This window comes from Lactuca sativa, chromosome 8 (genome assembly GCF_002870075.4).
Source record: "Lactuca sativa cultivar Salinas chromosome 8, Lsat_Salinas_v11, whole genome shotgun sequence".
NCBI lineage: Eukaryota > Viridiplantae > Streptophyta > Magnoliopsida > Asterales > Asteraceae > Lactuca > Lactuca sativa.
Window position 1 is genome coordinate 242656496 of NC_056630.2, and position 72089 is coordinate 242728584.

At 37.7% G+C, this 72089-nt stretch overlaps 3 protein-coding genes across 3 annotated transcripts; 1 reads left to right on the forward strand and 2 right to left on the reverse strand.

Moving 5' to 3' along the window:
- Positions 1 to 20561: 20561 nt before the first annotated feature.
- Positions 20562 to 24364, forward strand: LOC111911308 (bifunctional riboflavin kinase/FMN phosphatase). Its single transcript, XM_052766948.1, has 10 exons — positions 20562 to 20742; positions 21052 to 21238; positions 21584 to 21714; positions 22266 to 22335; positions 22516 to 22581; positions 22704 to 22858; positions 23016 to 23093; positions 23643 to 23779; positions 23868 to 23960; positions 24046 to 24364. The coding sequence occupies exons 1-10, from the start codon at positions 20682 to 20684 to the stop codon at positions 24130 to 24132; spliced, it is 1065 nt and encodes a 354-aa protein (XP_052622908.1). The 5' UTR covers positions 20562 to 20681; the 3' UTR covers positions 24133 to 24364.
- Positions 24365 to 25818: 1454 nt separating this feature from the next.
- Positions 25819 to 27363, reverse strand: LOC128127596 (malonyl-coenzyme A:anthocyanin 3-O-glucoside-6''-O-malonyltransferase-like). Its single transcript, XM_052766222.1, has one exon. The coding sequence runs from the start codon at positions 27254 to 27256 to the stop codon at positions 25901 to 25903; it is 1356 nt and encodes a 451-aa protein (XP_052622182.1). The 5' UTR covers positions 27257 to 27363; the 3' UTR covers positions 25819 to 25900.
- An 878-nt stretch (positions 27364 to 28241) lies between these two features.
- On the reverse strand, positions 28242 to 29747 carry LOC111911307 (malonyl-coenzyme A:anthocyanin 3-O-glucoside-6''-O-malonyltransferase). Its single transcript, XM_023907099.3, has one exon. It carries the CDS (start codon positions 29679 to 29681, stop codon positions 28326 to 28328), a length of 1356 nt encoding a protein of 451 aa, XP_023762867.2. The 5' UTR covers positions 29682 to 29747; the 3' UTR covers positions 28242 to 28325.
- Positions 29748 to 72089: the final 42342 nt, after the last annotated feature.

Sequence of the window (72089 nt, forward strand, 5' to 3'; positions counted from 1 at the left end):
CAACTAATTTAGTGGTATTTTAAATTAAAAACAGAACAATCTATTATTCTTTGTCAACCAACCTACTCCATCCTAAATAAATATTTTTCTATTGTTACATTTATTTATGAAAAATTTGCAAGAACCATATGTTACCTAAGTTTAAGGGGAATGGTGACACTTTTAGCACCTTGTCACATCAACATTTTAAATGTCACATCATTTTTCTCCTTCTAACAGCTAAACATAACATTTGTAAGGAGCGGTAACACTCCTAACACTCAATTTTTTTTTTCTAATTTAATTTAATTACTATATTTAACATTTTTTATTTAATATTATATAAAATATTTTTTTTGTATTTTCTTTTTGTAATTTAACTTAATTACTTTATTTTAATAAACAAATATTTTTTATTTAATATTAAATAATATATATATTTTTTAATAAAAGACAAACATTTTTTTATTTAATTAATGACATAAATTTTTTAACGACAAACACTTCATATTAAATAAAAACGATTTAATACTACTTAAGACCTAAAACATGATTTAATACATAAAAAAACACACTTCATTATTAAAACTCACTTCATTAAAAAACACACACTAAAGCAACGGGTCTTCCGGTGGCATATTTAGATCAAGATTGTCCATCATCCAAAGATGATTGGTCAAATGACGACGAAGATCGGTATGGATTACTGCACTCTGAATTATCCTCAATCTTTGCATCCATTCTTGACCACTATATTCTAGTGGTTGTGTCTCTGGGATGACTCCATTCTCGTCGTACACACATATCGCGTTTCCTTCATGTTCTACTATCATATTATGCAATATGATACATGTATACATCACCTCTGTCATATTAGAAATATCATGAACATGGATGATTTTGCAACTATCAGTCAACACTTTTTAAGTGCTCCAAACGCTCGTTCGATATCCTTTCTTACTTTTTCTTGGACTCGATTAAATTTGGACCTCTGAGGGTCATCCGGCATGAAAAACTTTTAACGAAAACATAAATATTAGGATGTATCTCATCCACAAGATAGTACCCAAATTTGTATTCTATTCCTCGGAGTACAAATGATGAATCTGGGGCAGTACCGTCATACACCTTGTTGAATATTGGTGAATTATTGAGAATATTAATGTCATTAAGCGAACCGACACTAACGAAAAAGGCATGCCAGATCCACAAATCCTATGAGGCTACAGCTTCAAGTACGACCGTGGGATAATGATAATTGCCTTTTGTGTATTGTCCTTGATATGCATTAGGACACGCATTCCATCTCCAGTGCATACAATCTAAACTTCCTAACATCCCAGGCAAACCATGCACATTTCCATGATGAGCATACAATTGTTGTATGTAACAAGCAGTAGGCTGACGCAAATATCGTGGATCATACAAAGACATGACAGTTATGAAAAATTCATAAAGACTTTCTCGTGTAGTATGTGCAGACATTCTAAAACTCTCATCTAGTGCATCAGGAGGGTGGCATATGCTAACATACAAAATTCAACAGTACATTTTTGAATTAGATCAAAGCCTAATGTACCTCTTGCGTCTACTCGTTGCTGCATATACTCATAAACTGAAGTCACAACTTCTACGATACACATAAACAAATCTTTATGCATCCGGAACCATCTACAGAAATAATATCCTTCAAAGAGAGCATTCTCGTCAAAATAATCTTGCATGAGACGTTGGTGGGCCGCTTCACGCTGTCTTTGAATATATCTTCTTCATTTACGTTGAGTGTTGCTTGATTCAATGTTGTTAAGACGTTGTTGTAGCATATTACGTATGGAGGCGACCGACTACACTACACTATCAAGAACATCGTCCGATGAAGATGACGAAGACGACATTGAAGTAATAGTTTTTCTTTGATACAACTTGATTCAATGTTTGAAGAGTTAAGAATAGTTTTTGCTTTGCTACGGCTTGGAGTTAATGTGAAGTGATTTGATTCCTTATGATTTGATTCTCTGCATATATTCTCTACATATATTCCATGCATATGAAGCCAAAGTAGAATCACCAAAGCTGAATCACGTTATTCCATATAATATTATTATATATTACATTTAACTTTATATATATATATATATATATATATATATATATATACGATTTAATATATTTGATTACATTTTTTAATCCACTTGATTACATTTGTTTGGTTTGTTTTCTTGAATTGCTCCACGTATCCTTGTTATGTACACGACTATATATATATATATATATATATATATATATATATATATATATATATATATATGCAGTTATAGCGGTTCAAAATCAAATATCGGTCAAGGACCGATATTCGATATATAGGTTATCGCGGTGGGATATCGGTATTTTTATGTTATGTAGGGCCTTTGTAACCTTGTGTTTTATTGGATGAATACATGGTCATTAAGTAAAACATATAGTAAATTAGAAAATGTTTAAAGCAAATGTTTATAAATCTCATAAAACCCCCCACCATATATCTACATTTTAATAACAATTGAAATGACTTAATAATTTTTTTAGCTATAAACGCTATTTCACTGTTATCCCACCGATATTTGTCAAATATCAATCAAATAGCGGTCAAATATCAGTTAATATCGGTCACTATCGCCGCTATTTGCGGTACCGTTATTTTGGACCGCTATTTTACCAGCTACCGATAACCGCTATCCCAGCGCTATCTCACCGCCATCCCACTGCTATTGACTGTATATATATATATATATATATATATATATATATATATATATATATATATATATATATATATATATATATATATATAGTTAGGTTATTTTGTTTTTAGTAACTATTGTGTGACATAATGCACAGATCTGGACCATTGGATGAAATATAATCAAAGATCATGATTTGAGGGTCTATGATAGTAGAATAGGATAACATGTACCATATAATCACACAAATTTGAGCATAAGGGCATTTTAGTCAATTAACCTATATTAAAAAAGGAAATTTTCGGATTTTTAGGGATAATTAAATCCTTTATTTTTAAAATTCTGAATATTTTAAATTAATTTTAAATTAAAAATCCGATTTTATTCTGTCAGAATTATAAAATTTTAACCATAAACTAGTAAATATGTTTTTCGATTTTATTCTGTTAGAATGCTAGAATGTCAACCATAAACTAGTAAATACATTCTGAAAGAATACACAAAATCGATTCTTGAAATAATAATATACCAAATAATTACATTGTATGATTATGATTCATTGAATAATAACAAACATTCTGAAAGAATAACAAGTATAATTCTTAAAAAATAACAACATTCTTAAACAATGAGAGTGATCATTTTTAATTCATTCTTCAAGCCTTTCCCATCATGTCTTCAAGCCATTTCTATCAGAAATTCATTGCCAAGTAATTCGTAGTAATACACTTGTGTTTGCATTATGATATGAAAAAAAATAAAGAATAAAATTCGAGTTCATTCTAAAGAACAATCATTGTAAATGAATAAAATTAAAGCTTCCCTGCCTTTTTTGGTTGTCTAGGTCTGATCAATTTGTAGGATTACATGTGAAGAATGTTTCCCTTTTTATTTTGAAAGAATAGTAGCTTTCTTCAAACTAAATCCCTCTTTACTCTAAAAGAATATTGCCCGCATTCTGAAAGAATTTTCTGGTTAACATTCATTTGGTAAAGCAAACAATAAATCATCACAAATCAATGAATGTAAATGGAATGGAATGGAAACATGGAATGGAGTCAGTCATTACCTTGAGAAGGTACAGTAACTTAATAAGCAAGACCACCAAATTCCTTCCATTTTCCCAACATATTAACCAAGAAATTCCTACTGTACTTTCTGTGCAACAACTAAAAAGGAACAACAACAACAATATAAGTAATTATACAATTCAACAAGTAAAGAAATAAAGAATAAATAAAAGTTTAATACCTAAGAGATGAAACTCAAGATGGTTCACAAAAGATAGGTTGCTCCATTTACCTCTGGAAAACACCAAAGCCCAAACAATCACTTAGGTATATCGATTCTGTCAAGAATCACAAAAAATGAAGAGGAGCCACCCAAACGACTGCCATGGTTGATGATTGTCCTGCTGCCTTCGTTCTTCCTACTTTGGCTCCAATGTCTTCCCTCTTCAATCAATGAAGAACATGTGATAACCTTCCTTTCTCCCATTCGATTGAGCAACGAAAACGCCCCATGTGAGCTGCTACTGTCGTCAGTTCCTTTCCTACTCCCTATTCGCAGTGGGTATCCATCATCGACCCACCCCTATTATTGCATCTCGTTCGTTTTTCCCTTATGTTGATTGAGTTCTTTTTTGTTTTCTTTTCTTCCAGTCAAACTCAATAAACAAAACACTAACCTGAAGTCACTAATCTCCTCTGATTCGCACCTAACGAATGGAGTAGAAGAGGAACAGATTTCGCATATCCCTTCTGAGGAAGAAGAAGCGTAGACCTGCCTGAGTAGCCTTGTTGCCTTCGTTCATCTTCTCCTTCTCGATCAGACGAGGATCGAAGTCCTTTTCCCGCCCAATTCACATCGTCGACAACGTAATAAGAAAATGAGAGGATGCAGAAATAGAATACGTATATATGAGAGACTAGGGTTAAATAATTGATCAAATAGTTTTTTATGGTAATTTCCATGAATTAAGGGATTTTATTTTAATTGCAATGCTAAAGTTACATAATTACCCTTATTATAATTTTTAATTATATAATTCTTCCTAAATTCCTATTGGTGCATTCATACACACAATAGTTGCTAGAAACATTTGTACCTAACTCTCTCTCTCTCTCTCTCTCTCTATCTATATATATATATATATATATATATATATATATATATAAGCTTAGGTTATTTTGTTTTTACTAACTATTATGTGCCAGAATGCACAGATTTGGACCAACAGATGGAATTAATCAATGGACATGATTTGAGGGTGTATGATATTATAATGAGATAACATGTACCATATAATCACACAAATTTTACCAAAAGGGTATTTTGGACAATTAACTACATTTATAAAAGGAAATTTTCGGATTTTCAGGGATAATTACTTCTACTAAATTTAAAAATATGAATTTTTTTAATTAATTTAATTTTAATTTTAATGTAATTTGTATACATAACCAAATTTATTCTATTAGAATATTTTTTTTTTGTTAGAATGATGTTATTTCAGAATTTTATTCTATTAGAATATTATTGAATAATAATAACATTCTTAAATACGAGGTTAAAAAATAACAACATTCTAATATATTCTTATACATCTGAATTTAAATACAAATTCATACATATTTTTACAGATTAACAGCCTTATTCATTTTAATGTAATTACTAATATTCTAAAAGAATATCAACAAAAATGAATAAAATTCTTAAAAAATAACAACTTTCTAATATTGTGAGTATGATCAAACTTTATTCATTATTCAAGTTATTCATATTAGGTCTTCAACGCATTCTTCCAGTCATTCCTATCACAAAATACAACAAAAACTAATAATGGTTAAAAACATGTTACTTACAATTAACTATCAATTTATATATTTTGGTAGAATACATAGAATATGATAGAATACATAGAAAAAGAATAATAGGCAATCCAAGAGAAATATCTATTACAATAATAATAATAATAATAATAATAATAATAATAATAATAATAATAATAATAATAATAATAATAATAATAGGCAATTCAAGAGAAACGTCTATTACAAAATAATAATAATAATAATAATAATAATAATAATAAAATAACAGGCAAACAAAGATTCTAAAAGAATCATTAAATATAAAGTGTAGTTACCATTTAATTCTGATAGAATATATATGCAATTACCGTTTATAGCATCATACAATTATCCATTACTATTGTGTAACCGAAATATATTATAAAATTTTTAACAAACATTCTTAAAGAATCATTAAACCTAAAGTGTAATTATCATTTTAAATTCTAACCGAGTGTATTCTAACATAATACACTATACAAAGCATAATGTATTCTTACATAATCTACTATATTGTGTATTTGATTTTCCTAAAAAATTTAGTACTCTTTTAGAATACATTGTATAATAGTTTCTTTTTAGTAGTATATGTAATGAAACCATGAAAACTTATCATATGTAATCAAGTTGCAACATAAATTAATAAAATAAATAAAATTACCTAGATGAGTATATCTATGTGTGAAGGTCCAAGAGCAATTCGAGTATTTCTCACAAGTTGGCCGGATGAAATATCAATGTTTTAATCATCAACTTCTCAATTTTAGTTATATAAACATTATCACCAACCTGGAAGGTGTTAGAAAGACATCAAAAATATTCTAAGCATGAAAAGATCTTCAAGCATAAGGTATTCATGGCGTCATTTAAAAACCTTTTGAATTTGCTATTTTATATTGCATTTATGTATTACCACTAAAGATGTATCATGTAATAAAAAAGGAACAATGAATGTATTACCTAAGAAAAAAATATTAACCAACCATTTATATCAAGATTTCTATGTCATTAAATCTTTTTTAAACCAAAAATATTGTGACAAAAAATGAAATTCACCCACATCTTTTCTACTAGACATTTCGTCAAACACCTTTAGGGCACACACAAATCATCACGCTTTGTAGAATATTACTAATGAAATGAAGAACTAAATGCACCAACATCAAATATATTTAAAAATAAAGATTCCTTGAACACCATTACCTAATTACATATCAAAATTTTGCTAAAAATGATATAAGAATATGATTACCTCTAATTAGAAGTAGAGAGGATGAGTGTATGATGGTTTAAGAGTATGTTTACCTGATCAAATAGAATGGTGGCAAAAATGGTGATGAAGATGATGCTGGTGTAGGAAGATGAATAATAGAGATGTAAAGAGCAAACAAAATATGAACGAAATTCATTAATTACCTGTTATGCGTGTATGATTGTATTCATCCCCAGTTAGGTTTTGTTATACATTGAATTGCTAATAAAAAAAGATCACCAACAACAATTAAGTTTAAATCCGATGATAAGGCGGTTGGCAATGGTGACAGGAGGCTAAAGATGGAGATCGGTGATGATGATGGTGAAAATCGATGATTGATAAACTCTAATTGCAACCGCCAACTGAAAATCGATGATTGATAAACCATAACGTTCTTTGGCTGAATATCCTCCATGTTCAGCCTCCCTAGATGGATAACAACAATAACCGCCAGAGAGAACAAGAAGGCAGGCAACGTGAGTCCTTATGTTGATCTACCTGTAGGTGAAAAAGAATAATATAAGAGAGGATATAAGAGAGATAGTAGGTCAAATATATTAATTTATTTCCTTAATTACAGGAAATCAATTAAATGATCCCTTAATTAAAAGTACAAAAGGTCCAAAATACCCTTAAATTATTTATTTAATTATTTATTATTTCTTGAATGTCATTGGTGCATTTAGGAACACAATAGTTGCTAGAAACATTTGAACCTAACTCTCTCTCTCTCTCTCTCTCTCTCTCTCTCTCTCTATATATATATATATATATATATATATATATATATATATATATATATATATATATATTAAATAAAGGAGGTTACAAACACTTAAAATTTAAATAAAAAAAGATTAAAAAAACTACAGCTTCAAACAACTACGACTTAATAGTAGACAAAACACACGACTTAAAAAAGCTACAACTTAATAATAGACGAAACTAGACCTGACAATTTGATACACGACACGAACACGATACGACTTTTCCATGTATGTGTTTTAGAAATTTGTGTTTCGTGTTTATTCGTGTCTGACACGTATTTTAAATTCATGTTTCGTGTCTTATACGTGTCGAACATGAATTACCTGTTTAGACACGTATAAGACACGATACAAATTCGTTTTGACACGTGACACGTACAAACACGTATATACACATATATACTTTAGGGTTAAAATTTTATATTTATAATATATTAGGGATCAATTTCGTAAAAGTAAATAATTAGTTTATATCCCTCGCTTAAAAAAGCCATTAAAAACGTTTTATTCGTTTTTTTCGTGTTATCGTGTAACACGGCTGAAAAACGTGTCTATTCATGTCGTGTCACGTGTCACATGAATTTTTTACGTGTCGTGTTCATGTTTGATATCCTAAACACGTTTTATAATTCGTGTCGTGTTCATGTTTAACAAATTCGTGTCGTGTAAATTCGTGTCTGACACGAATACACGACATGCGGACACGAATACACGACACGCGGACACGGATTGTCAGGTCTAGACGAAACACACGACTTAAAAAAACTACAACTAATCCCAGTTGTAATCTTTAGCGAGATTTCGCTTGGTGTTGCTAATAACCCGACGTTCCTCCTCAGACAATTGATCTCCCATGGGTGTTAAGTAAAGTTGTAATGCACGGTTCTTTTCCTTTCTAACACGATTCATTTCTTTTAACTTTTCCACTTCCAAAAAACCCTCAAACTTATCGTCTAACCCTTTGATTGGGTTTCTTATCTCCTCCGCTTCAGTCGACGAACTTTGTGCTCCTTTCAACTTTCTTTTTGCTTTGTCTCGTCCCATAGGACGACTTGGAACTTCATAAGGACAATACTTGTTGAGGTCAATCCCTCCGATATGCGCATCAGAAGATTGACTGTGGGTGGACTCCGAAGTTTTGGTTCGTTTGGACATCCCCACGTAATCATTTGGACTTTTTAGATCTAGCCATTTTTTATTTCCCTTCACAACTCCCCAAAATGATTCATTGACAAACGGTTTTCCGAATTTCGCCTTGTAAATCTTTCGAACCTTAGCCATGACATCCACCTCAGTTGCACCACTTTAGGGATTTTTCATCGCATTCATATATATGCCGTTGAACTCCATTGCGGCTTGGTTGGCGTTCCTGTTGGATTAATGTCTAAGTCTATAACTATAATTGGTAAGACTTGACTCGACCCGGCATGGTCCATTTGGGTTGCATGGCATCATGCACTTGGATAGACTAAAATGAGAGAAATAAGACACTTATGGTTATTAATATATTATAAGTTCTAGTATATTAATAATAAGAATAATAAGATTATTTAATTAGTATTGATCATGAATTAATCTAGGATTAATTAAATTATCAAAAGAAGACTAATTAAAAATATGGGTTGATTGTGCAAATCATCCATAACTTATATAGTGGGCCAAAGCTCCATGGATAATCAAGTTGGGTTAAACCCATAGGATACTCCATGGATGCTCCATGGAGGTTACATAACTCATGGGTCATGGAAATGAAAGGTCATGACAATTAGGGCTTACATGGTGTAACCCTAATTGTAACACACTATATAAGCATCATATTATTCACCAAAATCGGCCACTAGTGTGTGTAAAAGGAAGGGCTAGCCGATTTCATGTAGTGTAGAATTCTCTCAAGTTATTCCAAGTGTATTTGGTGTTGTGTGAACCATTTGAAGTGTCACACTTGAGGCACTAGGCACTCAAGCTTCATGAAGACTTTCTACATCAAAGAGGTATGTATTCTATCTTGCTATAGTCATTGTTTTGTATGCTAGATTAGGATAATACCTTGGAAAGTTCATATTTGCATGTATAATAGAGAAAACATAGATCCAAGGTATTTAGGGTTGCATGTACACTTAGGAGTGTTAGAATGCTCAAAACCCAACAGTGTTATCAAAGCCAGGTTGTTTTCTGTTATATTGATGCAAATATTTTATTTTCAAAGTTGAAAAAAAAAAGGGAAAAAAACATGAAGTTTGTCAAATTTTAAGATAATTACTTGTTCTTGTGAAAAACTAATTATTTGTAAAATTTGAATAATTTGCTATATGAGTTGAATTAGGTCAAATTTAGTAAAAGATAAAATGATATGATTATTTTATTAATTTTAAAAGTTTAATCTAAAGAGTTTTATTTTTTGAAACCTCCATAAGTTATGGATATGAAAAGGTTTTAAAAAAAATTGATTCAAAGATTTTATGGAGTTACAAAATTTGGTGTTAATGTTTTAAAGAATTCCATAACTTAAGAATAAGTTATGGATCACCAAAAGTTTTTTATGTTACCTTGTTTTTATGAGTGAATTTAGATTAATGAAAAAATTATGTGATAGTTGGTTTTAATCCAAATTAATCTAAAAGAAGTTCATAAAATGTGTTTATGTAACTTAAAAGTCACATTTATGAATCTTAAAACTCATAAAAGTTGCCATAGGTTACAAAATGAAGAGTCTTTTTCCTTATTAAATTGTTTTATGACTCCATAACTTGTCCTCAAGTTATGGAGGTTCAAGAGTCTCTTCATTAAATAATTAATAAAAAAAATGTAACCTAAATTAGTTCCATAAGTTATAAAATAAAGAAAATGAACATTCTTTTATTAGTTTAAAGTCTTTTATAACTTGTCCTCAAGTTATGAAACTTGAAGAGTTTTTGGATTAAAACTACTTTAAACACATAAGTTATGGAATTAATTAGTTTTGAATAATTTCAAAACTTGCCCTCAAGTTTTGGAATTTGAAAAGTGTTCACTTATGAATACTTTAATTCCAAGTTAGCCCTTAGAATTTTAAAAGTTAAAATTCAACCCTTATACTTTATAATATTATAAGTTAATAATATTTATATATATGTATAAGAGTAAAGTCAGTCTTACCATTAGTAGGCCTCATTCACGAAGCCGGTCTATAAGGGGGGTATAAGGTTACTGCCTATAAAATGGCAGTTTAATGGGTGTCCACTCTCACCCACCGCTTCCTTGACCGGTGGAGGGTCGTTAGCCGAACGGGTAGGACAAGGACTAGAATTCTCCCTTCATTAAAAGTATTAATGATAAATACTAAGTAACTAAACCTTTTATAAATACCCAATCTTAGTTACTTAGGAAAATGTGAATAAGGTGCTAATCCATGAAATTACACTTTGCACTTTGTTTAAGTCGGTTAGTGGAGCGTCTGTGGTTAACCGGTACACTAACTGATGGGTTTTGAGCATTCTAACACTTCCTAAGTGTACATGCAACCCTAATAAACCTTGGATCTATGTTTGTCTAAGATACATGCAAATAATTAATTTTCCAAGGTTTATATTCTAGCTAGCATGGCATGGGGATCATGAATCAAATAAAGCTAGTAGAAATACTTACCTTATAGTTGTAGTTGATTGCTTGGAGTTTTAGAGCCTAGCACCAATAGTGTGGATTCCTCAAATGGAAGTCACAAATCACCACAAACTTGGAACTTTGAGAGAATAGTCACTACTATCTTGAAATTGCCCTCACCTCAACAAGTGTCAACTAGTGTCATTTCAAGAACCAAAGCCTCCTTTATATAGTGTGGTGGATTAGGGTTACATCCATGTAAACCCTAATACCCATGTCTCTTCATTTCCATGAGATCCATGGGTTAAAGCTCCATGGAGATCCATGGACTTCCCATGCAAGCCAAGCCCATTCCAAATAAGCATTAGCCCACACTATATAAATATAGAAGCCTATATTTAATTAGTAATATCTTTGATCTCTAAATTAATCCAAGATTAATTATAGATCACTACTAATTAAATAATATGATCTTATATTAATATATTAGAACTTATAATATATTAATAAATCATAACTTGTACTATTCTCAAATATTATCCATAAATTGTTCGGGTGAAGTGCAACCCAAATGGACCATGCCGGGTCGGGTCAAGTACATACCAAATATAGTTATGGGCTTAGACACTATATCCAACACTAACTCATATTTAACAAGGTAGGCAAAGGGTAACTTAATGTTTATCATAGTATCGATGGAGCGTGTGTGGTTAACCGGCACATCGATTGAGGGGTAAACACTTAAGGGTACCAAGTAATTTGCATGGTTACTTCACACCTTGTTTTGTGATCCTCGGCATCCCAGTCACAAAACCTGAAGGGCACACTCAAGATTGAAACATGCCATTGAACAGTTCAATGAATCTCAAAGATCTAGGAGTTTCAAATCTAATTAAAACCTAATAATACATTTCATTTATCTTGGTGGAAATTGGTGAATCGTCATTCACCTACCTTCAAATATTTTATAGCTTGGATTATGACATCCCTCTTCTAAGTTATAAAATAGTTTGTTGGGTCCTAGCCTTAATATTTCATATTGGGTGTCATATTAAGGACTTAAGATCAACTATCTTGAATATCTCCCAAAAGATGTCTGGTTTAGACATTTATGATCTTCCCAAATCTCTTGAGACAAGCTTTCCTAAATGAAGATGATGTCCCATGGAAATCATACTTCTTTCACCTCCTCCAATTATTCTCCCTAACCCACAAGTTCTTGAAAATTTTAAGGTCACTCAAGCCCTATTGGCAAGTACAGGTCTATGTGTGGTCATATCTTGGAGATGTAGTCACATATTGACAAGTCGGGAGAGTTGGGTGTCAAAGTCTTGAGAAAGTTAGTGGCTCAATCACTTTCTAAGTCACATAATGAGTTCCTTTGGGACTCCTATGAAACAGACTAAGACGAGACCCTTAATGATCTTATCCATTTGCTAAGATCAACTTCCTAAAACTTTATGGACATTGACAATGATGACATTGAATATCCAGTAAAGCTCTCTCTTCCCAATGGAAAGGGATCGACCATAGTCAACTCGGTTGACCAAATGGTAAAGAGGGAGTCTAAGTCTGAGATAGTCTCATTATCAAGGGTCCATTGCCAAAGGAAGGGGCATTAATTGCGAAGCTGCCAAATTTACCTAAGGATGTTAAAGTCAATAATTTTGACTCTACTTCAGGTAAAGTCCGCTATCTAACTCTGCTAAGTTTCTATTATGAGATTCTTGATACATGATGTGACTGGGTCACATGTGGATGTTTTAAGAATCAAAGGAAAGTAAAGAAACTTAAAGAAAGAATATGTTGAATCAGATCGCATAGATGTATTTCTATCGCATAGTTTGAAGATTGGATTCTTGAGCTACTTCTTAGGAGTTATGAGATATTGATTAGGAATAGATAACAACAAGTTTTCATATGGATTGTAAAGATAAGTTCTTCCGCAAAGTTTTTAAAATAAAAGGAAAAATTCTGATTTTATTTATTTTAAAATATCCTTACAATGGCATCTGTGAAAATTTTGTTTCTTATAAGATTCCATTAATAGCAAGACTGGAAATATGAAATTGATTCTTTCATTTGTGGTAATGTCGAAATTTACCAAATAAGGATAAATTCTCATTACCCAAGTTTCAATTGGACCGAAACTTGGAATCATGCAAGTTGTATAACATGATGGATGAGAACTTTCAAGCATTGGAAAAGTTAAAACTAACTACTTGTTCACATGGATGTGTGAGTCAAGTAAAGGACTAAGGGATCGAGTACACATTCTTGTGCACTGGTTAAGTCCACCACAAATAATCGATGAGACTATTCGTCATAGTTTACTAAAGCTCAGTAAATATGATTATACTTACAAGCTTAAGTGTAACTCTGAGACATTGGAAAAGGTTCCAATGTAAGGCAGAGCGAATAAGATGAATCAACTTAGGAAGAAAGATAAAAGTTTCTCAAATCTGAAAAGATGGGAGAGTACTTTAGTATCAGTCTTGTGATCATCTTAATGATTAAGAAACCATAGCATAATTATTTCTCTAAAGGAATCTTAGTGCATTCTTATGACTAAGAAGAGGAACTTGAATTGTTGAAATGGTTAAATCAAGAAGATCAGTCATACTTCGTTCCAAAAACAATTCTTAGAGTTATACTCTAAAATTGTAACTTGAGTGACATGTCTTAAAAAAGCTTTAAAACAGTTTTCAAATGTAAGAGTAAAAGTATCCTACTCTTGTACATTTGAAATTGGTAAGTTGTGATGTTTTGGATAAAACAAAGACCAACTAAGGCCAATAATGAGAAGTGTTTGTCTTGATTAGAATCTACACTATCACTTGAATATTTGACAAGAGAGTCTTATTTGTCAAGAGGACAGTGGGAGTCTTAAAGGTCTTGAAAGTCTCAAGAACTAATCAAGAATAAAACCTGAAGTTCTTCACTAGCACACGACTTGAGGTTTATAACCTATCGTGTTGACATATTCTGTGCCCATTCCAATTAAAGTTGGCTTTGCATATGAGTTCTTAGAGTTCTCAATTGGCTGCACAAAAACTTGGAAGCAATGGCAGACCCTTGAGCTGCCAGATGGCAAGAAATTAAGATTCAGTTCAGTCCATATGAGTTTGGATTTGTCATTATCCTTGTCTTGTGACTATGGGTTTGACAATTCACATGGATAAGAACACATACACGATTAAATCTAAGTGTCATAAGGTTTCTCTCCGATTCATGAAAATTATGGTGAGGAAACACTTTCACTAAGTAGATTTTAGTTAGATAGCAGTTGTGATATTTGCATTCTCAAGTCGTTAGTGGAGCGTGTGTGGTTTACCGGCACACTAACCTAGACTTGTGAGAAGTGGCAAAAAGTTCTAACCATTATGATTACGGCATCCCTCTTCATAATTGTTTAGACACAAAAGTGTGCTATCTAAGGGAAGGTGTATGATTTTGATAAAGTTCTATCAAAACAATTTAGTATCAGAAATCTAAACTTTGGTAAGAAAGTCAATAAAGTATTGATTTCTAGAAGTCCAGCTGATTTCTGAGTACATATCAAAGCTAGTGGGAGCATAAGTGTTATGCTAATAATCATCATGTTAGTGGGAGCATGATAATTATGAAGAAGTATTGCAAGTTAGCAATGTTAATTATAGAAAACAAAAGGTTTCAATTGGGAAAAAGTTGTTTTGCTATAATTAAGGGAGAGGAAATTATACTTCATCTCAAATATATAAGCTTAGATCGTGAGGTTTTAATCATTTAGTCAAGGATATATATATATATATATATATATATATATATATATATATATATATATATATATATATATATATATATATGAATTTCATGTTAGAATGGCTCAACATAAGGAAATTCTGTATATGGGTCCATTATTTGCGTTCTAAAATTCGATTATGATTACGACATCCCTTTTCATAATCTGAATTATGAGAACTTGGCAAATAAAAATGGAAATGGTATAGCAAAAGACTGGTTTAGTCTTTATGTGAGACATCATGAATCGTGTCCCATATGCTTCGGATATAGGATCGATTACATGTGCTATATTCATCCTTTCTAAAATTTTCCAAATGCCTGGGGCATTAAGAAAGGAAAAGGTCTAGAACTGGATATGACTAAAATGATTAAGCAATTGTCAAGGACAATCTAAGGTTTACCAAAGATTGGTTGCTCAAGGAAAGTTGGAAGTATAGTGATAATTCTGGAAGGACCATATTGACATAATCTATAAGGAGGCAACTCTTGTTCAGAAGTGATAGTCAAAATGGAATTTGGAAATGTTTCAAAGTTAGAAATTTCAATCTGTGTAAGATTAAGGAAACTTAATGCAGGAAGGATGTTTCTAAGGAGTTGATCTCCTTTGGAATACTCTATAATGATTGTTGCCAAGTCTTTGTGAATTTGTGCATAATCATTACAAGAGGATCGATGCATATAAGTTTAGAATCTAACAGATTTCGGTAAATGACATGAATTTGGAATTCTTGCATTTGCGGTAGGGATTTTGGAGTGTGAAAAGAGAATCATTGAAGTTATGTTCAATTGATCTAGTTCACAAAGTAAAGATCATAGACAAAACATAGTAGGCATACTTGGTGTATGGCATAATTAGTGTTTAGAAAAACATAGTGTAAATGCTTGGAGCATGGGACAACTATTGTTTTAAATTCAAGAATAAAGTTGATAGCCGAAACAATATACAATGAATAATGTGTAATCATATGGTGATAAATAAAAGGTGTTTTATTTATGTTCATAGGTTTTGATACCATATTCGATTCAATTATTCTTGTGTTTCATTTTGCATGTTTTGACTTCCATAATAACTAGGTTATTCTTCCGGAATGACTAAGTTATTCAAACCATCCACAGTTGGTCATATGTTGGAAGTAGATATGAATTAAGACTGTCATGGGTTGGCTTGTAGAGGTCTAAGGTGTTGGACAAAGGGCTACAACACTCATGAGTGCTCATAAGTTCTGAGTATTGGATTCAACCCGCGCTCATTGGAATCACTTCATGGATTTTATCACGAGTGATTGTGAGACGATAATATCTTATATTCTTCAAACCTAGAGATATGAGTTGTTACTACGAGTTGATGGTACATTGATTGCACGAAAACGCATTGGTAACTCGATGTTATAAAACGTGTCTTTGTGTATGATTCAACAAGTATTAGAACAAGCCATATGAGTCGAAGTTTATCCATTCCTTTTACCTTTGGGATAAAAGCGATATATGTGGGCCCCTCGATGATTTGATGATGACAAATGGAAGTGCTCGGCCGGGCCATGACTGATTTGATTTGTTCAATTAGTCAGTCGTCATAAATCGGAAATCGGGAAACAACAAATGGACAGAGAGAATGATTATAATCCATGTCTCAGTCCATATGATATCTAGAATGGAGGAATATATGATCCCTTATCTTATGGACAAGTCATTGACAAAGGTCAGAGGTCATCTACAAGGTCAGAGTTCGACGGAAGCTTTTGAGAGCTACGATTGCCAGTCGGTTCTTGAAGTCATACACAATAATAGTTTTAGACTTATCCAAGTGGGAGACTATTGGATTAATGTCTAAGTCCATAACTATAATTGGTAAGACTTGACCCAACCCGACATGGTCCATTTGGGTTGCATGGCATCATGCACTTGGATAGACTAAAATGAGAGAAATAAGACACTTATGGTTATTAATATATTATAAGTTTTAGTATATTAATAATAAGAATAATAAGATTATTTAATTAATATTGATCATGAATTAATCTAGGATTAATTAAGTGATCAAAAGAAGACTAATTAAAAATATGGGTTGATTGTGCAAATCATCCATAACTTATATAGTGGGCCAAAGCTCCATGGATAATCAAGTTGGGTTAAACCCATAGGATACTCCATGGATGCTCCATGGAGGTTACATGACTCATGGGTCATGGAAATGAAAGGTCATGACAATTAGGGCTTACATGGTGTAACCCTAATTGTAACACACTATATAAGCATCATATTATTCACCAAAATCGGCCACTAGTGTGTGTAAAAGGAAGGGCTAGCCGATTTCATGTAGTGTAGAATTCTCTCAAGTTATTCCAAGTGTATTTGGTGTTGTGTGAACCATTTGAGGTGTCACACTTGAGGCACTAGGCACTCAAGCTTCATGAAGACTTTCTACATCAAAGAGGTATGTATTCTATCTTGCTATAGTCATTGTTTTATATGCTAGATTAGGATAATACCTTGGAAAGTTCATATTTGCATGTATAATAGAGAAAACATAGATCCAAGGTATTTAGGGTTGCATGTACACTTAGGAGTGTTAGAATGCTCAAAACCCAACAGTTCCTCCACTTCGAGTAAATTGAATCGGGGTTGCGGTAGTTCTTATTCATTCGGTTGTAAAAATTATTACAAAGTTTTTGTTTGAAGGTTGTTGATTCTTGGTCTTTCCCGTGGATTGGGTCCTCCGACTCATCTAGCCATGATTGAGCTAGTGCCCTTTCTTCATCATCCGTCCACCCTCTACTTGGAGCTCTCCCTTTTTTTATACGTGTGGTTCCACTTCAGGCCCTTGAAAGGATTCTTGAACTGAATCTTCAACGAGGCCTTCATCAAGAGAATCAGATGATGGTTGATAACATGGTGGTGATGAAATGTTTGGGTATGGAAGTTTGTTGACTGAGTGTTTGGAGGTGTAAGGTGTAGTGATGGAAGGTTTGAAAATTTCTTTTTGTTGTTTCTTGTTTTTTTTGTTTGAGATGAAGACATTTTTTCTTGAATTGAGAGAGTTTGTGAAAAAGATATGATATTTTGTGTGTGTAAATTGGTGAGAGTGTTGTTTAATTTATATTAGTTGAATTGGTATATATATATATATATATATATATATATACCACTTTTTTAATAATTAAATAACAAGTGAATTGTTGAGGTTGTGGAGATATTAATATTATCCATTGTTGAGAATTGAGATATTTGAGTTTAGCCATAAATTACTTTGCATGGACTCCGATACATATTGTAATCCCAAAGAAAGTATTCCACCCAATCAAAGTCATCTGTTTCTTTCTCTTACTTCTCACTTTCAGCTTTGTGAATATCATTTGGCGAGCCCCCTAGCGAGAGCTAGGGGTGGTGTTCTACATCAATGGCGAGCTAAGCGAGTGGCTTTGGCGAGTGCCACTCCGCTTAGCCTAAGTGTTCGACACATGTTAAACTGCCAATTGATGGCTTTGGCGAGTGTCACTCATGCTTTCAAATGTTGATCTGTGTTGTTAAAATTTGGTATTTTTTTGGTTTCTAGAGCAAGTTACAAAGGATATTTTGAAGGAATTTCTTGCTAGATATGGGAAAGTGGTGGACATGGAGAAGGAAAACAAGAGGATGGGAATGGTACACCGTAAGTCAACAATTGCAATTGGTAAAGAGTATGATCTTCCAACTGGGGGATAACCATCTTCCTTAATTACCTTTTTATACTCATAACCCTTTCAAGGGTCAACTCAGGTCAAAGTCAAAGTCAAGGTCAACACCTTGGTCAAAGTTAACTTTTGCTCAAAGTCAACATCTGGTTGACTCAACTCGCCAAGTTGGTTCCCTAACTCGTCGAGTTCTCTAATCCACCAAAATACTGAAACTTCGATCCTACTCGTCGAGTTCTCCTTCATACAAAATTAGGACCCTTTGCTCTTGACTTGCCGAGCCCGTCCATAAACCCGTCGAGTCCTTCTTCATACAAGTTGGGACACTGCCTTGAACTCGCCGAGTTCATCCTTGAACCCGTCGAATTCTTTGATCTTCAAGTCCATTTTCACGTCCATCTTGCCGAGTCCTTTTCTAGACTCAACCAGATTGCTCCGAAACAGAAAAGGTTGGGGAATAATAACCTGACTCGCCGAGTCCTATGAACGACTTGCCGAGTCCCCCAAAGTCCAAGTCCATGCAGTCGACTTCAGTCGGGCTTAACGCATTCAAAATGTAGATCTGACCTCCTAGGGTCGATATTACACGTAAAGTTATAAACTTTACGTGCATGCAAGGTGTTATGACCCAAAAACACCATTTCCAAGTCTAAAATGAAGTCTAGGCCAAAGGGAAGGGCTAAAGAATTATAATATCGTAAACTTTATTGCTATAGGGGCTAAAAGGGATTTGGATCTGAAGTTACAACTTCAGATCACACTCCATACTCCAAAAAGTTTCACAAAATATCTAAAAGATGGCCCTAAACTCAAACAACGAGAGATCTAATGAATGAATGAGCAAGGTACAGACTTTATACCTCGAATGAGCTGGGAATATGACAAAATCTCTAGATCTACTTGTTTCCTCTTGATCTCCCAAGCTTCCTCCCTCCTCTCAAGCTTCAAAAACACACAAAATGACACAAAGTAGCTCAAGAACACTTCCAACTAATTAGGGTGTCGAGAATAGGGTATGAGGGTGATGAAGGTTGGAGTGGAGGTCATATAAGTTGTTTAAATATGGTGCAAAGCCTAAAATTTTGGGGTTTCATCCAGGTCTACTCGTTGAGTCGGGGCTTTTGACTCGGTGAGTAGACTCTTCCACCCGCGTCCAAAAAAATTCTCATCTACTCGACAAGTTGGGCCTCTAACTCATTGAGTCCCAGTGTAAAAATACAAAAACTTATATTAAAAATACATACCGGGAACCGGACGTTACATAATGTGAGGGGCGACCATAAGAGTTTTGTACGACAAGAAGGTTATGTAGAATTTGAAAGAAAAATTCAAAGGGGGAAGGGGTAAGGTCTTGTATATATTAAAATGTTGGTCGATTAAGAGCATACATAAAATGAATATAAGGATTGTGGAAATAAGGATGTTATAGTGGACATAAAGTGCAATTGTGGGGTATGAATTAAATATGACAATTAAAAATACAATTATTGGTATATTTTAATTAAATAACTATTGATTACAATTTCTTGGAGACAAAATATTGAATGCGACTACAATTGTCACATAATATATCTGTTTAAGCACGTTGAACTCATTTCTCATTATATATAATATTTTTCTTGGAAGCATATTTTTTTTCAACTTATATAGTGGTATTTGTAATTAAAAAGAGGACAATCTATATCCTTTGTCAACCTACCTAATTCCATCATATTCAATCCTGAATAACTCGTTTTCGATTGTTCCATTTAAATTTACATGAACCAAACGTCACTTAAGTGTTCGGTGCGTGTAAAACTGCACAACATAACAAAAGTAGCTGTCATATTTAACAAAAATAGAAATTTTGGGTTCATAGTGAAATTCTTCAAAAACCAAAGGGTGTATATGTAATTATCTTTCTCCAAATGGAGAAGGCGGGAAGCATATGCTTTCTCAGTTGTGGCTCCCTTTTTGTACCCTTTGCCCTATGCGAATAATTTGTCACATCATCTCAAATCCCCTTATATTGCCTTAATTTCTTCGTCTCCCTTCAATCCCATTTACGATTTCTCAGTTCTCACCACACCATCGCTATGAATGGCAATCGCATCTCTGCCGTGATTTTCGATTTGGATGGCACCCTTTTGAACACAGGTATCGTAGTTCCTATACTTGCTTCATCTTCGTTCTAGTATAACAACGGATTATTATGACGAATGTAAAACTACTTGCTTGCTTATCCATTATTTGTAATTCAAGTTGAAATAACACATTCAAAGAAGCCCTAATTACAACTTTTTAACTTTTAAGCACATAATATGAGTATCTAAGCATGAATTACGACAACTTAAGCGTAAAGTACAACTAAACATCTCTGGTATTTATGTTTCGGTTCATTCTTTCAAATGTTGATCTGTGTAGCTCATATTTTGTTGTTAAAATTTGGTCTTTTCTGGTTTCTAGAGCAAGTTACAAAGGATCTTTTAAAGGAATTTCTTGCTAGATATGGGAAAGTGGTGGACATGGAGAAGGAAAACAAGAGGATGGGAATGGTACACCATGAGTCTGCAATTGCAGTTGTTAAAGACTATGATCTTCCAATTACACCTCAACAATACACCCAAAACATCATGCCCATGTATCATGAAAAGTGAGTTCTCTTTCTGGGTATTCCTTGTAAAACTTAACACTCCATAAAGCAAACTTGATATGATCCTGGTCTTAGATTATGCATCATTCTTTTTCTTGTTTGGAGGCATTAACTTTAAACATCTGTGGTTCAAAATTTTGATTGGTGGAGACCTTTACAATCATCATGGTTTTTGGCCACATGTTTGATTGACATGTTTAGCCATTAAAATTGTTTATGTGATTACATATTTATATTTTTAAACCAATTTAGTTTAATTATGTTTCCATCAATTCCAAGTTGCTAAAAACAGATTTAGTACCATAAGGGATGATGACGTGTCTTATGCAAGTTGTGTTCTTGTAGGTGGCCTCAAGCCAAACCACTTCCTGGTGTCAATCGCCTCATTAAGCATCTCCATAAACATGGAGTTCCTTTTGCACTTGCTTCCAACTCCATAAGGAAGAATGTTGAAGTCAAAGTCTCTTCCCAGAAAGGTCATGGTTTTTCCTTTTTTTCTACTCTTTTTGCTATTAAGTCTTATCAAACCACATTCTCTTAGAAGATTTACTCACATTCATGTTTACATATACCTACATACACATCCACACTAGAAAAATAGTCCTTGTTTCTTTAGTAAAGTTGTATTGTTTTCTTGTTTAATTATCTTCTGATGTGTTTTTTTTTATCTACTTTTCTTTACACCAATTTCGATATAGAAACTTTCATGTAATCATCTTCCACTATAGTATTTATGTGGAAGTAAGTATTCATAATGTAATATATCATGATATGAATGATGTCCAATGAAAAAGCAAATTTGCAGCCTTTTCTTTTTGCACTTTTTGCATATGCTGAGGAATAGTGAATCCTTTTAATTGTTTCTTAAAATCATACCTTGTGAGTTCCACATATGTAGGAGCATGTTAATTTAAGAAAAAGACAAACTTTGTTCTTAATTCTTATTAAGAACTTCTTAAGCATGTTGATGTCTATTGGACAGAGTTTTTTTATAATATTATTTCTTATAAATTTTTTCTTACAACAGGTTGGAAAGAATACTTTTCAGTAATTCTTGGAAGTGATCAAGTCAAATCAGGAAAACCTTCTCCAGATCTGTAAGCTTTGTAAGCATTTATATGATGATTATTTAAAAGTTGTTTTTGGCCATTTATCTCATAGCTGAGAGCCAAAACTTGGACACAATACAAAAAAAAAAAAAAAAACTTTTTTCAAGTATAAGGGAAAGTTCTTGTGACTTACTTTTCTTAAAATTATGAAAATCACTTAAACATTAGATTCCTGGAAGCTGCAAATAAGATGGGTGTGGATGCATCTTGCTGTCTTGTGATAGAAGATTCTCTGTAAGTGAATTTTGGTATTTTTTCACTTTTCTAGAGTATGTCATATTAAGGGGGTACTTTAGGTATTTGATAGTTTGTCAAAGACTATATCAACAGGGTTAATAATGTAATTATACCAACAGTGTAGGGGTTAAAGCTGGAAAGGCTGCAAAAATGCAAGTGGTGGCTGTTCCTTCTATTCAAGATGAATCAGATCAATATTCAATTGCTGATCATATAATTCGTTCATTTCTAGATTTTCAACCAGAGCTTTGGGCACTCCCTCCTTTTGATGACTGTATATATATACATATATATTTTTTTTAATCAAGATTCCATGCAAATGCCTTACACCATATTATATCTATATATATATATATATATATATATATATATATATATATATATATATATATATATATATATAGTTTGCAATAATAGTTTATCTTTTTCAGGGGTGATGAATGCATTACCAATTGAACCAATTTGTTTCAAGGCTTCAAACAAAAATGGATTTCTTCAAGAACTTTCAGGTTTACATTGTTTAAAATAGAGCAAATTACACGAATGGTCCCTATGGTTTAGGGTAATTTGCTCGTTTGGTCTCTAACTTATTCTTTTTAACTTGGAAGGTCCCTACTGTTTGTTTTTGTTACGCGTTTGGTTCCTGTCTTACCTAAAAAGACTATTTTTCCCTTATTTTTTTAATTTATTTAAATAAACACACCTCCAACCCCACCCCTCACATTATTTTACCTACGTCATCGTTTTTTTCTATTTAAATAATAGTCTTTTTAAGTAAGACAGAGACCAACCACGTAACAAAAGCAAACAATAGGGACAAAGTGCGTAACAAAAACAAATAATAGGGACCTTCCGAGTTAAAAAAGTTAGGGACCAAACGCGCAAATTACCCCAAACCATAAGGACTATTCATGTAATTTACTCTTTAAAATATACTTTGATTTCTTTTTGTTTATATTGAATCTCTCTTAAAACTTTTTTCAAGAAATTTGGAATATTGGTGTAGACAATTTGAGCAATGTTTGTTGATTTATTCATGTCTTTTGTTGGTTATTCAGTTAATGGAGCTTCTGATCTTCCTAATCAAGCATGGGGTGTGTATTTTGGGTGGGTTGAAGTTGACTCACAACAGAGATTCAAGATTATAGTTAGCATAAAATGGGACTATACTTCTGGCTCTTTTGGAAAAACCATTGTGAGATTTCAAACAATTGCATATATAAAATAAAATGCGATTATAAATAAAGATAAACATGTTTAGTAATGTTTAGCTTTGATTTCAGGAAGCTTGTTTTATGAATGGAAGCAATGAGCAAATCTATGATGAGCCAATGAAAGTGACACTAGTTGGTTTCATCAGAGGATTCGATACAAAGGTAACTAAATTTATTTAAAAAAAAAAAAATTCTACTTATATTAGTGTAAGTTTTTTTTAAAAGAAAAATCATACATGATTTACAGAAGAATCCTTCAAGTGATACTCACATACTTGATCAAGATAAGTCAATAGCAGAAGCTTGCTTGGATTTAGCAGAATATCAGTATTAACAGTGCCTATTGGTGGGAAAAGTTAAACTTTTAAACCATTGCACTGAAATAAGTTCAAATTTATACAAGTTATTAGAATACATCATCTTTCTGATAAAGAACTGGAGTTGTGTCCATGTGTTTGTGGATGGATCAATGTGATTTGATGTTTTTAAGCTTGAAATGTAATAGGTCCCACATTTGGGATAATAAGAACATTTGAAATAATATAAATTTTGAACTTTAATGAGTATGATATAACTTGTTGTTATGTATTTTGATAGTTGAGTAATGGAATGAATTGCAATGTATAATTCTTTTATGGCCATTGCTTTTATTAATATCTCTAAATTCTCTATTATGGATTGGTGGTTTGAAGGAGTTAGATGATAAGATTTGATGATTTGGTTTGTTCTCTAAGTTCTACTTGCAAGGTAACAAATGTGGATTATGTATCATTTTCATTCATTTTTGAAAGAGTTTGAAATACTATGAAAGAGTATGTATTTCAGTGTAAGGTGATCATGTGCGTGTTATTGGTTTGTGTATCGAAGGTTCAAAATGTTCACTTTCAAGAAAACAATTAGGATGTGAAGAAATTAAAGTTTGTCACTTGTTTGGTTGGCATGAAATGGATTGTAAATTATGAGGAGAAATATACAAAGAATTAGAAGATGAAATTTGACCTACAAATTAAATAAACCATCAGTAAAAAGTACTATAACACATTGATTTTGAAGAAGATTGAAAACATCAACCACTTGCACAATGACAAGTTTATTGCTTGAAAGGTTCATGATATGAACTATGGCAAATTGCAATAAAGTCAGTAAGTTTTATCGAAAATTTTGATTAACATCATGTTTTCTTCTCCATAATTATGTCATTATATTTACAATTTTGTTATAATATCAACTAAATGATTGGTTTTTCTTATTCTCCCACTAACCAATTTACCCAGATTGCAATAGAGTCATTAAGTTTATTCAAAATTCCGATTTTAACACCATTTTTTTTTATAAATTTATTTATAAAAAATGTCTTTACATTTATAATTTTGTTTTAATGTCCAACATGGATGCACATAGAAAATATGATTGGCGCAAAGACAAAGGTTGTGTTTGGTGTATTTTTTGAGTTTTTTTAAATTATTATCGTTGGCAAGACAAAAAGTAATTAATAAACTAGTTTTTTAGAAAGTTACTTTGAGTAGTTTTTTAGTAATTTTCCTAAAATTTCCTAAATATACCTTTATTTAATTATAGAAAAATATTTTTCTAAATCTTGTTTTATATTATTTTATATATTTCAGTTAACTTATCAAGCAGTTTTACCAACAGTTATTATTTTTTTTTTTTGTCAAAATAGCTTATAAACTAACAATTAGTTTTTTAACTACCAATTAACTTTTTAGTTATAACTAGCTTTTCAACTAATCTGTCAATCATAACTATTAGACGACAAAAACTTAGACCAATACAAATGTTTCATTTAAATAGTAACAAGAGCTAGGGTTCAAGGTAGTAGGCGTAGGGTCAACCGAGAAAAAAAAAATGAAAAGAAAGGTTTTATCTGAACGACTAAAGAATTAGGAAAATAATATTATTTTACTTCACTCTTTAGAAAAAAGAGAATTAAGATTGATTAAAACTTAAAAAATACAAAGAAATGAACAAAAGAGAAAACAGAAAACAGAAAAGTCAGAAAAACACGCAGCAAAGAATATACTATTACTTCACCTTATTCAATAAAATAAAAGGAAAAGAAAGAAAATAAATTTGATGATATACTAAATGTAATTTTCTAATCCCTCATTAAATATTGGAATAAACACCTCCATCTCAGTACGCGAAAGGCTCACACCAATTTCCAGATCTTCATCGGAGTCTTTGCTAGCGTTCAACGAAATCGCCACACTATAATCGATAGAAACTGTTTCATACTTTTTGGGCTTTCCCCATCCAAAATCAGCATCATAAAATTTATGCTTTGGTGTTCCAGTAACAGTTATGAATGTTGGCATCCCTTCGAAGGAAAAGTTGAACCAAGTCTTGGCATCTTTCATGATTCCATCTTCATCATTCAACATCTTATATAAACTCTCTCCCAGTAATTTTGCAGCAGTCACAAATCCTTCTTTTTCAGCTAAACTGTTTGATTTTGCCATCGCCCCACATGGTGCTATACAATTGCCAATGTAATTAGCAGGAATCGATGGTTCCAGACGTGCCCTACAATCTACGGCAAAGCCAAAAACTTGTAGCTCATCACTGCGTAATTTTGCAAAGCAACTCCAGAAATAAGCACATGCGACTGTAAAAGATGAGACATGTTGTAACGTGGGCAGTTGGGTTGATACGAATATCTTCATTTGATTGATGATGGGTCTGGTCAACACCAACGTTGTCCGGACATTATCATTCGGTCCAGAAAGGCATCGAGGCTGATACTTTTCATCAAAAGTGTCGAGTTTTGCTCTCTTTAGATAGATTTCATCTAAGTCTGGGTGATTGATTACTCTATCATAGAATGGCAAACTTCCATTAGCGAGAAATAACTCATCTGAACCAGATCTTGCAATCCAACTCCATGCCTCCAGAAAACGAAACCGAGTGCTTGCATCTCCAAGGCCATGGTGATTGGTTGTTCCAATGGAGAAACCACTATTAGGGAAAAACGTCACTTGAATGGAGAATAACGGGATTGTAACATAATCGATTACTTTTTCAGCTTTTCCAAGGAGAGGTATAAGAGGATAAAACTTATCACAGGCTCTAGGATGGTTTCCCACTAGATCGTTGAAATCAAGATTACTCTCTGCAATCGTGACTGATACAGTATCGCCTTCTATGTAACGAATTTGGGGGTTTCTAGTACCTGTAGGATCTATGATCAATTTACCAGCAAAAGGAGAAAAATGGAGAAGTGTTTTAGATAACGAGGTTTTTAGAGTGGGAGCAATTGTTTCAGTAAACTGAGTTTTAGAGAGCTGTGGTAACTCAAAGAAGAAAAGATGGTGAAAGGGATGGACGTGCAGCCATGCCAGGTCGAAAAATGACAAGGGCAAGCAGGTCTGAGCTTTGGTGGATGGAGGTGGCGAAACCTGGGACTGTTCTAGCACTGTCAAGATGGGAAGAGAAGCCATCTCAAGCGACTCGCTTCGATGTTTGAATCCCAAGATGAGTGAGCCTTATTTATTAAAACATAATTAATCATGTAGATATGCATCAAACCTAGCTCAAACTTAACGCCTTCGTTCACGGTCAACAGGGGTAGGTTAAGGTGGGGTTGGCTAGAAGACAAAGTTTTAACTGTTGATGCATGCAACGCGAGGTTTATTTATTTATAGTTTGCGTGTAATATATTACCTGGGTCCATGGTATTTGAAATTATTTGTCTTGGACCTAGCTATGCTATTTGGTACGCCATCTTTCCTGTTACCTTTCAATTTTCATTATTTATAATTTAATAGTTCATCATACATGATTTACTAACGTGGTAGAGACGGAAGATATGGAAAAGAGAAGAGATAGATAGGATTTAAGCATTCCTACTCCATAACTTTTTTTTTGCTTTGGTTGTTTCTTTTGTAATCGTGCGTTATTAATTCATCCTTTGTTCAAGGCTTCAATCTTCCTTACTTCCACTTTAAGTACACAGATGGCTAGTGATTTTGCTTCAGTAAGGAGATAGTTTTCTTTCTATGTGGAGGTGTATGGCAAAATTGCAATTCAAACCTTTTGGTCAATTAGAAGGGACCGAATCACCTAAAAACCTCGGATCGCGTCCACTTTGGACCAAGTCCATGAGTGTAAAAGCCATATCAAACATGCTCAATTGTATTTTGTGGACCCGATCCGCCTTTAGACGCTAAATAAAACACCTACTTAGTTACCAAATGGTTTGTCCGAGATGTAGTGAACAATATATTTTAGTCACTATTTAATGACCATTTGTACATTTTGTTTTTAATAAGTTTAGTGACCGACTTATAGTGATCGAAAGGGATGACCAAAATTTTGGTCACTAAATCATTTATTGACTACTACTATTATATATGGTGATCACTTCATTTTGTCACTAATTAATATTTTTTTAGGGTTGTACAATACGACTTAAAATGATACAAATACAAATAAATACACAAACCATTACTTCATCTTATTCCATAAAGAAAAAAAAAGGAAAAGACAAAAGAAAATAAATTGATGATACTAAATGTAATTTTCTAATCCCCCATTAAATATAGGAATAAACGCCTCCATCTCAGTAGGCGAAAGTCTCACGCCAATTTCCAGATCTTCATTGGAGTCTTTGCTAGCGTACAAAGAAATCTCCACACTATAATCGATCGAAATTGTTTCATACTTTTTGGGCTTTCCCCATCCAAAATCGGTGTCATAAAATTTTAGCCTTGGTGTTCCGGTAACAGTTATGAATGTTGGCATCCCTTTGAAGGGAAAGTCAAACCATGTCTTGGCATCTTTTATGATTCCAACTTTATCATCTGACATCTTAAGTAAACACTCTCCCAGTAATTTTGCAGCAGTCACAAATCCTTCCTTTTCAGTTAAAATTTTTGTTTTTGCCATCGCCCCACATGGTGCTACACAGTTACCAAAGTAAGTAGCTGGAATCGGTGGAACCAGACGTGCCCTACAATCTACGGCAAAGCCAAAAACTTGTAGCTCATCGTTGCGTAATTTTGCAAAGCAACTCCAGAAATAAGCACATGCGACTGTAAAAGATGAGACATGTTGTAACGTGGGCAGTTGGGTTGATACGAATTTCTTCATTTGATTGATGATGGGTCTGGTCAGAACAAAAGTAGCCCTGACATCATCACTCGGTCCAGTAAGACATCGAAGCTGATACTTTTCATCAAAAGTGTCGAGTTTTGCTCTCTTAAGATATATTTCATCTAAATCTGGGTGATTGATTACTCTATCATAGAATGGCAAACTTCCATTAGCGAGAAATAACTCATCTGAACCAGATCTTGCAATCCAACTCCATGCCTCCAGAAAACAAAACCGAGTGCTTGCATCTCCAAGGCCATGGTGATTGGTTGTTCCAATGGAGAAACCACTATTAGGGAAAAACGTCACTTGAATGGAGAATAACGGGATTGTAACATAATCGATTACTTTTTCAGCTTTTCCAAGGAGAGGTATAAGAGGATAAAACTTATCACAGGCTCGAGGATGATTTCCCACTAGATCGTTGAAATCAAGATTACTCTCTGCAATAGTGACTGAGATAGCGTCACCTTCTATGTAACGAATTTGTGGTTTTCTAGTACCTGTAGGATCTATGATCAAGTTACCCGCAAAAGGTGTAAAATGGAGAAGTGTTTTAGATAACGAGGTTTTTAGAGTGGGAACAATTGTATCAATAAACTGAGTTTTAGAGAGCTGTGGTAACTCATAGAAGAAAAGATGGTGAACGGGATGAAGGTGCAGCCATGGCAGGTCGAAAAATGACAAGGGAAGCCACGTCTCATGTTTGGTGGATGGAGGTGGAGAAACCTCGGTCTGTTCAAGCACAGTCAAGATGGGAAGAGAAGACATCTCAAGCGACTCACTAATTTGATGTTTCAAATTTCAATCCTTAGATGAGTTAGCGTCATTTATAACATAAATTTATCATTTAATCCCTAGATGAGTTAGCGTTATTTATAACATAAATTTATCATGTGGATATGCATCAAACGCCTTCGATCACGATCAACAAGAGTAGGCTAATGTGGGCCTGGCCAGAAGACAAATAATTGTAACAATTGATGCATTCAACACGAGTTTATTTATTAATATAAGACTTGGGCATATGCTGTTTGGTACGAAATATTTTTTGTCGACCTTTTAAAATTTTTCCTGCCGACATTTTGATTCTCATTTTTTAGAATTTAATAGTTCATTACTTGAACCTCTAACATGCATGGGAGGCAGGTTCTATAAAATGCGCTTCGCAGCCGGTAAAGGTGGTGCATGTATCACCCCAATGACAATCATTTCTCATTGGTTTACATTACCATGCATTTTTGAATCCTATACACTTTTTACTTTTAGGAGTTGTTTGGTTTCTTTTATTTGAAACAATTTATAATTTTTTTTAAATGTTTATTAGTTTCCACGATATTAACCATAAAATTTTATTTAATGATTTTTTTCTATATAAGAAACAATTGTAAGATTCTATAAGTAATGAAACTTGCGAAACAAAGTCTTAGACCCAAATGGTATTTTAACAAATGAAATTTATTTAAATATTTTTTGTTTAAGTTTATTTTGGATGTATTAGTCATGATTGGTATTAACGAGTATGGTGACGATCGGTGGCATGATACGACACGAAACGAACCGTGACGAAACTAAAATTCAATTTCATGTTTGTATTCGCGTCAAGTGTAAAAACATAATGTCATGTCGTGTTGTGTTCTTGTTCAAAATTCGACACAAAATTGACATGATGTAGCATTTGTTTGTTGTGTTTTTCGTGTTATGTATGATTAAATATTAATTAAACAAAATAATTGTTATATTTTTTTCTTTATCGTATCGTGTCGTGTCTGTCGTTTTTAATTGGTTCGTTTTTGTGTCGTGTCATTTTCGTGTTATATAAAACCTTGTCGTGTCAGATAAAAAACATGACACGATGACTCGGTTTTCCACCCCTATTAGTGAGAGTGCATTGACGCTTGAATACACTCCAAACAAAAAAAAAACAAATGCTACAAAAAACACTATAACATCAGTTAATAATTTTAAATAACTAATTTATAAGATTTAATATTTAAAAAATCACCAAGAATGTTTTGGATATGGTAACAAGGATTCCGTCCTAAATTTCTTCTGGTAATGGATCGGTTGTCGAAGTGGTTTGATTGAGTATAATCGAGCAGTTCCCACATTGGTATTGACTACAAAGATCACACTTTCTTTATGCATAAGATCGTTCAGTGTTTACACAACATCGATCATTTCCACTTCTAGTTAATTAGGAACACCTTACATCATGAGTCCACCGGTCATATCAGCATGTTGGACCATAATGATTGTGGTTTAGTTAATCATGTCATCCGTACGGTCAAATACCGATAAGATATACCCCCACACTTGTATCCAAAATAAGTTATATGTTATCTAAGAGCTTCTCCAACCACAAACACTAACATAGTGATTATTTAACACCATTTTAATGATTTAATTCAAACCAACTTCTAAAATGGTGTTTTTAGAGGTTTTTATATTTGGACTTTATATTTGGTGTTAAAAAGGAACCAACACAAAAATGATTCAACTTTGGAAGATTGATTCATGTAAAATTGGCATCTAAAAGGTGTTTTAGAGGTCAATTAGAATTGGCCTAATAGCTTCATCTCATGGAGATGGTTAGGTGGCCTTTCCAGCCTTTAAGCCTTTCGTCAACCTGTCATATGTTGTTTGCTTTATGCTAAACCTTTGTTTGATAAAAAGACAGCGTCTAAAATTTCTTTGATTTATCTTCAATTTCATTATATATAAATCCAAAAACAATACAAATGCTAATTATGTTGATTCGATATGTATTCACATCACTTTTAGTTATAATATTTTTTGGGGACGCATAAGAAACATACCTTCATGTAGGCAACAACATAGCATCGTTCGTAAATTAATGTCATTGCGGTGAACATCAGTTCAAGTGGATTCCATCCTTGTTAACAAATACCTTTTTATTGAAGCCACATCATGGAATAATGAGGAAAAACCTTCTTATCTCTCTCCATCCCAAATTATTGTTCACGTTTGACTTTTTAAATCTCTTTTGTTCAAATTTGACCTTATATAAATTACTTTTTCTTATATAATTTTTTATACAAAATATATGAATAGATTGTTTTTTAAATATATTATCAATGTAATAAGTTTCATAAAAAATATATAACATAAATAAAATTATTTATTGTCAAAGTTGACATGGAAAGACTTCAAAAGTCAAACGTGTACAATAATTTTAGGACCAACGAAGTAATAATTAGGTGTAGAATTACTAAAATACTTACGTTTTTCGATGCTTGTAAATGTACGAACCATGCATCTTTCTCTTATACAATATTTAGAATTTCCATTTACAACGTTGGTCTCAAACTACAATTTACAAATTTCCATTCACAATTTGACAAACTCAATTTGTTGAACAAAGTTAAGCCATATTTTTTTATAAATCACATCCCAGCCATGCCAAAATGAAAACATGAAGCCTTGCTACTGATTAATATCTTTTAAAATAAGCTTATAAATGAAATTAATATGGTAAACAAGGATGAGACTATTAGAGATAAAACTTAAATATAGATAATATTTATCTCTTCTCATGTAAACTCAGATAATTTGTTATTATTTTGTATTCCTCATGTATTATATATAGTAATGAAATACACAAAAACATTCAAGTTAAATATTAATTTCGTATATGGTATCAGACTAGGTTTCCCCACTTACCTTCTCATCATGGATGGCATTTCCCCACTTACCTTCTCATCATGGATGGCAGCTCCTTATCCTCCCATTCTTCTCTTTCCCTAAACACAATCCTTCACATGATTTCTGTTAAACTCCCCCCCCCCCCCCTAACTACCTACTATGGCGCAATCAACTGGTCACTCTGCTTGCTTATAAAAGGTTATCGGGCCATATAGATGGAAAAAAGCGGCACCCTCTAAAACATTAGCCCCTGATGCTAATGGTGTCTCTAACACTTGTTCCAGGTATTACTTAAATTTATTTAAGATCAAGGGTTATGGTGTGTGGATTCGGCGAGTCGCGAGTCCAACTCGTCGAGTAGAGGGCATTTCAAGGATGCGGGATCTACACCCTACTCGATGAGCTGGAAGGCCGACTCGACGAGTAGGCCTGTAAAGATAAAACCCTAATTCTAGGGTTTGCACCCTATATAATCTCCTTAAGAGCCTTGAGGCTGACCTCCCATCAGCCTCCAAACCCTAAGAACGTATGTCACACCCCCGAACCGTGAAAAAAAACGACGGAAACGTCCCGGGGAGGATGACGTCAAGCGTAGTATCACAATAATTGCATCATAGTAATCAAAGTAAACACAACCATTATATTGTAATATGGATATTTACATTTGTTTGAAAACATAGTTTGTGTACATCAAAATGAAACAAAAGTAAAAGACGAGACTAAAAAATGCTTCGTCTTCTCCAAAACCTGGCAAGGGTACCTGTCTATTGTTGTCCTGAGAATACAAGCGATTTTTGAAAACGTATCAGCATAAAGCTGGCGATTTCATAAGCATGTTTTTTGTAATGAAAACTATTCACTGAATTTGTATAACTAATTCATTTTCATTATATGTAAAATATCATTTGTATCGAAACCCTGGTTACCACCAGTATGTAATATTTATTCCGTTTGAAAACCCTGGCTACCACCAGCATGTAAAGTATGTTCTGTTTGAAAACCCTGGCTACCACCAGTAGGTAAAGTATGTTCTGTTTGTCTGGGAAAATCCATTATTTTCCCTGGTATACGTGTGTTAGTTGCTTTAATGGTTCCGAAATCGTAAAGCATAAGTAACATACTTATGTTATTAAAGCAATTCTCTATGAGAGGTATATTATTACGTAAAAGAGTCGTACGATTGGCGAGCTTTATGACCATACTTAAACTTGATACGACGTGAAACGGACGTCGATATCCTTTATGACATTTGTCACCCGCAGACCTATCGGTCCGATTGTAGCTAGCAGCCAGGTGCAGGTTAGTCAGTCCCGTATAGATCTATACACAAAAGCCACGCTTTCCCTCCATGAAATTCTGGTTCATAAGGGTAGTCCTCCACTTAGGTTATGTTGTAAGCGCCCAAGGACGTGTCTCCCAATTAAGTTGATGACTTTACGATTAATAATATATAAGTGTACTGATCGTTCGTATGAAAACCCGATATATGTTTTGTAGGGTAAAAATAATTATACTAAAATAAATATTTAATGTTGTACTCTCGTACTAGTGTATGATATAAACTAAATATGTCATAGTTTATGTATTCAACTGTGTATGTAGTTTGTATTTGTAAAACTGGTAATGAAATCCCCAAACTATACCCATTATAGTTTGACTGTAATGTTATGTTCGTGAATTGTTTGGAAAGCTATGCAATTAAATTTGGGAAAATGTCCCCTATGCTCTGCATGATACAAAAGGGATTAAGTATCTAAATGCTTTATGATAACCGTTGATTTGTATAAATTGCATAAGTTTGACTTGTTGAAAACTTTTGTGTTTGGCTTGTATTCACCCTGAAAACATTTAAAAAGCATAAAAGTGTAGGGGTATGAACTCACAGTTGGTTGGATGCAAAGGATTGAAATGGAAGATCCTCGAGTCGACGGACGTGGCACTTAACGGAATCCTAATATCAATAAATACATATATGTATCTAAATTAGCGATTTTGTTAGATAAAGTGTTAGAAAAGCACTCGTTTTCGGTTAAGGAATGTTATCAGGACTTGGTTGAATCGAGGGAACATAATTTTAATCACTTAAGAGGTGTTTACAACCATGAATGGGGGTTTAAGGCCATGAATAGGGTTTACGGCCGAGAACTGGGTTTGCAGCTGTTAACAGGGTTTACGGCAGTGAACCGTCTTTTGAAGGGTTTACGGCCTTTGAAGATTTGAAGGGTTTACGACCGTAAACTCAAGAACAAGGGTGCTTGGTTTCGACGAAAACGTGTTCCAGATGCTGCCAAACGGCCCCAAATGACGATTTTTGGTGTTTTTCGTAAGAAAGGAGGGGTTTTTAGGCGTTTACGGTCAAGAGAGTTAGAGAGAGAAAGCGAGTGTTTCCGGCCAAGAAGGTTCAAATGAAGGTGGGGGTCCTATATTTATAGGTTGGAGGGTATGGTCGGTGGTAGGGTCCACCTGGCACCGACCGCAAATGGGTTTACGGCCCTACACAAGTTTACGGCTGTAAACTCGTCCTGGCCGAGAACATGGTGTTTTCAAGTAGAGTTCGAGTTTTTGCGTGATTTCCAGTTTATTTCCGACTCGTATAAAATACATAATATTGATTTAAAATGAAATATTTTTTCCCCAAACCAAGGAATTTGACAGAATTCAATAAAACTAAAATTTTATTAACGGAAATAGGGTAAAGATAATAGGAAAAAGTTTCGGGTTGTCACATCATCCCCCTATTAGAGGGAATTTCGTCCTGAAATTCGAACGTAGAATACAAATCATGGACTCAGAAAGATATGCTGTATTTCTGTTTCATCTGATCTTCTAGCTTCCAAGTGAATTCAGGTCCCCGCTTGGCATTCCAGCGAACCTTCACTATCGGGATGCGACTTTGTTTCATTCGTTTGATCTCTCTGTCCATGATTTTGACCGGTTCTTCCATGAAGTTGAGGTTCTTGTTGACTTCAATCTCATCGAGAGGGATCATAAGGGTCTCGCCGGATAAACACTTCTTAAGATTCGAGATGTGGAAGACGGGATGAATGTTGCTAAGCTCTTGAGGTAGACGAAGTTTGTAGGCTACGGGACCGATCCTAGCAAGGATCTCGAACAACTCTATGTATCCCGGATTCAGCTTTCCACGCTTTGCAAAGCATACCAAGCCTTTCCAGGGTGAGACCTTCAACAGAACACGACTTCCAACCTGGAACTCCAAGGGTTTTTGTTGTTTATCGCCATAGCTCTTTTGTCTGTCGCGTGAGGCTTTCTGTCGTTCTCAGATTTGTACGATCTTTTCGGTGGTTTCCCGGATAATCTCTGGACCAGTGAGAGTGCTATCGGGGACTTGCCCCTTGGCTAGCTACATGTCGCCCACCTCAGACCAACACAGAGGGGATCTGCACTTGCGGCCATAAAGGGCTTCAAAAGGTGCAGCCTTGATGCTTGTATGGTAACTGTTGTTATAGGAAAACTCAACCAAGGGCAAATGGGTGTCCCATGACTTACCGAAGTCTATGACACATGCTCTTTGCATGTCTTCCAAGGTCTGAATGGTTCTCTCACTGTGCCCATCTGTCTGAGGATGGTAAGCTGTGCTCATATCCAACTTAGTTCCAAGAGCTTTCTGTAGGGACTGTAAAAATCTTGAAGTGAACCTGCTATCTCGATCAAAGATAATGGACACATGCATACCGTGCAGTCGAACTATCTCTTGAATATAGATCCGAGTAAGCCTTTCCATTTTGAAAGTTTCCTTTATCGGTAGGAAGTGAGCGGATTTTGTCAATCGGTCGACTATTACCCAGATGGTATCGTACCCACTCGTAGATTTGGGTAATTTTGTGATAAAATCCATAGAAATCCTCTCCCACTTCCACTCAGGTATTTCCGGCTGCTGAAGCAAACCTGAGGGCTTCTGATATTTGACCTTCACCTTGGCGCAACTCAGGCACTTACCCATGAAGGTAGCGATATCCGCTTTCATGTTTGGCCACCAGTACAACTTCTTGAGATCGAGGTACATCTTTTCCGATCCTGGATGAATGGAGTATCTAGTCTTGTAAGCTTCGTTCATGACCATCTCTCTGTATCCTCCGAACTTCGGGGTCCAGATCCGGTCCATGAAATAATAGACTCCGTCCCCCTTGATCACTAGGTTCTTTTCCATTCCGCTCAAGGCTTCACCCGACATGTTCTCTGGTTTTAAGGCTTCCAGCTGAGCCTCCTTGATTTGCGCGGGTAAGTGGGAATGGATAGTCATTGTCAGTGCCTTCACTTTACGACCCAAGCATTCCTTCAGGCTAAGGGCATCTGCCACCACATTGGCCTTGCCAGGATGGTAGCGTATTTCGCACTCGTAATCGCTGAGTAGCTCTACCCATCGTCGTTGTCTTATGTTCAGCTCCTTCTGATCAAAAATATGTTGCAGGCTTTTATGATCAGTGAAGATAGTGCACTTGGTTCCGTAGAGATAATGTCTCCATATTTCAACGCGAAGACCACTGCTCCCAATTCCAGATCGTGGGTTGCATAGTTGACTTTGTGTGTTTTCAGCTGTCTTGAGGCATAAGCAATAACTTTTCCTTGCTGCATGAGCACACAGCCTAGGCCCTGATTGGATGCATCACAGTAGATAACGAAGTCCTCCTTTCCTTCGAGCAGAGACAGGATAGGTGCGCTGCATAGGGCCTGCTTCAATGTTTGGAACGCAGTGTCTTGATTTTCACTCCAACAAAAGGGTACGCCTTTCTGAGTCAGCGTGGTTAAGGTTTTGGCAATTCTAGAGAAATTTTGGATAAACATGCGATAATAGCCAACGAGGCCCAAGAATTGACAAATTTCTGTGGGCGTCTTCGGTGTTGACCAATTCTCTATCGCTTTGATTTTGGAAGGGTCCACATGTATGCCTTCCTCGCTTACCACGTAACCTAGGAAAGTTGCTTTCCGAATCCAGAATTCGCACTTGGAGAATTTTGCGTATAGCTTCTCCGTCCATAGAGTTTCCAGCACCAACCTCAAGTGCTGTCTGTGATCTTCCTCACTTCTGGAATAGACAAGTATATTGTCGATGAACACGATTACGAACTTGTCCAGGAAAGAATGGTACACCTCATTCATCAGGTCCATGAATACTACCGGTGCATTGGTTAGAGCGAAGGGCATTCCTATGAACTCGTAGTGACCATATCGAGTCTGAAATGCTGTCTTAGGAACATCACTCTCATGGACTCGCAACTGATGGTAACCATATCTTAGGTCTATTTTGGAGAAGTAGTTAGCTCCTTGAAGTTGGTTGAAGAGATAGTCGATCCGAAGAAGGGGATAACGGTTTTTAACGGTGAGCTTGATCAGTTCGCCGTAGTCAATGCACATCCGAAAAGATCCATCCTTCTTTTTCACAAATAAATCCGGGGCTCCCCAGGGTGAGGAACGGTCTGATGAATCCTTTGTTGAGTAGCTCATTAAGCTGGCTGGATAACTCTTGCATTTCTGCTGGTGCTAGACGGTATTGGGATTTAGCTATGGGGGTAGCTCCGGGGATTAAGTCGATGCGAAATTCGACTTGGCGCTCGGGAGGGATTCCCGAAAGCTCTTTGGGAAAAACATCAGGAAAATTGCAGACTTCGGCGATGCTCTCGAGGTCTTTAACTTCCTGTTTCTCGTTAACGACATGAGATAGGAATGCATGACACTCCTTTCGTAGAAACTTTTAGGCTTTGATGCACGAAATGATGCGGAGGTTCGAGCTGAGTTTATCACCATAGATCATGAGGGCTTCACTAGAGGGAAGATTGAGACGGATAGCTTTTTCATAGCAAAGGATATCAACATGATTGGGGCTCAACCAATTGATGCCAATGATGACATCGAAACTCTTTATGGAAACATGCATAAGGTCGATGGGAAAGGAATGGTCATTTAAGGTAAGGGTACAGCTGATGAATATGTCGTTAGTGCTCTCTTTCTTTCCGTTGGCCATTTCGACGATAAATGTTTCGGTTAATGGTTGGGGTTTATGTTTGAGAAGATGCTTGAATGCATGACTAACAAAACTTCTCTCCGCACCAGAATAAAAAAGAATGCATGCATAAGAGTTGTCGAGGAGGAACGTACCCGTAACAATGGTGGGATCTGCAATTGCTTCCTCCTAACTCATCGCTAGCACTCTCCCTATGTTACCAGTGGTTGTTGCCTTGGGTAAATTTCTCTTGTAACGCCCGACTTCTCCACAACCATAGCAGGCTGGACCGAAACCCTCTCTAGACGGCTGATTGGTTGGCTGGACTTGTGTCTTGTAGCCTCGAGCTGTGTGACCCTTCTTGCCATAGTTGTTGCAGAGCATTTCACGGCATGGGCCGGGATTATGATGGTAATTGCAATTGCCGCACCGAGGAAGGGTACCAGCATATCCACTGGTAGGTGGTTGAGTGGCAGGAGTAGTAGCAGCGTAAACTGCCACAATTTGGTGTTTCTTTGAGGCCTCTTGTGAAGGTTGGCCCTTTCGCTGCTTCCAGAACTTTCTTTTCCCACCACTCACCTTTGCTGGTTTGGGAGCGGATACTGCTGCATCGAGATCAACTCCGTGATCTGTGAGGGTCTATGCTAGGCACTTGGCACTGTCAAAAGTGGTTGGCCTAGCAGACAAGACATTTCCTTGCGTTGGGGGCGTCAATCCCCAAATGTACCTCTCTATTTTCTTGCTTTCTGGGGTGACCATTACCGGACAGAGGAGAGCCAGATCACAGAATCTAGCTGTGTAGGAGGCAATATCGGAACCCTTCATCTTCAAATTCCATATTTCGTGATCTAGTTTCTGCATCTCGCCCCTTGGCCAGTATTCAACAAGCATGAGCTCTTTTAAGCTCTCCCATCCCATAGCATTTGATACTGGCAAGGTTAAGGATTTGACCTGACCATTCCACCAAGTCAGTGCTTTGTTGGTGAAAGTACAAGCGGCGAACTTCACCTTGTTGGCTTCGGAACAGGAACAAAATTCGAAGATGGATTCGATCTTCTCGAACCATCGAGTCAGGGCAATAACACCTCCATTACCATCGAAATATGTAGGTTTTGCATTCATGAAGTCTTTATAGGAGAAATCCTTCTGGTGTCCCTGACTACCTTCATGATTCTGGGGATGCGTACCACTTCCCGATCCGCCAGAGCCGCTAGGATTAATCTGTGACAAAGCGGCAGTCACAGTGGCAGTAACAGCTTTTTGGAACATAGCGGGATCGAACTGAGGAGGCGATGGCGGTGTTGGGTCCATCGAGGAATTGTTGCTCTTTTTGCTGGGTCTTTTCTTTGGAGGCATCTTGCTCTAAAAATAATAAGCAAGAAGAGGATGAGAAGTCCTCTGGAATTGAATCAAGAGATATGAAGCATGATATATCTCAATCTGATAGCTAGAGTGTTCTACTAAGCGATAAACAAGGAAAAGCTATTAATCCAAGTAATTTATCGCTAAGAGGAATGAGTAGCAACACTTGGAAGTGAATCTCAGAAAAGAATTTGACTCTAGTAAAATACTCCTATAGTATTTTAAGTTGTAGGTTTTGTTATACCGATATCTTGTTGTATGTATACTTGGTAAGTTTTAGGTCTGTCGCAACACCACAATCACTCCCAAGCATATGTTGATCATGTCTCGAATAAATATAGTTGATCATGCTATATTGACCCTAGACATGATTACATAACTGCTCAGGTTTAACTATAGTGTCCAACATCCAAATACTTTTGGTTTGTTCTACTCATGATATTGGTTCTGGTATGTAGGTATACTTGTATACTTTTTGTAAAATATTTGAATTTTAAAGTATACTTCTAGTTCAGAACGCTTCGGATCCTTAGTGTTTATAGTTGTATGCCATGTAAGGTTCGGTATACTTAGTTCACTATAAACAATAGCTCTGATACCAATCTATCACACCCCCAAACCGTGAAAACAAATGGCAGAAACGTCCGGGGGAGGATGACGTCATGCGTAGTATCACAACAATTGCATCATAGTAATCAAAGTAAACACAACCATTACATTTTCTGCTTGAAAACATAGTTTGTGTACATCATAATGAAACAAAAGTAAAAGACGAGACTCAAAAATGCTCCGTCTTCTCCAAAAGCTGGCAAGGGTACCTATTTAATGTTGTCCTGAGAATACAAGTGATTTTTGAAAACGTATCAGCATAAAGCTGGTGAGTTCATAAGCATGTTTTTGTAATGAAAACTAGTCACTGAATTTCTATAATTAATTCATTGTCATTATATGTAAATTATCGTTCGTATCGAAACCCTGGTTATCACCAGTCTTTAATATGTATTCCGTTTGAAAAACCTGGCTACCACCAGTATGTAAGGTATGTTATGTTTGAAAACCCTGGCTACCACCAGTAGGTAAAGTATGTTCTGTTTTTTTTTGGGAAAATCCCTTATTTTCCCTGGTATACGTGTGTTAGTTGCTTTAATGGTTCCGAAATCGTAAGGCATAAGTAACATACTTATGTTATTAAAGCAATTGTTTATGAGAGGTATATTATTAGGTACAAGATTCGTACGATTGGCCAGTTTTATGACCATACTTAAACTTGATACAACATGAAACGAACACCGATATCCTTTATGGCATTTGTCACCCGCAGACCTGCCGGTCCGACTGTAGCTAGCAGCCAAGTGCAGGTTAGTCAGTCCCGTATAGATCTATACACAAAAGCCACACTTTCCCTGCAAGAAATTCTGGTTCATAAGGGTAGTCCTCCACTTAGGTTATGTTGTAAGCGCCCAATGACCTGTCTCCCAATTAAGTTGACGACTTTACGAGTAATAATAAATAAGTGTACTGATCGTTCTTATGAAAACCTGATGTATGTTTTGTAGGGTAAAAATAATTATACTAAAATACTTATTTAGTGTTGTACTCTCGTAGTAGTGTAAGATATAAACTAAATCTATCATAGTTTATGTATTCAATCGTGTATGTAGTTTTTATTTGTAAAACTGGTAATGAAATCCCCAAACTATACCCATTATAGTTTGATTGTAATGTTATGTTCGTGAATTGTTCGGAAAGCTATGCAATTAAATTTAGGAAAATGTCCCCTATGCTCCGCATGATACAAAAGGGATTATGTATCTAAATGCTTTATGATAACCGTTGATTTGTATAAGTCGCATAAGTTTGACTTGTTGAAAACTTTTGTGTTTGGCTTGTATTCCTCCTGAAAACGTTTAAAAAGCATAAAAATGTAGGGGTATGAACTCACAGTTGGTTGGATGCAAAGGATTGAACTGGAAGATTGTCGAGTCGACGCCCATGACACTTAACGGAATCCTAATATCAATAAATACATATGTGTATCTAAATTAGCGATTTCATTAGATATAGCGTTAGAGAAACACTCGTTTTCGGTGAAGGAATGTTATCGGGACTTGGTTGAATTGAGGGAATAGACTTTTAATCACTTAAGAGGTGTTTACAGCCGTGAATGGGGGTTTACAGCCGAGAACTGGGTTTGCAGCTGTGAACAGGGTTTACGGCCGTGAACCTTCTTTTGATGGGTTTACGGACTTTGAAGATTTGAAGGTTTTACGGTCGTAAACTCAAGAACAAGGGTGCTTGGTTTCGACGAAAACATGTTGCAGATGCTCCCAAACGGCCCCAAATGACGATTTTTGGTGTTTTTCGGAAGAAAGGAGGGGTTTTTAGGGTTTTTAGGTGTTTACGTGTTCCAGATGCTCTCAAACGTCCCCAAAAGATGAGAGTGCAACGCGTGTGATCAACCGAGCCAAGTAAGTAGTTCCCCAAGGCATTAGCCATGTTATATTGATGTTTGAGCTTTGATAATCGTATGGAACTTGCTATGTATGCTTTTAAAATTGTATACGGTTAGGAGATCATAGCCTTAGAATGATTGATTTGGCCTTATTTCCTATTCTTTGTTTAGTTGTGGTCCTAGGGTAGAATCTTTTATTTGAAAGTCTGTTTGATCCTTTTTTGTGTATAATTTGCATGCATAAAGGCAACCAGATATGATTGGTGTGGGTAGAGCAAATCTTAAGACAACCTAAGATTTAAGAGGTGCGGTAGTCTGTGGAATGTGATTTATTTTGGGAGGAATTGAAACTATCAGGTAGAGCATTGGGAAAGGTACAAGTAGGTGTGGAAGGTAGTATTGGGCCCATACTACTGAAAGCACAGGACCTATACCCGAACCAATGTTAGATCTAACAAATCCAAGGAGTACCAATGTGGGAAGATCCACTTTATAAGTATCCTGATCGTATGAGTTATAACATTTCAGTTAAGCATGGTGGTGACACGATTTGGAGCAGGGGGATAAGGATCGGGATCTGGATCCGGAGCTGGATCAGGCGACACTACCAATGTCATCGGTGAGAGGCTGTGCAAGCTTATTGTAACCGAGGTTACGAGGGGCGTCCTTGATGCTACGCGAGTCATCTTTGGGACGGTCAATGAGGGTATGATGGAGATTATGGAGGACAGGCTCAGGGAATTCAGAGCCGAGATTGCTGCAGGATAGGTTGGGGCCCGAACTACCTTATTTCGGAAGTTCAAGGCGAGCAGAGCACTGGAGTTTTTCAGGTTCACGAACCCTATTGTTAGCCAACGCTAAGTGATGAATATCGAGAATGCCCAGCACACGAGTTCTAGCCCGGATGCGACAAAGGTGGGATTTTATTCTTGTATGCTGAGAAACAGAGCCCGCGATTGGTGGGGCGAGGTCACTACCCAGGTGGGGGCAGCCAGTGTGGCTGAGATGACATGAGCCGAGTTTGTCCGACGATTTGACTTAGAGTTTGCACCAGCCGTTGAGTTGCAGAGGATGGTGAGGGAGTTCTAGGAACTCCAGCAGACCATCGAGACTGTGTCAGAGATCACCGCCAAGTTTCGTGAGCAAGCATTGTTGATTCCATAGTATGTTACCGATGAGGATATACGGAGGACGAGATGTCATTCCATGCTGAGGGATGATATCCGGGAGTTTCTGAGCTTTGCAGGGTGCAAAACCCTGAACGAGATGGTGGAGAATGCCCGGGAACGGGAGATGGAGTTAGACTTCCGCACCAAGCGGCAGCCGGAGCAGGCGCATGCAGCAGTGGGTAGGCTAAAAACCGTAAGACCCCAGACACTTCCAGTAGGAGCCAGCAGGGTCGGGGCCAGTGTGCCAGGTGCGGTAAATCACACAGCAGGGCTTGTCGGAGAGCAGGAATATCGGGATGTTACTCTTATGGTCAGCAAGCCCATTTGAGCAGGGATTGCCCTAAGAAGGGCTTGATATGTTTCCACTGCAACCAGACTGGCCATAAAAAGGCCAACTGCCCGAGGTTACAGGGAGGGGGAGGAGCAATGGCGGTGCCTGCACCCGCCACACTGAGGATCACCGATGGCCGCCCTGCTAAGGCAGATGCCCCAGCAGTGAAGAACCGCACATTTCAAATGACTACCGAGGAGGCTCTGACAGCGCCATACATTGTGGCTGGTACGTGTCTATTGTTCTCTACTCTTATTGTTTGTATGACTTATGTGTACTTTATGCTTGTATAGGGACCTTTCTGGTTAATGGTATGTCTGCTTATGTCTTGTTTGATTCGGGTGCTACCTAATCGTTCGTGTCCCTTGCGCTTACCATGAAGTTTCAGGACGCGCCGGGAACTTTGGATTCCCCAATCGAGGTAGAGATTGCAGATGACCGCTTTGTGAGTGTTGCGAGGGTGTATCAGGACTGCCCCTGAATGTGTTGGGCGGGAGGTTTCGTGTTGAACTAGTCCCCATACTATTGCGAGGGTTGAAGGTGATTGTCGGGATGGATTGGTTGGGGGTCAATGGGGCCATGATTGATTGCGAGTGTCAGTTGGTTAGGGTTCAAACCCCAAGTGGGGGAGAACTGGTTAAACATGGTGAGAGAGCCACGCAGGGGACAACTCTCTGTTCTGTTATGAGGTCTAAGAGATTTCTGTAGCAGGGATGTACGAGATTTCTGGATTATATATCAGATACAAGGGTTGAGACCACGACGGATGTGGGTAGTGTTCTGGTTGTACAGGAATTTCGGGATTTTTTCCTGAAGAGTTACAAGGAGTGCCTCCGGAGAGGCAGGTGGAGTTCCGAATTGATTTGGTGCCGGGTGTCATTCCGTTAGCAAAGGCACCATACCGGTTGGCATCGCCCGAGATGTAGGAGTGATCGATGCAGCTTCTGGAGATGCTAGACCGAGGGTTCATACATCCGAGCAGTTCCCCGTGGGGAGCACCGATCCTATTTGTAAAAAAAGGATGGATCACATAGGGTGTGCATTGATTACCGAGAGCTAAACAAACTAACGGTGAAGAAACATTATCCGTTTCCAAGGATCGATGATTTGTTTGATAAGCTTCAGGGTGCGTCTTGGTTTTCCAAGAATGATATTTGGTCGGGGTACCATCAGATGAGGATTCGGGATGAGGATATACCGAGATAGCATTTAGGACTCGGTATGGGGATTATAAGTTTGTGGTGATGCCATTTGGGCTCACCAATTCCCGAACAACTTTAATGGATCTCATACACACGGTGTGTAGACCGATGCTGGATCGGTCGGTGATCGTTTTTATTGATGATATCCTGGTCTATTCTAAGACCAAGGAGCAGCATGAGCAGCATTTGAGGGAGGTACTGGAGACTCTGAGGGAAAAGAAGCTTTATGAAAAGTTCTCCAAGTGTGATTTCTAGCTGCGAGAGGTACAATTTATGAGGTACATCATCAATCAGGAGGGTATTTCGGTTGATCCAGCCAAGGTTGAGGCCGTGATGTGATGGGAAGTACCAAAGAACGCATCAGGGATTCGTAGCTTCTTGGGTTTAGTGGGCTATTATCGGAGATTTATACAATATTTCTCCAAGATTTTTGTGCCATTGACCCGCTTGACCATGAAGAATGTGACATTTCGGTGGGGATTGGATCAGCAGTTCACTTTTGAGACCCTCAGACGGAGGTTATGCGAGGCTCCGATCCTAGTACTACCCGAGGGGTTAGACGATTTGGTGGTGTACTGTGACGCATCTATTTCAGGGTTAGGCGCGATACTGATGCAGAGGGGCATGTGATAGCTTACGCCTCGAGGCAGTTGAAGCCTCATGAGGCAACATACCCCACTCACGACTTGGAGTTGGGGGCAGTGGTGTTCGCCCTCAAGATCTGGAGGCACTACTTGTATGGGATGCGGTGCACCATCTATACTGATCATAAGAGTTTGAAGTATTTGATTGATCAACATAACCTCAACATCCAAAAGAGGAGGTGGATAGATGTGCTGAAGGATTTTGAGTGTGAGATCCTATAACATACAGGGAAGGCCAATGTGGGTGGCCGATGCTTTGAGCCGCAAGACGGCGGGGTCCCTGATTGGGAACATTTGTATGAGAATGATGGTGATATTTCCATTGTTAGAAATGATCAAGGAGGCCCAAGTCAAGGGAGTGAAGAGAGAGACTTGGAAGATTGAGCGGATTCGGGGACAATATCCTTTGTTTGTTAAGGATAGCCGTGGTCTTCGGACATAGTGTGGCCAAGTGTGGGTACCGGTGACTGGAGGGGTGAAACAGAGGATATTAGAGAAGGCACACAAGTCCAAGTTCTCTATATATCTAGGGGCTACGAAAATGTATATAGACTTGAGACTGAGCTATTGGCCGCCCTGCATGAAGCGGGAGATCGCTTGGTTTGTGGAGTGGTGCTTAATCTACAAGAAGGTCAAGGCCGAGCATTCGCAACCTCATGGATTGGTACAACCGCTACCCATTCCCATGTGGAAATAGGAAGGATCACTATGGAATTCATCACGAAATTACCGAGGACGGCAAGGTGCGTAGACGCCATATGGGTGATCATGGATAGACTGATGAAGAGTGCCCACTTCATTCTGATTTTTGAGAGTATATCTGTTGAGAAGTTGGCGGATATTTATGTGTGAGTGGTGGTGGCTAGACATGGGGTGCTAGTGTTGGTAGTCTCTGGCATGGATGTTCGGTTTATGTCTAGGTTCTAGAAGAAATTCGACAAGGAACTGGGCACTCAGCTACATTTTAGCACGACGTACCACCCCCAGACTGATGGTCAGAGTGAGAGGGCGATCCATACGCTGGAGGACATGCTTAGAGCATGCGTGTTGGATTATTAAAGGGAGTTGGGACAAATACCTCCCGTTGGCAGAGTTTTCATACAACAGTAGTTACCATGCTAGTATCGACCGACTGCCATTCGAGATGTACGGTCGAAGGTGCAGGACCCCGGTTTGTTGGGACGAGGTTGCGCACTGGGTTATGGGGAGCACTGAAGTAGTGCTTAAGACTATCGGGTTGATTAATCAGGTGCACGACTGGCTGTGGGTCACACAGAGTCGTCCGAAAATTTATTCTGACCGACAAATATCAGATCTTGAGTTTCAGGTGGGGGACTTTGTGTTACTGAAGTGTTGCCCTGGAAGAGAGTTATTACGTTTCGGAAGATAGGTAAGCTAGGACCTCGATATATCATCCCATTTAGGATTTTGGCCCCAATGGGCAAGGTAGCATATCGTCCAGACCTGCCAGATGATCTTAGCAAGATTCACAACACCTTCCATGTGTCACAGCTTCGGAAGTGTGTCACTGATGAGTCCACAATCATTTCGCTGGACGACATCCTGGTGGATGAGAGCATGAACTACATCAAGAAGCCTGTTTCCATCTTAGATATGAAGACTAAGGTTCTTTGGAAAAAGGAAGTGAAGTTGGTAAAGGTGCAATGGCACCACCGCAGGGGCTCCAAGTGGACCTTAGAGCCAGAGGACGAGATGCGAGATCACTACCCAGATTTGTTTGGATCAACAGACTTCGAGGACGAAGTCTAGTTTAAGTGGGGGAGAATTGCAACACCTGTTCTAGATATTACTTAATTTATTTAAGATCCAGGGTTTTGGTGTATGGACTTGGCAAGTTGGGAGTCCAACTCGTCAAGTAGAGGGAATTTAAAGGACGCATGACCTACAGCCTACTCGACGAGCTAGAAGGCCAACCCGACAAATAGGCGTTTTAAAGATAAAACCCTAATTCTAGGGTTTGCACCCTATATAATGTCCTTAAGAGCCTTGAGGCTAAACTCCCATCAGCCTCCAAACCCTAAGAATGTCTATGCTAACCCTGACCCCCATTCTCTTCCATTTTGTGAGATAGAGTGACTTTTGAAGATTAAGTAGGAGATAGTGAGAAGATCCAGTAAACTAAGCACCCATCCTTAAGCTTGACCATCTTGTGGACTGTTTTAAGTCTTCAAGACTTGATTTTTATCATAGAATATGGCTAGATCTTGAGTTTACTCTTCATTTCCTACCCTTCTTGTTGATTGCATGCATGGGGTTCATAAAGTATGAAAGTTTATGAATCTTCAGGGCAAAATGATCCCAAGGTGGGATAGATCTGGCATTTGGTCAAGCAAGGACACTGTGCAAGGGTTTTTAGGGCATATTTCCCTCTTTTTGACCATTTTGACCTAGGGACATGCATTGGAAACGCATATCCATAAAGCCTCCATCTTTGGAACGTTTTGAGGACTAGAAACTTTTCTGGAAAGGAGGGATTTTTGATCCCTAGGGTTTTGGACCAAATGGCAAAGCTTTGGAGCTTTCCAACCTTTGATAAGGTCCTTAAAAGCATTTGGAGCGGTTCTAGAGGGTAAATTTAGAAAATTTCTCCTTCTAGACACCTTAGGGCTTCAGATCTAAGCCTTGGAGTCCCTGGATTCGGTGTATCATCAGAACAAGCAAATAGGAAAGGGGACTCGACGAGTTTCCCTAGGAACTCGACGAGTCGGATCGGGTTTCCCCGCCTTCTGAATATCAAGTGAACTCATCGAGTTGATGAAACAACTCGACGAGTTGGCTAGGGTTTGATCAGCTTGTCTGGACTTGGTAGGAACTCGACGAGTCGTTAGATGCACTGGACAAGTTGAGGTCAACATGGACTGTTGACTTTGACATTGACCAAAGTTGACCAGGGTTGACCTCGAGGGTAACTCTGGGATTATAACAAGTCTATCTTATGATGCTTACAAGCTGTTAAGTTGGAGTAACATGTGGGACATATCTGGTTCTAGCTTGTCCATTCAACATTTGAGAGAGGTGAGTCTTCTCACCATACCAATGGGTCTAAGGCACCAAGGCCGGCCCATTTTATGTTATGTGCTAGACTAGCGTTCGTAGAGATATATGGTATGATAGTTAGCTTTGTGCTCTATAGTATGCTAGTGATTGTATGTTATTGCATGGAAGACCCTGGGGGAGCCCGCGAGAGTTGGATATTAGACCACATGGGGTATCCCATGGCATTCTTAGGAAAAGACCATGTGGGGTAGCCCATGACACGATGGTATAAGACCCTGGGGGGAGCCCACAGCATCCTTATAGGTTTATGTATGTGTATGTAGTGTGTTAGACACTTCTGTGATACGATATGCTAAGTTGATTATGTATGTTATTGCATGAAAGATCCCGGGTTGAGCCCATGGCAGTTGGATGTAAGACCATGTGGGGTAGCCCATGACATTCCCAGGTAAAGACCATGTGGGATAGCCCGTGACACGATAGTGTAAGACCCTGGGGGAGCCCATGACATCCTTACAGGTTTATGTATGCATGGCTTATGTGGTATATGTAGGTTTTATAGCTAATGTGGTATGTGTTATGTGGATTTTGTGCGGGGTATGCTCTGGGCGGACTCACTAAGCATTAGCTTACAGGAGTTGGACTTGTTTCAGGTACACAAAGCTTGATGGCGCGACATGCACTCTTACACAGGCATTTTATGGGACACTCTGATATTTCAAATAAAAGCTGTAATTGATTTGAGTTTGAAAACAATTAGATATGGGATTTTGTAATTTATGGAAATGTGTTTGGATAATCAAAAATGAAAAATTTCCTTTGAAAAATCAGGTCGCTACAGTGTTGTTGCTCTGAATCCCGATTACTCTTCTTGGCTTGAAGTAGATCAGAAGGCTTTTCACTTTATTCAAGCCTCTTTAACTGAAGTTGCTATGGCTGAGATACTCGGCCTCACCACCGCTCAACAGGTGTGGAATTACCTTTAATGTGCCTATCAATAATATTCTAAGAAACGCATTCATTTCTTTAAAGACAATATTCGTCTCCTTCAAAAGGGTTCTATTACTATTTCTGAGTTTGGTGCGCCATACGTCATCTCGTGCATGAAATTGATAAGAGTCACTGGTTTTTATGTGGTCTTGGTGCATCATTTTAAAATTTCTCTACCACTTATCGAGCACTCAAATATCCTCCACCTTTTTGTGACTTAGTATCACAGGAAGAATCTCATGAATTGTTTCTAAAGTCGATTCATGGTTCCACTATTCCTGCTGTTGGCTTCACTGCAAATCGATCTAGTTCTGGTTCGTCTTCCCGTGGTGGTTCCTCTGCTGGTCGATCCTCAGTTCGTGGCCATGGTCCTTAAAATGGAGGTGAAGGTAGAGGCCGTCGTCCACCTCACGTCCAACTATGCAGGACAAACAAACACTCTGCCAATTCATGTCCAGATTTACACTCGTATGCTTGCCAAGGTTCCCCTACAAATGCAAAATTTCCTCAGGCATTTCAAGCTCAGTTTCATGTTACAAATGATTACCCTGATTGGTTTAATGATTTGTATGTAGACTCAGGTGCAACCACCCAGATGTTATATGTTTTGGGCCTAGGTCCGCTGCCGGGGCAAGCCCAATGTATGTTAGCTTATATGTTATGTGTTTCGGGCTTCGGTCCGATGCTGGGGCAATCCCAATGAGTGTTATATGCTTATGTTATGAAGATTATGATATATGATATGTTGTGTATGCCAGAGTAAGCCCGATTCCGGGCAAGGCACGATGCCAAATGTGGTCTGATGTCGGGTGAGCCCGATGCCGGGCAGGAATCCGATGTCGGGTAAGCCGATGCCCGGTTCGTCCCGATGCAGCTGGGCGGAGTCCTATAGTTGTGTTATATGTTATGTGTATGGTATGTGGTAGTTTGGGGGAGCTCACTAACCTTTATGCTTACAATTTTCAGTTTTGGTTTTAGGTACTTTTGCTAGCAAAGGGAAGGGCTCGGGATGAATGCATGGCACACACCATAGTTTTATAGCATGGGATATTTCACTCTGATATTTGAGATGATATTTTGATATTTCGACAGTTGATGAGATGTTTTTGAGATACATGTTTTATGATGTTTACTTAATGATGTTATTTATGGTTTTATTAATAAATTAAAAATGAAATTTTTGGATCGTATTTTTAGGACGTTTCAAGTTAGTATCAGAACCTTGGTTTGAGGGATTCGGGCACACTCCCGGGTGTGTCTAAACTCAAACTAAGGAATTAATATAGAAAATTTCATAAGAAAAACCATAATTTTAAAAATATTTTTGAGAAAAGAAAACAATTTTAGAAAAAGCAAAAAGAAAAGGATTTCAAAAAAGAGAAAAGGGTGTGGTGCATGCAATTAGCCAGGCTTAAGTAAGTACTCCCAAATTACCAATACAAGTTTATGTTATGATATGTTTTATCAGCTTTATGAGAACTGCATGCTAGACTAGGACTAAGGATCTAAGAAGGATGCCTTATGTGCCTGTTATATGTGTATCAACTTCATGAACTTCATGGTAGTACAGATTAGGCAGTATGATGACATGATTAGAATATGCTTGATTATGCGTACTCAATGCTCAAATGTTGCTTTCTTTGTGCTTTTAGAAGTTCTAGTTCTCTTTTACTAAATAGTAAAAAAATATTCCAAGTTACATATGTTGGATAAGGTGTCTAAGTCCATAACTATTTCTGGTATGTACTTGACCCGGCCCGGCATGGTCCATTTGGGTTGCATGGCATCATGCAATTGAATAAACTAAATGAGAGAAATAACACTTATGGTTTATTAATATATTATAAGTTCTAATATATTAATAATAATATTTAATTAGTTTGATCAAGTATTAATTTAGAATTAATTAAGTGATCAAAAGACAACTAATTAGATATATGGGTAGATTATGTAAATCTTCTGTATCTTATATAGTGGGCTAAGAGGCTCCATGGATTATCAAGTTGGGTTCCACCCATAGGATGCTCCATGGAGTTAACCCATGGATCAAGAAATGAAGAGTCATGTTACATTAAGGTTTACCTAATGCAACACACTATATAAGCAATATGTTTCTCCCCAAAATCGGCTACACTAAGAAAACAAGAGGGCTTGGCCAATTTTGCATGTGGTAGAGTTTTCTCTCAAGTTTGTTCATTGCATTTGGTGTTGTGTGAAGCATTTGAGGCATCACACTTGAGGTGCTAGGCTCATAAGGTTTTAAGGAACACTTTCAACAACAAGGTATGTCGTTCTATCTTTCATTCAAAGGAAAAATGTTCCCCGTGTATGCTAGATAGGAACATAACCTTGGAAATCAATTTTGCATGATAATTAGACAAAAATAGATCCAAGGTTATTAGGGTTGCATGTACACTTAGGAAGTGTTAGGATGCTCAAAACCCATCAGTGGTATCAGAGCCTAGGCTTGCTTGTTTGATTTTTGTGCAATCTGCTTGAAAAAATCGATTTTCTACTCACTGCTCGTATGAACTCGCCAAGTCCATGGGGGGACTCGACGAGTCCATGACCAAATGCAAGCTACTCGTTGAGTTTGTTCTTGCACTCGACGACTAGAGGCTGCTGTGACCAGAATTTCGACCTTTGTTGCTGGAAATGGACTAGGAGCATTACCCTAAACTGTTTTGGTGTTTTAAAACTTGTTTTAGGTGGTGTAATGTTCATGTTAATCCATTTACAATGACAATTATCAAAATTACAAGTTTTAAGTGTAATTTATGATCCTTGAAAGTGTTCATATTCATGTTCTTGTACTTATGATGTTTAGATGATCATAGGAATTGTTTGTAACCTATGTGGTAGATTAATTCATGATCATTATGTGTTTTAATGGACTCCATAACTTGTCCTCAAGTTATGAAAAACCAAAAGTCCCTTTGTTAAAAAGCCATTAAAAGAACACATAAGTTATAAAAATGAAGAGTCTTCATTTTCAATACCATATTAACTCATAAGTTACAAAAATGAAAAGTTTACAAAAATTTGCCCTCAAGTTTTGGAACTAGTAAAGTCTTGATTAAAACTTCAGTTCCAACCCTTAGAATTTTAAAAGTTAAAATTCAACCCTTATACTTTATAATATTATAAGTTAATAATATTTATATATGTATAAGATCAAATCGTCTTAACGCTAGTACGCCTCATTCACGAAGCTGGTCTATAAGGGGGGGGTATAAGGTTGTTGCCTATAAAATGGAAACTTAATGTGTGTCCACTCTCACCCACCGCTTCCTTGATCGGTGGAGGGTCGTTAGCCGGACGAGTAGGACAAGGACTTATAAATTCTCATTAAAAGTATGATGAATATTATAAAGTAACTAAATACTTTTATTAAATTCCCAATCTTAGTTACTTTAGGAAAATGTGAATAAGGTGCTAATCCATGAAATTACACGTTACACTTTGCTGAAGTCGTTAGTGGAGCGTGTGTGGTTAACCAACACACTAACTTGGACTTAACAAGGTAGGTGAAGGAGGACTTAAAGTTTATCATAGTATCGGTGGAGCGTGTGTGGTTAACCGGAATATCGATTGAGTGATAAACATTAAGGGTACCAAGTGATTTGCATGGTTACTTCACACCTCATTTTGTGATCCTCGACATCCCAGTCACAAAACTTGGAGGACACACTCGTGATTGAAACATGCCTTTGAAAAGTTCATTGAATCTCAAAAGAATCTAGGAGTTTCTAAGAACCAAATTAAATATTTTAATATTTCGTCTTTGGTGGAAATTGGTGAATCGTCATTCACCTACCTTTCAAATATGTTATTACTTAGATTACGACATACTTCTTCTAAGTATAATACATTGTGATTGGACCTAGCCTTAATATTACATTTGGGTGTTTTATTAAGGACTATCTCTATATCTAAACTAAACTTTTCTTCTTTTCAGATGTCTACAAACAATGCTGCTTCTGGCTCAAATCCTAATGGCTCCTTTTCTCTAATGAACTTGTGCAGGAAAGTCACTTTTGATGGATCCAACTTTAATGAATGGATCAGAAACATCCGAATGATTACCCGCTACAAGGACAAAGAATATGTTCACGATAAGGAGATTAAGGAGATTGATGAGACAGTTGCTACTCCTCAAGAGATCGCTGACTTTAGGGCACATGAAAGGGATGCCACCAAGGTGGCATGCATCATGATGGCCACTATGACAGCCGACCTCCAAAAGTCCTACGAGGACTTCTACCCTTTTGAAATGCACCAAGATTTGATGGAAAGATACCATCAAAGTGCAAGACAAGAGAGGTATGAAAGCATCTCCTCCATGATAACAACCCGAATGAAGGATGGTGAAACCATCACGGGCCACATGCAAAAAATGCAAAGATTTGTGGACTGTTTGCTGAAGCTCATTATGAACTTCCCCGAGGAGCTTGCAATAGATATCATTTTGCACTCCTTACCATGATGCTATGATCAATTCCGAATGACATATCACATGGACAAGGAAGAGGTCACCCTCATCAAACTTCAAGGACTCTTAAAGACCGTAGAAAGTGGTCTTATGGGTAAGGCGGTTGTTACTACTCCTACTCCTACCAACTCTGCCCCTGTCTTGGCAATCGGGAAAGGACGTGGGAAGAAGTGAAAGAGTTCTTCGAAGGGTACCAAGGCTAGGACCCTTAATGGCTCTTCTTTAAGTGGAACAAGGTTTTACCTATTTGTTTAATAATGAATTTGGTTCTATTAATGCTTTCTTTAATAATGTTCGTTATTTTAAAGCATTCCCTTGTGACGGTGTGTATGAAGCTGTGTCTGTTGTAGACAACTTAGGAAATAATGTATTGTGTATTGATTCTAATAAATTGGATAAAACATCATTACAACATTGTCATCTTTGACATATAAGCAAGAAATGCATAGGCCAACTCCAAAAGGATGGAGTCTTGGAGTCATTTGACCTAAAGTCAGATGACAGTCGCGAATCATGCTTACTTGGAAAAATGACAAAATCACCCTTCACTGGTTCTTATGAGAGAGGTGAAGGTTTGTTGGATCTCGTACACATGGATGTTTGTGGTCCCTTCAAACATGCCACAAGGGATGCTAATCGTTATTATTTGACTTTTACTGATGATTACAGTAGATATGGATATGTCTACTTAATCAAGCATAAGTCAGAGACTTTCGAAAGGTTTAAAGAATTTAAACAGGAAGTCGAGAATCAATTGGGTAGGAACATTAAGATGCTTCGATCCGATCGAGGTGGTGAGTATCTTAGTTCAGAGTTCCTCGACTATCTTAAGGAATGTGGGATTGTCTCACAATTGACACCTCCCAAGACACCGCAGTTGAATGGTGTGGCTGAGAGGCATAATCGAACCTTGTTGGATATGGTTTGTTCCATGATGGGTCGAGCTTCACTACCAATCTCATTTTGGGGGTATGCCTTAGAGACTGCCACCCATATCCTTAATCTAGTCCCTACAAAGAAAGTTGCCAAAACTCCTCATGAGATGTGGACTGGTAAAGTACCTAAACTAGACCACATCAAGATTTGGGGTTGTGAGGCTTTCATGAGACACGAGACTCATGATAAGCTCGAACCCCGAAGCGAGAGGTGTATTTTCATCAGCTACCCACATAAATCCTTTGGTTACCTCTTCTACAGACCCAGTGATAATGTGGTCATTGTAGAAAGAAGAGGAGTCCTTCGTGAGAGAGAATTTATAAGCCAAGGAGACAGTGGGAGACAAATTGAACTTGAAGAACTTCAAGAGTCAAGTGGTGAAGGAACTTCAAACCCTAGCCCTCAACTTGAGGATGGAACTCCTATTGAGCCAATTGATGAGTCTGTACCTCTGAGGCGATCCACGAGAGTTAGGAATACACCTGAACATTACTATGGATTCCATATTACTGCGGAAGGTGATACACTTATTAGTGATGATACACTAGTAGGTATGGATGAACCTAACAGTTATGCGGAAGCCATGGCAAGCCCCGAGTCTGCTAAATGGAAAGAGGCAATGAACAGCGAGATACAATCCATGTATGACAATCAAGTTTGGAACTTGGTTGAGAATGTACCAGGTCGTAAGATTGTAGGGTGAAAATGGATCTTCAAGAAAAAGACCGACATGGATGGTAATGTACACACTTATAAGGCAGGACTGGTTGCAAAGGGCTTCTCTCAAACTCCAGGATTGGATTATGATGAGACCTTTTCTACAGTAGCCAAGATTAAGTCTATTAGGGTTATGTTAGCCATAGCTACATTTCATGACTATTAAATATGGCAAATGGATGTCAAAACCGCTTTCCTTAATGGAAAGTTGACTGAAGATGTTTACATGAGTCAGCCAGAAGGTTTTGTCAGCAACGAGTACCCTAATAGAGTGTGTAATCTTGAGAAATCTATTTATGGATTAAAGCAAGCACCTCACGGATGGAATCTTTGCTTTGATGAGAACGTCAAGGAATTTGGCTTTTCTAGGAGTGAAGATGAATCTTGTATGTATGTCAAGGCTAGTGGGAGTATAGTTAGCTTTTTAGTATTGTATGTGGATGAAATACTACTCATAGGAAATGACATCCCAACTCTGCAGGAAGATAAGTCCTGGCTTGGGAAGTGTTTTTCTATGAAGGACCTAGGAGAAGCTGCCTATATTCTAGGGATAAGGATTTTGAGAGACCGGAGAAAAAGACTAATTGGACTTAGTCAAAGTACCTACTTGGACAAGGTGCTGAAGAGATTCAGCATGCAGAACTCCAAGAAAGGAGAGTTACCTATCCATAGTAACGCTAGATTGAGTAAAACTTAGAGCCCAAGTACTGAGGATGAGATAGCAGAAATGAGTCAAGTGCCTTATGCTTCGGTTGTAGGCTCAATCATGTATGCTATGACTTGTACTCGACCTGATGTAGCCTTTGCCTTGAGCATGTTTAGCAGGTATCAGGGGAACCCTAGCAAGGCTCACTGGACAGCGGTAAAGAATATCCTCAAGTACCTAAGGAGGACTAAGGACTGGGTCCTTACCCTCAGTGGGAGTGATGACTTGAGAGTTGTAGGGTATAGTGATGCTGGCTTCCAGACTGATAGGGATAATTTCCGCTGTCAGTCGGGCTGGGTCTTTACCCTAAATGGGGGAGCAATCACTTGGAAGAGTTTCAAGCAGGAGACAGTGGCTGATTCCACTTGTGAATCAGAGTATATAGCAGCGAGCGAGGCAGAAAAGGAGGCAATATGGCTGAAGAACTTCATTGGAGACCTTGGAGTTGTACCAGCTATAAAGGAGCCTATGGAAATTTTCTGTGATAGTGAAAGTGCTATTGCCTTAGCTAAGGAACTAAGGGATCACGGGAGATCCAGACACATCGACAGAAAATATCATTTTATCAGACATCACATAAAAGAAGGAATCCTCATGGCAAAGAGGGTATCATTGGATGAGAACCCAACATATCCCCTCACGAAGGGACTGAGTAGGTCTAAGCATCTTTAGCATGCTCGGAGCATTGGGCTAAAGGATGATATAAGTTTTAGTAGTTAGATAAATTATGAAATTTGTAAAGTGTAATTGACATGTGATGATAAATAATAGTTGGTTGTTTATTTATGAGTAAAGTGTTACTATCTTTTGTCAATCGTTTACTATAATTTCTTTTGGATGTTTTGACTTCCAGAATATTATGTTGTGTTTCTACATATTATTCAAATCTCCACAGTCAGTCATATGTTGGAAGTAGATATGAATTAAGACTGTCATGAAGTTGGTTGTAGGTGTCAAGGTTAAGGACAACACTTCATGAGTACTCATAAGTTCTGAGTATTGGAATCAACCCACGCTCACTGGAATCACTTCATGGAATTTCATCTCGAGTGATTGTGAGACGGTAATATCATATAAGTCTTCAAACCTAGAGATATGATTTGTTACTTATGAGTTGGTTATGCATTGATTGTACGTAAACGCATTGGTAACTCGATGTTATAAAACGTGCTTTTGTGTATAATTCAATGAGTAGTAGAACAAACATATGAGTCGAAGTTTATCTGTTCCTTCTTGGACTAGATGCTGATATCTGGGCCCCAAGATGATTTTGTTTTGACCTATGTACCGGGCCCGGTCAGAACTAAATTGATGTGTTCGATTAAGTTCTTTGTCAAACAAATCGGAAATAGGGAAACAAACTACTGGACAATAAGAAAGACATTGTTCCATGTATTTGTATGGCTGATATCTAGAATAGAGGACTATATGATCACTTATCTTAAATGGCGTATCATCATCTTCTCAGTTCTGAGAGACCTTGAAAGAGGTACGATTGCTGATCGGTTCCTGAAGTCATACTTGCAGTTATAGTTATTAGACTTATCCAAGTGGGAGACTATTGGATAAGGTGTCTAAGTCCATAACTATTTCTGGTATGTACTTGACCCGACCCGGCATGGTCCAGTTGGGTTGCATGGCATCATGCAATTGAATAAACTAAACGAGAGAAATAACACTTATGGTTTATTAATATATTATAAGTTCTAATATATTAATAATATTATTTAATTAATTTGATTAATAATTAATTTAGAATTAATTAAGTGATCAAAAGACAACTAATTAGATATATGGGTAGATTATGTAAATCTTCCATATCTTATATAGTGGGCTAAGAGGCTCCATGGATTATCAAGTTGGGTTCCACCCATAGGATGCTCCATGGAGTTAACCCATGGATCAAGAAATGAAGATTCATTTTACATTAGGGTTTACCTAATGCAACACACTATATACGCAATGTGTTTCTCCCCAAAATTGGCTACACTAAGAAAACAAGAGGGCTTGGCCGATTTTGCAAGTGTTAGAGTTTTCTCTCAAGTTTGTTCATTGCATTTGGTGTTGTGTGAAGCATTTGAGGCATCACACTTGAGGTGATATGCTCACAAGGTTTTAAGGAACACTTTCAACAACAAGGTATGTAGTTCTATCTTTCATTCAAAGGAAAAATGTTCCCCATGTATGCTAGATAGGAACATAACCTTGGAAATCAATTTTGCATGATAATTAGACAAAATAGATCCAAGGTTATTAGGGTTGCATGTACACTTAGGAAGTGTTAGGATGCTCAAAACCCATCGACATATTGTGAGGGCTAAATAATTTCAGAAGGTTAGGTTTAGCCTTATTTCGCAACTCTCATTTGAGTCTAACCGTTGTAGGGTGACTCCAAAAAAATTTATATGAAGTAGAATTTCTAAATATAAATTGAATTTCTTCTTTGAAATGCCTATTTATGCTTAGTTTGACTCAAAGACAAATTGTAATACCCTGTTTATTTATTAAATAAATAAATAAATTAATAAACAAATGGTAGCCCTAAAATAAATAATTACATATCAAAGGATGGTCTCGAGGAGCTAATTGTCACAAGTTTAGAAGATGGAGGTTAAAATTGTAAAATATGGATTTAATTTGTAAGTATTTATGAAGTCATGGACTAAATTGTAACTTTTGGACTTCATTTGAAGGGATTTTAGAGGCTTAGGGGTTGTATTGTAAATTAGGGGCTTTATTTTGTAAGGAATTATGGAAGGGAGGGCTAAAGGGTAACTTTCGGATTTAAATTGAAAAGGATATGGTAAGGAGGGACTAGAGGTGACAAATTTGTAGAAAGTTTGGATGGGATACGGGACTTTAAACCCGTGCGTTCTTTCCCTCCCATGTTTGGATGAACAAAACCCTAACCCTATCAAGAGTTCTTTACAGCCACCACCATGTTGGGAGCCTCCTCAGCCGCCTGCATCAAGAACCAATCACCCCCCACCTTTGTGTTTCCGATCGAGCAAGACCGCCGGGCGCCACCATTTCTCTCGTTGCCGACGACCAAGCCGTCACAGCGCTGTCACCATTCCATCGTGGGGGCGATGATGACCACCAGCGGGAGTCCGCCCCGTTGTCGATGCTGTTGCCATTCGCGACCACACCTCCTTTTCATCTTCTGATGATGTGTCACATAGTGAAGACGAAATCGTTGCCGTCTGCTGTAGGCAGAAGGTTGGGCGCCATTCGCTGCCACCGTCCCCTTTTCTCCTTCCCTTCGTTCTGCTGATGTGTTGCCTCAAGTCGCCACCGAGGCCATGAACTGCAAGGATCGACCGCTGGCTGTCGCTGCCACCGCCATCTTGTGCAGCTGCTTCTTACCGCCGGGACCATCGCATGTCGCCGTGAAGAGGGTATTATGTTCGACTTTTCGCTACCAGGTGGGTGGCTGGCATGTGCTATGCAATCTGAAGTGTGCGTGTGTGTTATGTCTAGCCAGAATAATCAAGGATAACCACTGCCACCATGTACCGCCAGGTGTGTGTATTTTAGTGTGTGTATGTGTGATTAGTTTGTTTAGTGTGTTAATTTTGGGATCAGAGTTGTAAAATGTAACAAAAGGAAGAGTAATGAAAAGAAAATGAAAAACCACCACCTTAGGGCGGTGGCTGCCGCTACCGGCCGCCGTGTCGGGTGGCGGTGCGCTTTGCCTCTTGTGATAGATTCGTTTGGGGTGCTAGAAACCCTAATGGGCTCAAAGGAGCTCTAATGGGCCCAATGAAGCTTAATGGATTCTAATGGACCCAATAAAACTCATATGGGCTTAATAAGATTTTAGTGGGCTTATTAGGCCCAATAAAGCCCTAATTGTCATAAAAGGCCAACAAATTGATAAATGGGCTAATATTTGGATTGGAACACCCTAATGCCAATAAAAACCTAACTTTAAGAATTAATCGGGTCACACACACACGAGAATTATTTAATAACTTGAGATATTAAATAATAATCATTGGCAAAGATTAGTCTAAGCAATATTGGACTTAATGGATTAAGTCCTTAATGGATTAAGTCCTTAATGGGTTAAGTAGGAAGCTTAACCCCAATCATCATTTTATATGAAACCCTAATTTTCACTTGGGTTTATTGTTGGGCCTTTCTATTAGGCCTTGATGATCGGGTTATCAATGGGCCATCCAAAGTCAAGCAATTAGACTAGAATAAGTTAATGGGCCTAGGGTAAGACCCATGTAAGGGGCTTGGGCCTAATTTGGAAAATTGGGCCATAGATGGGCCATAGTTTGGGCCTTAATGATTATATGATGTTGGGCCTTAGAATGAGACCATGTATAGGCCTAGGCCCAATTTGGAAAATTGGGCCATGTGTTGGGCTTCGATTCCTAATTGACTTTGGGCCTACGAATTGGGCCTTGGGCTTGAATAAGCCAAGCGAGGGGTAATGTAGTAATTACCCAAAGAATGTACGTATGGTTATGTATTGGGACCCAATTATTAATTGGGTGTTATTTTAGTGTTGACAGTTCGGGAATCTGTCAGCCAGCAGCTGGGGTCGAGTCTGTGGGACTTCAGCAAGTGTGGGATTGTGTCTTTGGGACTTCAGCAGTGTGAGGTGAGTTACCTTCCAGTAGCGGTAGGTCTACGGCCACAATGCCGACCCACCAGTAGGAATTGTATGATAGATGATTGTCTCTTTGATATTCATCTAGGGTTCCTACTACCTGTGATATGTTATTGTGCTAGTATGATATGATGCTATGTGCTAGTGACAGTAGGGGGAGATAGTCCCCCAGATTACCGGTCGCTAGGGCTGAAGGGGCGGTCATGCCCAACCATGCTAGATAGATTATGTGATATATGTGTTATGTGGTAGTAGTAGGGGGTGAAATAGTCCCCAGTACCCGGTCGAGAGGACCGAAGGGGAGACCAACACCCAAATATGCTAGTCAGTATCCGGTCGAGAGGACCGAAGGGGAGGCAAGCTCCCAGATATACTGGTTAGTATCCGGTCAAGAGGACCGAAGGGGAGGCCAGCTCCTAGATAAACTAGACAGTATCCGGTCGAGAGGACCGAAGGAGTAGGTCGGGCACCCAAATATGCCTGACAATATATGTATGTTATGTGATTGTATGGTATGTGGTATCTTGGGGGAACTCACTAAGCTTCGTGCTTACGGTTTTCAGTTTTGGTTTCAGGTACTTCGTGTTTAAAGGAAAGGAGCCGGCTTGATCGCAGCGCATCACACTATGGTTTTCCGCACATGAGATCTTTGGGATTACACTCTGATATTGTTTTATGATAACATGCTTGATTATTTCTACTTTGGTTTTGACATGACATGATATTACAAATGTTTGATTACACTGTTGGTTTTATAATGACGTACTTAAAAATGAAATTTTTGGCTTGTATTTTTGGGATGTTACACAAATATTTCTTCATCTTTTTGGTAATTATCTATTCATGGAATAATCGATGATCTGATGGTTCTTACTCAGGGAATCTTTGGGCTTAACATAGTATTTTTATTGAATCATTGTGGTTATAAACATTGTTCCGCAGAATATATGACCCATGCTTCTTTAGGTTCTTTAAATTCCGTGGGTGGTGTAGCTACCGAGATCAATGCAGTCATTTATGTTTCTCCTCGAAGTTGGTTAGCTACTTCTCATTTTGTTCTAGGATTCTTCTTCTTCGCAGGGCATTTGTGACACACAGGAAGAGCTCATGTCGCTGCAGCATGATTTGAAAAAGGAATTGATCGCGATTTTGAACCTGTTCTTTCCATGACCCCTCTAATGTCAAGTTTATCGGTTAATTCAAAAGAAATGAGAGTTAGCACACGATTTTGTTAGTACCATCCAACAGATCCAATTTAATTGTTTACTTATTCAATTTCAATGAGTTAATTTTCATGTTCAACCAACCCATTTTCAAAATAAAAAGTAGATGAATAAGAATCTTGAGAAAACCTTTCATTTGTCTATCATTATAGACAATCCCATCTATATTATCTATGGAATTCAAACCTGAACTCTATTTACGATTCAATATTTCTATATAATCGGCTCTTCTTATTTCTATTCATTTAGGTATATCCTGTTATTTTTTTTTGTATTTTTTTATTTTGTTTTTATTTTGTTTTTTTATTTTGTTTTTTTGTTTTTTTTTGTTTTTTTTGTTTTTTTTTTTTTTTTTTTTTTTTTTTTTTTTTTTTGTTTTTTTGTTTTTTTTTTATAACTTCTCATTGAAAAATTCCACATATTTTCACATCTAGGATTTACATATACAACATCACTTACAACATATATCACTGTCAAGAGGGAATTTCTTAGTATTTGGGTGATTTTTAGTTACTTTAGAACCTCTTATTCGAAGAATTATGTAGTCTTAGTGATATGTAATAGTATTTGCGAGCTAGTTAGGGGAAGATAGCAAGGACTTCTTATGTAGTTGATAGCGGAGAGTGGGATGGTGATTTCCCTAGGGAAAGCCTAGGATGAGAGTAGCACATGAAGCATCGGTAGTAAAAGGAACTTGGTGGAATCATGGCAGTACTTGAGGAAAGTATGGATAGATGTGGAAGGTAGTATGGGCCCGTACTACTGAAAGAATAGGATCCGTATTCGAGTCAAGGAAGGCTAAGAAGAATCCAAGGAAATTGTAGTATATGTATGTTCCCTCGTGATATAATTAGTATTCTGATGTTAATTATGATGTGTTTTTCGGAATGGTGGTTTTACGCACTAGACCAGTCAACAGTTCAAGCGCCGGTAAGGGATCAGGCTCTGGCTCAAGAGCCGGGTTACTAGACGACTAGACTAGGGAGTTCATCTCCTCTGAGATCACAAAAAATATCCTGGATCAAACTCATGTGATCTTTGGCACAATTAAGGAGGGTGTTTTAGAGCTTTTGGATGAGAGGTTGAGTGCTTTCCTCACTGAGGTGGTGGCCATGATAGGGTCGCGCACACTAACTTTCAGGGAGTTTAGAGATTGTGAGGCTCCCGACTACCATGAGGCCCGGGACCTCATTGTGAGCACCAGATGGTTGGTGGATGTTGCCAACACATTCCGTACTAGCATTTTTCTCGAGGGGGACAAGGTTCGACTAGCATCCTGTGTCCTGAAGGACAGTGCATATGACTGGTGGGAGGAGGTCAGACATGCCATGGGTGATGATGCAACTCTTGATGCTATGACTTGGAGTGACTTTATGACCAACTTTAGGGCCGAGTTTGTACCCGTGATAGAGGTACAGTAGCTTGGTAGAGAGTTTTAGGATCTTGAGCAGACGACAGAGACAGTGGAGGAGATCACCGCCAAGTGTAGGGAGATGGCCCTTCTCGTTCAGCAGTACATGGAAAACGAGGAGATGAAAAAGGCCCGGTATCATGAGATATTGCGGAGTGATATCCGCTAGTTTATGAGCCACTCCAGCTGCAAGACGCTGGAGGAGATGATTGAGAGAGAGAGAGAGAGAGAGAGTGAGAGAGAGAGAGAGAGAGTTGGATTTAAAGATGGACAAGAAGAGGAAACCAGAGGGGGTTAGTCAGGGAGTTCGGGCAAGAAGCCTAATGTATCATATCATAGATCTCGGAGCCAAAAAAGCCACAATTATTGTGGAAAATGCAGCAGGATGCACGAGGGAACATGCAAGGTGGGGAGTTCAGGCTGCTACAAGTGCAGCCGAACTGGTTATGTGAGCCGAGATTGCAATGCCACTACCACCACCACGAAAACTTCAAATCTGATTTGCTTTTAGTGCAATCAGAGGGGACACAAGCAGTCCTAGTGCCCGAGTTTAGCAGCAGTAGGGAAGGTGGGAACACCTTCTCCAGCCATATTGAGGATTACAGATGGCCGTCAGGGCCGGGCTGAGGTGCCTATGGCACGAAGCATGGCTTTTTAGCTTACTGCAGAGGAGGCACTAGCAGCTCCTGACATGGTGACGAGTATGTATCTTTCTCTTATCTCTTTATTGATATTGATTGTTACTTATGTTTATATGTTTGTTATAGGATCGTTCTTAGTGAACGATATATCAGCCTTGGTACTGTTTGATTCGGGTGCCACCCGATCTTTTGTGTCACTTACACTTAACAAGCTATTTGTAGGAGCTCCAGGGGTACTAGATTACCCACTGGATGTGGAGATACCAGGTGACAGGACAGTCAGCGTTACAAGGGTTCACAGAGGATGTACACTACAATTATTCGACCCGCCGTTTTCAGTAGATCTGTTCCTATTCCCCTGCGTGGGAATAAGGCGATAGTGGGTATGGATTGGTTGAGTCCTAATGGGACAGTGATTTACTATAAGCAACAACTAGTGAGGGTTCGCACTCCTAGTGAGGGAGGACTAGTGATCCAGGGTGAGAGGCCGCAGCACGGACCAGTTTTCTGTTCAGCAGCGAGGGCGAGGTATCACTTTCAATAGGGTTGCACAGGGTATGTCGCCTATGTCATGGATACCCAGAATGAGGCTAAGGCGACAGTTGATGATGTACCGTTAGTGCGATAGTACCCAGATGTATTCCTAGAGGATTTACCCGGGATACCTCCGGAGAGACATATTGAGTTTAGGATTGACCTAGTCCATGGTGCGGCTCCGATAGCCAAGGAACCATATTGGTTGGATCATCTTGAGATGCAGGAGTTATCTCGCAACTGCAAGAGCTGTGAGACAAAGGATTTATCAGGCCGAGCAGTTTGCCATGGGGAGCCCCGATCTTGTTTGTGAAGAAGAAGGACGGGTCGCATCACGTGTGTATAGACTACCGGGAGTTGAACAAGGCAACGGTGAAGAACCGTTACCCACTTCCGAAGATAGATGATTTGTTTGACCAACTTCAGGGAGCATCTTGGTTCTCCAATATTGATATACGGTCATGGTATCACCAGATGTGAGTCAGGGATGATGATGTGTAGAAAAAAACTTTTAGGATTCACTATGGTCATTATGAGTTTATGGTGATGTCGTTCGGGCTCACCAATGCTCCAGCCGCGTTCATGGACCTCATGAACCGTGTGTGAAGACTGATGCATGATCAGTCTATAATAGTCTTCATTGATGACATCTTGGTTTACTCCAAGACTCATGAGCAGCACGAGGAGCACCAGAAGGAGGTGGTGGAGACACTAAGGAGGGAGAGCCTTTTTGTGAAGTTCTCCAAGTTTGAGTTCTGGTTGCGCAAGGTGCAGTTTCTTGGGAACCTTGTCAACCAGAAGGGTATTCTGGTTGATCCTTCCAAGATAGAGGCCGTGATGCAGTAGGAGATTCCGAGGTGTCCAACTGAGATTCGAAGTTTCCAGGGTCTAGCGGGTTATTACCGGAGATTTATTCAGGACTTCTCCAAGATTGCAGTTCCTTTGGCCCGACTGATGAAGAAGTTGGTGGTTTTCACTGGGGGCCTAAGCAGCAGGTAGCCTTCGAGACTCTCAGATAGCGGTTATACGAGGCACTGATTCTGACCTTGCCATAGGGAGTTGATGACTTCCTAGTTTATCATGATGCTTTGATCATGGTTATGGGAGCAGTTTTGATGCAGTGGGGTCATGTGATAGCTTATGCTTTGAGGCAGCTGAAGCCTCTTGAGGCTAACTATCCAACACATGATTTAGAGCTCGGGGTTGCGGTGTTCGCCCTCAAGGATTGGCGGAATTACCTCTATGGGGTTCATTCTACCATTTACATGGAACAAAAGAGTTGGAGTACCTCATGGATCAGCCGAATCTGAACATGAGGCAGCGTCGGTGATTAGATGTGGTGAAGGACTACGATTGTGAGATCCTTTACCACCCATGCAAGGCTAGCGTAATGGCTGACGCTCTGAGCCGTAAGGGCTTAACTGCCCCGATTCAAGACATATGTTTGAGGATGATAATGATTACCCCATTGCTGGAGCAGACCCGGGAGGCGCAATTTGAGGGCATGAAGGTGGAGCGCCGTAAATACAAGTGGATCATAGGGCAGGTGGCCTCCTTTGATTACGACAACCGTGGATTTTTGACCATGCATGGGAGGGTCTGGGTTCCATAATGGGGTGGAGTATGGAAGATATTGATTTATGAGGCCCACAAGTCCAGGTTCTCTACCCTTCCCGGAGCGACAAATATGTACAGAGATCTTCGACCTGATTACTAGTGGCCCTGCATGAAGCGGGATGTAGCCTGGTATGTAGAGAGATGCCTGACCTGCAAGAAGGTCAATGCGGAGCACCAGATACCTCACAGGAAGATGCAACCATTAGATATTGCTGTGTGAAAGTGGGAGGACATTACCATGGATTTCATTACTAAGGTTCCTAGGACTGCACGTGGAGTTGATTCGATATGGGTCATCATGGATCGATTGACCAATATCGCTCACTTTATCTCGATCCAGGAGAGCATATCGGCCAATAAGTAGGCCGAGATTTATGTGCGAGAGGTAGTGGTACGTCATAGAGTGCCTGTCTCGGTAGTGTCAGATCGAGATGTCCATTTTACTTCTAGATTTAGAAGCGGTTTCACGAAGAGATGGTACTCGTCTCCACTTCGTGCATGTGTTTTGTGATGGGTTTTTGCCATAAGAACTTTCCTATGTGTGCATGCAAAACCCTAATGCTTGGATCTAGGTTTCTCTAATTAAACATGCTTTGAATCCAAGACTTCTAATGACTAATTAGGTATAAGAACAATACAAAATCAGATCTAGAAGTTTACCTTTGAATCTCTTGTTTGATTTTGTTGTCTTGGAGCTCTAGATTCACAATTATCACTCCTCTAATGTCTTACAAACACCAACTAGCAAAGATGATGATTTGAGAGAGAGAGGAGAGGGACTAGAAATCGGCCAGGGTTTCTTTTCTTTAGCAGAGGTGCCGATTTCACATACCCTAAGGGTCTATTTATACTTGTAGACTCCTAGGGTTTCACCCTTAAACCCTAGTTGGATAATCCTTACCCAAAGCAATCCAAATCCTTACCAAAGATAAGCCTTGGACGATTTTGAGGCTATCCCAAGCCCTAGAATTCGTCCATCCTCTATCCATGGAGGATTTATAGTCTAAAGTGTAACTATCAAACAATTGACAGTTTATACCCTCTTATTTAATTAATCTCTTTAAGTCACCAAATCAATACTAATTAATCTATGACTTATATTAATCAAATAACAATATTATTATTCCTTATATCATTCTCATAATATATTAATAATATTTATTCTCTCATAATAAATCATCCTATCAACTTGCTATGGTGAAGGCAACCCAAAAGGACCATGCAGAATCGGGTCAAATACTTGCCTAATATAGTTGCAGCCTTAGACACTATTCCAACAGTCTCCCACTTGGATAAGTCTAGTAACTATATGCACAAGTACAATCCGATTCACAATCGTAGCTCTCAAAGACGCTGTCAAACTCTAATCTAATCAATCTTGTCCTTTAGATAATGGATCGTACAGTCCTCTATTAGATATCATGCTGACAATTCTATGGAATGATTAGTCAAGCATTTAGGTTTCTCAATCTCTGATTTACTCGACATAGAACTTAATCGAACACATCTATTCAGTTATGACCGGGCCCGACACATAAGTGAAATCAAATCATTGAGCAACCAAGATATCGTTTTTACCCTCTTCGGATAAAAGTTACAGATAAACATCGACTTATATGCATTTACTTATTCATTAATCAACTATACACAACAATGCATTTTATAACACCGAGTTACTGATGCGTTTTCGCATTATCAATGTACAATCAATTAACAAATAACAAACCATATATCTAGGTTTTAAGACTATATGATATTATCGTCTTGCGATCACCCTTTTATATCATATTCCATAAGGTGATTCCAGCAAGCGCGGGTTTGTTCCAATGCTCAAAACCAGTTCATAAGCACTCATTAACGTCGCAACAATCTTTTGCTATGTCTAATACCATTTAGACAATCTACGCACCAATTCATGACAATCTTCATTCATATCTACTTCCAACATATGAACGATTGTGGACAATTTGAAAAATTAGATTAATCTTAATAAACTCAATTATTTTGGAAGTCAAAACATGCAAAGTGAAACAATAGTTAAACAATTAACATAAGACAATAACATTACTCATAAATAAAACTCCTTTATTTAATCATCAAATGTTAATTACATTTATCTATTATACGTTTCTAATACTATCTAATCTATGCTAATATCATCCTTCAGCCCAATACTCCTAGCATGTTGCAAGTGCTTAACCCTACTCAGTCCCTTCGTAAGAGGATCTGCTGGGTTATCTTCTGATGATATCCTCTTCACCACAAGTTGTCCTTCTTCTACACGATGTCTAATAAAGTGATATTTTCTATCGATATCTCTAGATCTGCCATGATCCCTTGGTTCCTTGGTCAAGGCAACCACTCCTTCATTATCACATAAAATCTCTATGGGCTCCTTTATGGCAGGTACAACTCCAAGATCACCGATGAAGTTCTTCAACCATATTGCCTCATTCGACGTTTCGCTCGCTGTAATGTACTCTGATTCACACGTTGAATCAGCTACGGTTTCCTGCTTGGAACTTTTCCAAGTCACTGCTCCTCCATTCAGGGTAAGGACCCAGCCCGACTGTGAACGGTAGTTGTCCCTATCAGTTTGAAAACTGGCGTCACTATACCCTCGCACCTTCAAGTCATCACTCCCTCCGAGGACTAAAAACCATTCCTTCATCCTCCGAAGGTACTTAAGGATATTCTTAACCGCAATCCAATGGGCTCTGCCAGGGTTCCCTTGATATTTGCTAACCATGCTCAAAGAAAAGGCTAGATCAGGGCGAGTACAAGTCATAGCGTACATGATTGAGCCAACTGCGGAAGCGTATGGTACTCGGCTCATTTCTGCTATTTCAGCTTCGGTACCTGGACTTTGAGTCTTACTTAACTTGGCATTACTTTGTATCGATAATTCTCCCTTCTTCGAGTTTTCCATACTAAAACATTTTAGTACCTTCTCTAAGTAAGTGTTCTGACTATGTCCTATTAGTCTCTTACTTCTTTCTCTCACTATCCTTATTCCGAAAATATAGGAAGCCTCTCCGAGGTCCTTCAAAGCGAAGCACTTTCCGAGCCAGGACTTAACCCCCTGCAGAGTCGGGATGTCGTTTCCTATGAGCAATATGTTATCGACATATAGAATGAGGAAGCTTACCATACTCCCACTGGCTTTGACATATACACACGATTCATCTTCGCTTCGTACAAATCCAAACTCTTTGACTTTCTCATCGAATGTCACAACTAGAAATTTTTGTGCCTTGTAAACTACAACAACTAAGTCAAATTGTGAATCAAAGACATGAGAACATGTATGATGCATACTCTATAACAACAGAGTTTCAATCAAACACCTCATACAAGCATTCAATGTAGTCATTAAGCAATTGGGAACCCTAGAAGTACTTGTTTAAGTCCTTTATGGACTAGGACTTCCTTATTGGGCCCAATGGACCAATAAGCTTCCAATTTGACTACCTTGGGCTTAGAACTCTTAAATGGTCTCTAATTGGACCCACTCTAATTCATTTTAACACTTTGGGCCATATTGGGCCTAGAATGAAATAAAACACCTTAATGGACCTCATTGGGCCACAACTAACCTAATTAGCCCTAATGGGCCATAAGAACCATATTTATAATTATTTGGGCTGTGAATTACTCTAAAAGGGCCAATGGGGCGAAAACCATTAACTTGGACTCCATATTATGGACTTAAACATAGAAGGCCCAAATCTCCATCTCTCTTCTCTATCTCTCGGCCCAAACTACAAACCCAAGAGGAAAGGGGTTGACTTTGCTTGCCACCTCACTTTTATATGGAGGATATCTAAGCTTTTGCACTTCAAACATCCATGCAATATCATCTTCCCATGCAAGCACTTCTCTTCTTCTCCCTCTCTCTCTTGCTCTCGGCCGATTCCAAGTACACACACACACACACACCCACCTTTCACTTACTATTCTCTCAAGATACTCTCTCATTTCTCCTCCATATTTTCGAGATCTAAGGAGCTTTCAAGAAAATATCTCCACAAATTCTTCACCTAAGGTAAGATCAAGTTTGGATCTATGATATAAGCTCTTTGTTTTATCAAAATCTCCTTCTAATCCATGTAAAAATCATGATCACACTCTTAGAAACCCTCTAAGTTCGAGATCTTCCAAGGAGGGGTACTAAGGCCGAATTTTCTTCTCAATTTCTTCCAAAAACCGAAACCACACCCAAAGGTGAGCTTCATACCCCCTCTTTTTTGGTTTTTATAAGTTTTGTGGGGGGAGAATATAAGCAAATGTGTAGATCTATGAGTATATGTATGCTTTGTGTGATTTCTATGCTTATATGTACGATCTTATGTGATTGTGGTGTTTGTACTAGTCAAAAAGAACTTGAAAACCGAGATCTACAATATGATGAATGGAATAAGTATAACTTATATCATTTCAAACTAATCAAGTCTAGAAAAATAACCAAGTTGGTTAATATGAACATTTTTGGACTTAAAACCCATTTTTGGGCTCAAAATGCTAAAAACACAAAACTAAAGGGTCCAAAACGAACAAATCTAAATTCTGAAGGTTGAGATGAGTCAAAATAGTTTCTAATATGTATTTTCTAAAAATTTACACGTTTGAAGGGTTAAAATGTGAATTTTTAAACATAATGGGCCAAAAATGGACTTTTCGGCCCAATAAAGCCCCAAATTGCGAGATTTTTGATTTGGAGGGGCTGAAACTGCACATTTCTATAAAACAGGGGATTACTAGTGTACCAAGTCCATTTCAAGGGTCAAAAATGCTTTTCAAATTAAAAAGGGACCAAAGATGCAAAAATTTTCTATTTTGGGCCAAAATTGTAAAAGTTGCGAAAATGGGGGTTTCAGCCGAGAAAATTTCATTTTTGAGGGACTTAAGCTGTTTATCAAGTAAAACTGGGCTAAAAATGTCCTTTTCAACATGTTTTAGTTCTATAGTGTCAAGAAAAATGGTTCAAGGACTAAAAATGGAAATTCTTTCATATAAAGGGCTAAAAGCATAAACTTTATCCAAGGAGGCGCTTCAAAAAGAAAAACTCTAATTTTTTTTACAATAAGTATCTTAAGGTAAAATTTCGAGTATCACGACTATCAGCAAAACGTATTAGCGAATACACCCTCAACACCCAAAAATCATTATCAAACAAATTGATTCGGTCTCGAATCAATAACAAATCACGAATCAATAAACAAAGATACTTCAATACACACGCGGAAACTTTACGGGAAGTCAATACACCATCTTTGGGCTCAAAAGTTTCAAATCATGCTTGTTGGGCATAACTAGCCCTATGACATGATTTTTAGGCCTGAAGGGAACGCGCTTACATGTTATTGGGCCTTATATGACCTAGTTTTGTGTAAAAGGACTTTCAATAACTTTATTGTGCTGTTGGGACCCAAGGGTCCTTTGGTACTGCTAGTAAAGTCAAGAGGTCAAATGCGTGTCGGGCCAA

What these genes read in the sequence shown, in the direction of transcription:
- LOC111911308 (XM_052766948.1), top strand. Translation starts at nt 20,682, where the DNA reads ATGAATGGCAATCGCATCTCTGCCGTGATTTTCGATTTGGATGGCACC. An exon ending in TGGCACCCTTTTGAACACAG is followed by an intron (nt 20,743 to 21,051) that starts GTATCGTAGTTC and finishes TCTGGTTTCTAG; the next exon opens with AGCAAGTTACAAAGGATCTT. An exon ending in CAAAGTCTCTTCCCAGAAAG is followed by an intron (nt 21,715 to 22,265) that starts GTCATGGTTTTT and finishes TTCTTACAACAG; the next exon opens with GTTGGAAAGAATACTTTTCA.
- LOC128127596 (XM_052766222.1), bottom strand. Translation starts at nt 27,256, where the DNA reads ATGGCTTCTCTTCCCATCTTGACAGTGCTAGAACAGTCCCAGGTTTCG.
- LOC111911307 (XM_023907099.3), bottom strand. Translation starts at nt 29,681, where the DNA reads ATGTCTTCTCTTCCCATCTTGACTGTGCTTGAACAGACCGAGGTTTCT.